Source organism: Anomaloglossus baeobatrachus, chromosome 4, assembly GCF_048569485.1.
Source record: "Anomaloglossus baeobatrachus isolate aAnoBae1 chromosome 4, aAnoBae1.hap1, whole genome shotgun sequence".
Lineage (NCBI taxonomy): Eukaryota > Metazoa > Chordata > Amphibia > Anura > Aromobatidae > Anomaloglossus > Anomaloglossus baeobatrachus.
The window spans coordinates 679,048,040-679,120,128 of NC_134356.1; the positions used below are offsets into that span (position 1 = coordinate 679,048,040).

Below are 72,089 nucleotides of genomic sequence, written 5' to 3' on the forward strand. Positions count from 1 at the left end.
TGCCTAAGGGCTATACTACAATAGACCCACTTCCTTCCAATAGGCACTTCAGGTTTACAGGCCCTCATGCACGTCTCTATCCAGGGACAACGTGGAGCCTCCCAATTTTTGGCTGCCCTGCCTAAGGGCTATACTACAATAGACCCACTTCCTTCCAATAGGCACTTCAGGTTTACAGGCCCTCATGCACGTCTCTATCCAGGGACAACGTGGAGCCTCCCAATTTTTGGCTGCCCTGCCTAAGGGCTATACTACAATAGACCCACTTCCTTCCAATAGGCACTTCAGGTTTACAGGCCCTCATGCACGTCTCTATCCAGGGACAACGTGGAGCCTCCCAATTTTTGGCTGCCCTGCCTAAGGGCTATACTACAATAGACCCACTTCCTTCCAATAGGCACTTCAGGTTTACAGGCCCTCATGCACGTCTCTATCCAGGGACAACGTGGAGCCTCCCAATTTTTGGCTGCTCTGCCTAAGGGCTATACTACAATAGACCCACTTCCTTACAATGGGCACTTCAGGTTTACAGGCCCTCATGCACGTCTGTATGCAGGGTCATTGGTGAACCTCACAATTTTGGACTGCCCTGGCAAAGGAAAATACTACAAAGACTCAGTTCCTCAAAATCGGCACATTAGACTCAGAGGCCTTTATGTACTTCTCTTCTCAGGGACATTGGAGTGCCACACAATGTGTTACGTAAAATCTTTCATGTATTAATCTCAAGAAGTAACATACATTAGCTCTATCTCACTATTGGGTATGTGCCCTTAACATTTCCGCCATGAAAATTAATTTTGGTGTCATTTTGGAAGGTTTTCTGGTGAGTCCGTCAAAATGGCGTAAAACGCGGACAAAATTGTTCACAGCTGTGATTTTTGAGTGATAAATGCTTCAAGGGATCTTCCCCATGCTGTTGCCATGTCATTTGAGCACTCTTCTGAGACTTTTGTGCCATTTTTAGGGTTTCTACATGCTGCCAGGGGTCATTTCACAAAAATACTCGGGTCTCCCATAGGATAACATTGGGCTCGGTGCTCGAGCCGAGTACACGAGTATCTTGGGATGCTCGGCCCGAGCCTCGAGCACCCGAGCTTTTTAGTACTCGCTCATCACTATTTTCCACATCAAATGGAGTATCCCTGCAATCAGGAGAAATTGCTCAACAAAATGTATGGTCTATTTTTGAACCAGAAAAGGGGAGCCAGCACAATTTCTAATCTCTACTCATTAATAAATGGAGATTTTTGGCAAAACATTGCAATCTTTTGAGCTACACTGCCACGTCACGGCAAATCTCAAGGGGCAGTCCTACCTAATATTTTATTTTACGTGAAGGGTGCCATGGAACCTCAAACATTTAATAGCAGAACTATTTGAAACAGCACTTACCTGATGCTTTACATTCCCGTACCTGTGACTAAGTCACAGCTGTGGGCGGGAGAGGCCAAGGCAAGTGCTGCTTGGATTAAATAGCCTGTGGACAGGACTGATGGCTGAGTGTGAACAGTCGCCACTTGCCAAAATCAGACAGAACGACCAAAATGGGGTGCACGGCTTAGTGGAGGCTAACCACCTGCCAATAGCAAAATCAGGAAAAAGTTCTGCTTTTAAATGTGACACCCTTCAGATAAAATAAAATATTAGTGTAGGACTGTCCCTTGAGATTTGCCGTGACGTGGCGGGGTAGCTCAAAAGATTGCAATGTTTTGCCAAAAATCTCCATTTATTAATGAGTAGAGTTTAGAAATTGTGCTGGCTCCCTTTTTCTGATTATTCTATTTTTTAATGCTCCCCTGGTGAAAATGTAAAAATTTATGGTGAAAGCATCATTTTTGTAGTTAAAAGGTATTTTTTTTTATTTTTATGGCTCAACGTTATAAAATTCTGTGATACACCTGTGGGTTCAATGAGCTCACCACACATTTAGTTAAATTTCTTGAAGGGTGTAGTTTCCAAAATATCTTCACTTGTTAGCACTTTCCAGTATTTAGTCACATCGCTGGCTCTGAAAACGCAACATTGTGTCCGCTATCTACAGTGACAAGCAAAAGGGTAACAATGTTTTGAAACTTGGACTTTCAGGCTCCATAGCCCATCGTTCACTGCATCTATTCACTACATTTATTTTGAGAGTGAGACTACCTTATTTTTATACAATCCACAAAATAGTAGGCTCACCTTATGTGGTGTGCATGCAATAAATAATCCAAAATCAGAAATCCCATATCACTCACTAGATTTTATATTTGCTCAGTCCTTTTTTCATATTCCTGATATTCTTGCACATTTCATTTCATCCTGAGCTTTAATTAACAGTGAAATATACAACATCAAGGTTCAATATATAATCAATCCTAAAGGAAGTGACATCAATGTATCTATCTTAGTTATACATCATCTGATTTAAATAATAATAATAATTATATACATCAATTCATCACAGACCATATTTTCACAAGTATATATGAATAGTTGAAAACCTATTCATAGCTATTTGGACAAAACCACAACATTAAATTAATCTTAATCCATATGAAATATAAATCAATTCATATTTCCTAATATAAATTCAGATCCTGTAAATAATTATAAATTTATGTTACAATCATCCACTGTACAAAAGATTTTATATGTCTAATAACACACAATATTTCATTTAGTCATCTTTATAAAAAAATAAACATTTTAAAAAAAATTGTTGATATATTTTTTTTATATAACTTTTTTTTATTTTTACATTAACATTTAATATGCAAATATGATATATTCAACTTACTTTCTAATATTATTTATTCATTTTTTTATTTATTACTTTTCCACAAAATCAACTTTTTGACATATATACATGTTAAAAATATACCCTTAAATATATTTTTTTCTTCAAATACGTGATAAGCGCATGAAAGAAAGAACTTCAAAAAATGTAAAAATAAATGTATTTTATATCTGATAAAATTGTTGCCAAATTATAAAGTTACAATTCAGTTACAGAAAAGGAAAAAAATAATATTCTTCGTTAGCTTACGTAAAGAGTTGAATAATAGTCCATACTAAATCAATAAAAATCTTCACCCATCTTTCCTTAGTTCTGAGTAGACGCAAGGATGACATGCTGTAGTCCTGACAGCATGTTACTTTATCTTGGATCGGGTGGAAGGATGGATCCAACTTCCAGCAGGCTTGACTTGTGCCAGTGTGAGAGAGAATCACGCCCCTCCCTGTGTGTGTGTGTGTGTTTTCAATACAGATACCTTGATATTTATTCCTTATAAGAGCTGTTATCAATAAGCTATGCCCTCCAACATAAACAGAATTGTGGACATATATAATATGTCCTATTATGAAGTGTTTTATAACTAGATATTAATTTTAATGTTCTTACAATACAGTTATTCAATGGGTCAATAAATTAATAATACCATGTATATCCATGTACAACGGCTTCTCATAGGAATTGTATGATTGAATATTTAAAATCTTCCCTGCATGTGGTTATGGACGGGGCGCAGGACAACCAAAACAGAGGGATTATCTATCCTCTGATTCAAATAGTAATCAATCTGGATCTTTGAGGGAACATTGATCTTTTTCCAGGAGAGTGAGCATTGGTGCAATGAGTGAGCATACCCGCTTCTCCCACCACAGTGATCTGCTGCCCCATGGGTGACAGTCTAAAAAAGACCAACATACAAAAAGGGCAGTGCAATAAAGAATAATAAAAATGGATAGATCTCACACCACTGGATACACGGGCAAAAGAGGGCTAACTTGGAAGAAAGGGGTAACAAAGTCAGTGCATGCTAACCCCTGTCATGCCCATGCATAAACTTCCGCCCTAACAAGGGCAGCCCCCAAGTCAAGCAAGTAGTCCCAGGCCATTAGCACACATGTTGAAATCGAGCTGTGTGAACACATAGACTGGAAGTGTGCTGTGGGTAGTTATGTACCTACCATTGCAGGCTATACATCCCAATTCTCCCCTTATGAACTCTTTTAGTTTGAAGAGGGAATCTCGTTGGAAGGGGCTAATTTTCACTGGGGCAGCTTGCTTGATTTGGGTGCTGCCCTTGTTAGGGCATGAGTTTATGCATGGGCACGACAGGGGTTAGCATACACTGACTGATTCAGAGACTGAATAAGAACTAGATGTTCGAAACACGTCCTCTGTCCATTTATTTACTCCATGTGACCTTTGGACTTTTTATCTTTTATACTTCAATAAAAATATTTTAAGAAAAATTCTTGGATCAAGCTGCTGGATAATTGTTCTATGAACCTCCTGATTTAGTCTTGCCGACTTTTTCTTCCCTGCACGGTTCCAAGGTTGGTGTCTCGTGAACATGTGAGCTGGAACAAACTCTTGTTTTTTGTTTCACTGACTGTTACCCCTTTCTTCCAAGTCGACCCTCTTTTGCCCGCGTATCCAGTGGTGTGAGATCTACTCGGAAAGAAGTTTGGTGAGATCTATCCATTTTATTATTCTTTATTGCACTGCACTTTTTGTATGTTGGTTTTTTTTTAGACAGTATAAATTAAAAGTTATATTATAATCCTTGCTCTATATTCATATTGATTAGGATTTGGGCTGCTTATCTGGCCTGCGTAGCAGGTATTGCTTTCTTTATCCCATAGTTGGCAGCCATTGTTCTTCCATCTCCTTCTCTTCCCTTTCCACATCTACTATAGAAGTAAATGTCATCTGGAATATCCAGCTGCTCCTCTCTTGGTACTTTGGTGATGAAGTTTTATAAATGGCTGTGTCCACAATACCTGGTGCTAGGGAAGGCTGTGCACAAATGGGGTGCAAACCTAGTGGTGGCACTATGGCTGGGTAACGCTATGTCTGGGTGATATCACATATGCACTGCAAGGATCAACCTGGTTGTACTGCAAGTTCTATGTCAGTATTATGTCCTGGACGCGCTGCTGCAGAAGGTATGGTCGCTGTGCTCACTTTTTCAAATTAAAATGGCGGCCCACTGGCCTGTGTGTTACATGGTCCATACCTCCCTGCTATTTTAAAGCCCTATGGGGAGGGGGTAATTGATGCTATTGCACCGCTGTGTCAGTGGAGGATTTTTAATGTACAGGCTACAAAATGGGTGTGAAACCTATGTCTTGTTGGTAGTGCCAGGATTCTATGACCAAGAGGCCTACACCGGTCACTGCAGCATGTCTTCATTTTTCTATTTCTCTATTGTCCCTAGAAGAATTTGAATGTCAAGACTACTACATAGGTCTCCAAGTTGTGTCTTGTCTGTACTGGCAGGGGTATGGGAGCACCAGCCCTACAACTGTCTCTCATCCACCTCTATATTTGTTATGTCAATTGTCTAGGAAGCTATTGACTAAAGGGTGCTTTACACAAGACGAACTATCGTGAGATGCATCATCGGGGTCATGGATTTCATGACGCACATCCGGCATCGTACACAACGTTATCTCGTGTAACACCTCTGAGCGACGCAGTATCGCTCACAAATTGTGAGTCGTGTACGCGTCGCTCAGTTCCATAATATCATTTAATTTCAATTGGCGCTGATTGTTCATCGTACCCGGCGTAGCACACATCGCACGTGTCACGCGGCACCCGCCGGCAATGCAGAAGGAAGGAGGTGGGTGGGATGTTTACGTCATGCTCATCTCCGCCCCTCCGCTTCTATTGGCCAGCGGCTGTGTGATGTCGCTGTGACGCCGAACGTCCCTCCCCCTTCAGAAAGAGGATGTTCGCCGCCCACAGCGACGTCGCCCGGGAGGTAAGTACCTTTGAAGGGGGTTACTGACTCTGTCCGCCACGGGCAACGATTTGCCCGCGACGCACAAATGACTGGGGCAGGTGCGATCGATCGTAAAATCGCACGATCGGTTGAACCGTGTAAAGCAGGCATAAGGCAAAACAGTAGTGATGCACTGTAAATGTATTTTTGCTGTTTTGGAAGCTTTTCCACCCACCTAAAGGTCTTTTTTCTGTCTTACATTTGAACTCTCATTGAAACCAATGTGGTGAGGAAAGGTTCCATAATGGTTCAAAGTTCGGTTCAATAAAGATTTGCGTAAGAATCCCTTGTTCGATTGGTCTCGGCGAACCGAATCTTCAGAAGTTTGCTCATCTCTAGAAAAGAGTTCATGTGTTGTACGTGTAGAAATGTGCTAGTTGCAATTAGTGATTAAATCAGTCTGAGGGATAGAAATGTGTCAATAGAGGAATATGATGATTTTCTCTATGAACTGATGGAAAATTATTTTTTTTTGTTCTTAAAGTTACAATGGGTAATATTCCTATAGAGAAGTGTGATACAGACATAGATCTATATCTATATCTCAAAAATTTCTGGGTAACAGATGGAATACAATGTAGTAATTTTAGGCCACTCCAAAATAGCATGAATGAAAAGAGAAGGAGTACTAAGAGGCCAAACATACTATCAGTAAATATGGAGACCATTGCCTTGTGATATCAAAATGAACACATTTATTGCACATAAATTCAGACAAATAGTAAAATTACATATAGTAGAAAAAGGACATAATAGCAGGAAAAATGGTCCCAGAAAAACATTCCCAAAAGGGAGGAAACCTGCCAAGATAGCAATATAACAAAATGGGTAACCAGCACCCTAACATTGAAGTAAGAGGAACAATTTCCTCATAGGATATATACACATAAGACAGAGCTGCTTACCCATTAGAGTAAAGTGCAAAGTGCTAGGTCCATATCGGGGCAGAGGTCCAATCAGCAGTGGGAGAAGGCCCAACGCGTTTCGCTGCATTGCTTCTTCGGGGGGCGATGTGTTCGTTTTGATATCACAAGGCAATGGTCTCGATATTTACTGATAGTATGTTTGTATATATATATATATATATATAAACATACTATTATTCCTGGTTGTGGTTGTTATTTAGTGACAAAGACTTCAAGGCTTGTCTCTGATGTGGAAACTAAACAAATGTGTAAATGGAATGATTCTTACTGGAGATGAGCGAATCTGACATGATCTGAAGTCACCAAATTGTGCAGACGTTGCTGATCAATTCACTTATCAACACATTTATTGAATGTTACCTCTTATGTCAGTCTCAGAGAATAAAAAGTATAAGATGAAGGAAAAACCCTTGTCCTCTTCATTCACCTGTCTACTGTCCTTTTCTCTACACCTTCATCACACAGCCTTTCTGGCTCCGGGATCACTCCAGGCTGGGAATTCGGCCCTGTAGGCTAGGCTAGTTTCACACATTCTTCTTTTCGCCAGTTTGGCAGATGCGGCGCACTCCAGTACAGTGTATACAGTACAATGGCCGTACTGCAACTTCCGGGTCACATGCTCCGGTCACATGACAGCATGTGACCGGCGCTTATCGCACTGACATTGTACTGTATATGTCGCGGGCGGGGAGGGGGCGCTGCACTCACCAATCTCGGGTTCAGCACTGCTGCTGCTTGCTGCTGCTCGAGAGGTGGGCTGGATCCGGGGACTCAAGCGGCGCTCCTCGCCCGTGAGTGAAAGGGGTGGTTTGGGTTTGGGGAGTTGGTCCTTGACACCACCCACGGTTTTTGGTGAGGTTGGGACACCACCGCTGCTCTGGACGGGGATCCCGGGAGCAATGACAGGGAGCAGCCGAGATGTTTCTCTCCCCTCCGTGGGTAGGGGGGTTGGTGGTCCCAGGGCCCGGGTGAGGTGTGACGGGGAGGCAGGGTTGGCGAGATGCAGGGTCGCGGGGGCAGTGCGGTGCCGGATGGCACAGTGGTACTCAGCCAAGAATGGACACAGTCTCCTGTATAACAAACGGCTGGATGGACGGGTCCCGCAGCCGGCTGCTGTGGTTTATCCCGGACGGTTGGTGGTGGCTGTCTTTCCCTGCACCTGTTGTGTATCTTCGGTCCCGATGGATTCCCACCGGTGCCCCGTTCCCCAGCTTGGATATATGCCGGAGGAGCCCTTTTGCCTGGGAATTCTAGCTGTGGCGGAAGCTGTATTTCCCCTTTGTTGTTTGGACGGTTGCCTTCAATCGGGTCTTAGCTGTTTGGAAACCCCTGGGGTTCCGGTCACTAACGGATTTGACCTGTTTAACGGCGACGCCTGGGCGGGGTCCACAGGCCCTGCCGGTTTGTGCTGGCTTCTCTTCGCTCCCTGGTTCGGTACAGGCGGGCCACCGCCCGTCCCCAGTCCTACGGTTCCGCGTTGATCTGCCTCTCCTGCAGACGGCCACCACTGTCTGCCAACCTTGCTCTTGGTGCCCTGGCCACGTACCCGGACACGGTCAGTTTGCTCCTCTACTACCACTTCACTCCTTCTTCACTCTCCCTAACTGCACTGCTCTCTGATTTCCTTTTCCTGCCTCCAGGACTGTGAACTCCTCAGTGGGTGGGGCCAACTGCCTGGCTCCACCCCACCTGGTGTGGAAATCAGCCCCTGGAGGGAGGCAACAAGGATTTGTGTCTGGCTGATGTGCCTATCTCGGGGTGTGGGGTGTGTTGTTGTAGTCCCTGTGACGGCCTGGCTAGGCCAGGGCGCCACATTCCCTCTTGATTAAATGCAGACCATCCGCGGGCTGCCCGTCCATCACCGTTTTTTTTTGTAAAACTGTATAAAGATAGAAAAAGCATATAAAACATTCAACAAGCATTTTTATGAATCTTCCCCCAACGGGAGGCACGGTACTTAAACGTTACAGCACACTTTTATTAACAACGGTCGGCTTCCGCTCTCCCGCCCAAACAACCTGGCCCTGATGCTGCCCCTAAGTGGGCAGCACCCCTTGACCCCAGTCCAGATCCAGGCTGCCCGAGCGGGAACGGGTACGGTGTTTCGCACCCTACGGTTACTTCAGGGGACCCACGTCCATGAGGAACCCCTGACCCCCGGAGGATCGCCACCGGTTACGGTAGTGGTGGGCCTGGGCCATCACTTTCCTCCAGGCCCATCCTCCAAATCAGCCTCTCCGGAGGCGGTAACGGAAACATGCCAACATATTTACAATACCACTAGTTTGTGGTTGCCCTGCGAGTTCTCAGGCATGTCCGTAAGCAGTTTCTTTCGCACGGTGCAAAGGGTCCCTTCGGGGACAAACTTGCCGGCAACGGCCGGTTCAATCACGGTTGACAATCAGGTAACATCTCGGTTGATTCATTCATTTGACAACTGTACTGGTCGTCCCAACGGGGACAACGGTGCAACGGAGGGACCGCTGACTTTACTTTAAATACACAGCGCAGGCCGGAGAAGGGGGCTGGGCCGGTTCTTGGGCCTCCTGGCATCCTCTTAACTTGACATCCAGGGCAAACCAACCCCTCTCTCCACAGTGCCGTGTGTACGTAACTAAGTCACCTGGGAGCAGGTTGCGGCCCGGGTGGCCCTCTGGCAGGTGGGCATTAACGTCCCGACGGGCCACAAACACCTCGGCCTCCAGGCCCGGCTCAAAGATGAACCCACACCCCCGGCGGACGTCAAACGTTCTTACTTGCCCCTCGTGGGCCGGGCCCCGTACCCGGAAGGTGGCTCTGCGGAGGCTTTCTCCTGTATGGTGCGGGCGATCAGCTCAGCCTTCCGCTTTTACCTCTCCGCAATCTCTCAGCGCAGCAGGGTCGGTTCCCTGTCCCAATAAGGAGCTACTGCTTGCCCCTGCGCGCGGGTCGGGCCCCGCGGGATTTCCACCACACTGCCCACTACTGGCGCCCTCTGTGGAAGATCCCGCGGTGTCATGGCCTGGGGTGCTGCCTCACAGCAACGACCTAGCGCAGCCTCAGCCGAGGCGTGGGGGATGGGTACAGGGGTCCTCTCCCGCTTGACCTCCGCCTCCTCCTGCACAGGTCGGATCACCGGAGCCGGGACGGGACTAGGCACGGTCACTTCTGGTGCCAACGGTACATCCTTGCCGACGGGCCCTGTCTTCGGGAGCTTCCAGGGAAGCGGTTCAGGGCAGCTAAGGGCTTCAGCTGCAGGTTGGTCCGCTTGGGTGGACAGGCAGGGTGCCGCTACCGGTTGCGGTGGTAGCGGGCATAGTGGCGGGGCAGCGGCAGCCAACACGGGTAGCGGGGGAGGCAGCAGGGCGAGCGGGCGCAGACCGGGCCCCTCAGTCGCAATGACCGATCCAGTAAGAACACAGGGGCGTGGGTCGCTTACCGCTGTTCCAATTCTTCCTCCACCTCGCGTCTCCGCATGGCCACCACCACGTCCGCCATGTCGGCCTCCCACTCATCCAGGAGGAGCTGCATTCGGACCTGCAGGCGGCTACTCAGCTGAACGGTCCAGACCTCCACCCACGCCGCAGTGCCGGGTGCGGGGATTGCGGTGTTGCCGGACGGACGGTGCATACTGGCAGCGGTATTTCCCAGGAACCAAATATGGCCGCATAGTCCTGGCATCCCTGCTTTTATAGCCACGATCTACATGCGGCCGGACGCCATCCGTCCCCCCTTGGTCTTTTCTCAGCTCCTCCTCTTCAGGGGCGGAGCTTCAGCTTTCACGCCTCCACTGCTCGAGAAGACGCTTGAGCGGGACAATCTTCGCGCCCAAGATGTCGGCTTCTGAAATTTTTCGGCTGGACACCGCCGGCGGGACACAAGGCGCACTTCTACCAGCCGGCAGAACGGTAAGATAATGTTCGTAATGGGGAGGGGGCGCTGCTCTCACCACGCTCGGGTCCGGCGCTGCTGCTTGCTGCTGCTCGGTGGCTCGAGCAGTGGGCCAGATCTGGGGACTCGAGCGGCGCTCCTCGCCCATGAGAAAAAGACGTGGTTTGGGTTTGGGGAGTTGGTCCGTGATGCCACCCACGGTTTTTGGTGAGGTTGGGACACCACCGCTGCTCTGGATGGGGATCCCGGGAGCAATGACAGGGAGCAGCCGAGATGTTTCTCTCCCAATCGTGGGTAGGGGGGGTTGGTGGTCCCAGGGCCCGGGTGAGGAGTGACTGGGAGGCATGGTTGGCGAGATGCAGGGTCGAGGGGGCAGCGCGGTGCCGGATGGCACAGTGGTACTCACTCAGCCAAGAATGGACACAGAGTCTCCGGTAAAACAAACTGCTGGACGGACGGGTCCCGCAGCCAGCTGCTGTGGTTTCTCCTGGACGTTTGGTGGTGGCTGCTTTTCCCTGCACCTGTTGTGTATCTTCGGTCCCAATGGCTTCCCACCGGTACCCCGCTCCCCAGCTTGGATATATGCCAGAGGAGCCCTTTTGCCCTGGGATTTCTAGCTGTGGCGGTAGCTGTATTTCCCCTTTGTTGTTTGGACAGTTGCCTTCAATCGGGTCTTAGCTGTTTGGAAACCCCTGGGGTTCCGGTCACTAATGGATTTGACCTGTTTAATGGTGACTCCAAGCCTGGTCGGGGTCCGCAGGCCCTGCCGGTTTGTGCTGGCTTCTCTTCGCTCCCCGGTTCGGTACTGGCGGGCCACCGCCCGTCCCCGGTCCTACGGTTTTGCGTCGATCTGCCTCTCCTGCAGACGGCCACCACCGTCTGCCAACCTTGCTCTTGGTGCCGGGCCACATACCCGGACACGGTCAGTTTGCTCCTCTACTACCACTTCACTCCTTCTCCTTCACTCTCCCTAACTGCACTGCTCTGACTTCCTTTTCCCGCCTCCAGGACTGTGAACTCATCAGTGGGTGGGGCCAACCACCTGGCTCCATCCCCACCTGGTGTGGACATCAGCCCCTGGAGGGAGGCAACAAGGATTTGTGTCTGGCTGATGTGCCTATCTCGGGGTGTGGGGTGTGTTGTTGTAGTCCTTGTGACGGCTTGGCTAGGTCAGGGCGCCACATATACACTGTACTGGAATGCGACAGATCCGCCAAACTGGCGAAAAGAAGAATGTGTGAAACTAGCCTAACTAAGCAAGATGGAGCCTGAAAGTCCTAAGGAGCAAGAACTAGCCAGATCCATATATAGAATTGCATTAGATGCTGAAAATCTGTAGGTAAAAAAATGCACGTAAGTGTTCACTGAAAATCACTAAAAAGATGTGATCCACACAGGAATGTATCAATAACGTTTGCCAAAAATTAGGAAGTATCCAAAACAAAGCAGATTTATTTAGTATTTATGTATTACATACCAAAAAGACAAAAAATGCTGCCTCAAGAAAAGCGATAAAAATTCAAGTAAGAAAACGTACAGCTTAAAAGGTAGCATAAGAAAGGAAGAACTCAGTATAAAAAAAAAAAATGTAGGCACTGCTGAGATTCGAACTCAGGATCTCCTGTTTACTAGACAGGCGCTTTAACCAACTAAGCCACAGCGCCACATGGAATTCTATATGGAGATTGGGAGCATTAATTTTACAATAAATCAATTCTGGTGGTTGTGGTGACAATTTGTGCTGTGACAGATATTCTTTAGTCTCCTTTTTTTTTTTTTTTTTTTCTTCTTTAACCCCTTAACGACGCATGACGTACTGTGTATGCCATGGATTGTGTGAGGTTAATCCCCGCCCCCTACCGTGGGCAAGCCGCCACGATCCGCGCACATATCAGCTGATTTCAACAGCTCACACGTGTGCCTGCTAGTCGCGGGTGGAATCGCTTCAACCCGCGACTATTAACCCCTTACATCTCGCTGCCAAAAACTGCCAGAGCTCTTACATGGGGGAGGCAGCTGCACTTTCTATATGGGGCATGATGTTGATATTTTGATGTGATGCCAGTAACTTCTTGGAGACATCTTGTAATAGTTCATCCATTTCTCTCCTAAAAAGTTTCTTCCAAAAAAAAAAAAATCTATTCCCCACTTGTGATATTCTATTACAAATGAAGTAATGTGTAATTTTCCTTAAAGGGGTTGAGCAGCTTTAAATAAAATGTTTGCAAATTGTCCTTTTATTTGACATATACATATGCGCTCCGGTCTCATCATCCAAAGCCACCTGGTCACCATGACATCTTCATATAGAAGGGATGGAACCAATCTTCTCTGTGTCCAAAACACAAAAGACAACAGAGCTTCAAGGACACAAAAGGAAAAAGCAAATAAGTGACTGAAAGTTTGAAAATGTGAGTAAAGGTCTATTACAGAAATGTTTATTTCCATCACTTCTAATTTACTATATATTTTGCATGATTTCCAGCCCTTACACCAGTGGAAGTTCAGAGCATACAGCAGGTAGCGTGGCCGAGCGGTCTAAGGCGCTGGATTAAGGCTCCAGTCTCTTCGGGGGCGTGGGTTCGAATCCCACCGCTGCCAGCAATCTTTTTTGTGCTGCTTTTTTTTTATTAGTTTTGTTTTTTGTTTAATTCTGTGATAACTGTTGAATTTATTAAAGAAACTCTATGATATGGCTGCCCATTATGTTTATCCATTAACACAATGTGTACTTGCACTGTTACCTGTGATCCAATCATGTTGTCTTCTATGTCTCTTGCTCTGTAGCCTTCTTTTTATATCTATCTATCGATCTTCAAAAACTGTTTTTTTTTCTCCTCAGTTAAATATTTGGTGTTGCTAATAATTACTATAAAACTAAATCTCCCCAAGATTTGAACTTGAATCACTGGATTTAATAGTTAGCTAATTAACAATATAATAATAGTAAGAAAAGTGAGGTGAGGTGATAGGCCAGTCTAAAGAACACAACTTGTTACATTGTCCAGGGTAGTACATTTCAGAGATATGGCGAAGCTTTGGAGAAGTCTTGGAGTCGAGAGTGGGAATTTTATAATATAATAGAGGATAATAATAAGGATAAAAGGTAAAAATTAAATGTTAAGAAAGACTCAGATAATTAAAAACATAATAATTTAAGTCTGTTTTTAATTTAAGGAAAAAGAAAAAAAAAATTGGCCCGTACAGGGATCGAACCCGCAGCCTTGGCGTTATTAGCACCACGCTCTAACCAACTGAGCTAACCGGCCAACTTATGCCAGGTATCTCACTTTGTTTGGGTGAGGTTGTTTGTTTTTTTTTTTTTTTTTTTTTTTAAGTGATGTCTGATGAATATATTAATGAAATTGTAATATATGGCTGCCCATTATGTTTATCTTATAACATGATTCATACTTGTATCATTAATTATGATCTAAGGGTTTCGTGTCATTTTTGAATCTGTAGCCTTATTTTATATAAGTACTATTAAATGTGTACATTTTTAAATCAAAAACTGTTTTTTGTTTTTACTTCAAGTATTCACTAGAGATGAGCAGTGTTCGAAGTGAACCGTTTGCCAATTTCAAATTTGAGTTGTTTGGGCGATGTTCTAGTCATTCAACGGTTCGATCACAAAAAGCGTAGCTACTTACTAGCTGACTTTTCAATGTAATAATGATATTATCAAATTTCAGCATATTGTGTGTGGAGGTGGACGAGGTTTAGATCTGTGGTGCTGAGAGAATGGCGATTGCCATTATTTTTTTTTTTTTTCCCCTAACCGCGCGTACAGTGGGGCGGGCCAAGCTGTCAGCCAATCACAGACACACAGCAAAGTGGATTTTTGCCAGACAAGCAAGGGCATGTGTCATAGGCTGTGCATGTCACATTTCCTTGTCCTATAAGACCCGGCCATATTCCCCATCGCTGCCATTATCTCTCTGCTGTGGGTGACAGTCACCGCACCCGCTGCTGCTGCTGTGTGATCTATAGACTTATACAGTGCAATACACACAGCGCTTTGGGGATTAGGGACTACTTTTTATTTCAGCCCTTTTCAGGGCTACATTAGAGCAGTTCATAACCATTTTTGCTAGGCATGTCTGTGCCAGCGCTGTGCAAGGGTTTTTCACAGCATCTGTCTAAATCAGCTCAGACAATTCCTTGGGGCATAGTATCAGTGTGTGTGATAGTCAGTGACGTACCACTGCTTTCCACAAACATAGCCCACCTCTCCATTTCTGCTAGACAATTTTTAACTGCAACAAACAGTGTCCAATTTGTTCACAAACAAAATCAGTGGCAAAAGGCCAGATGCTGGTGGAAAGGGGAACAGGCGTATTGCCCTCTGTGTGCTGTGTTTATGGCACACGTGTGTTCTCCGTGTGCTATCCGTGATAACACATTGAGAATAGAAACTTTCTGCTCACCTTTCCCTGGCGGTGTTGTCCGTGGTTCTGATCTACGGTCACCAGTCCTGCCAAACTCCCCACTGCTGCTGCTTCCGGCCCACAGTGGAGTGAATATGCGATGAGCATAATGAGCGGAGGTCAGGAGCAAATACCAGCAGAGACAGCTGCGCTGGAGAACGTGAGTATAGAAACTCCTTTTAATTCAGACACGTATTTTGTCTGGTGCGTGTCATATGGATCACATCCGTGCGATCCGTGTGTGGTCAATGTGACACTCGTGATGTCAGAGAAAAAAATGACATGTCTACATGTGGAGCACACGGGCACACGTATGCTCCACATGGACACACGGTCCATGGCAAAACACGCATGTGAGCGCAGACCCATTAATTTTAATGGGTCTACGTGTGGCTGTGTCTCCGACACATGAGGAAACATTACAAACACGTGCCGGAGATACGGACGTGTGAAGGAGGCCTCAGAGATTGGCCAGGTGTCTCCTGTGCCAAATGTGACACCTCATAGAAATATAAAAAAAAGTCTGTGAGCGAGTTCAAGTGCTGTTCATACGTTAACCATGATGCTTGTTAGAGAGGTTATCAGCTACGCTTGGTGCTTGGCCCAGTGAGAATTGCTTGCAGTCTTTGAATGGCTGTCACTGGGGATAAAAGCCATGGGTTTTTTAATTCTCTGTGTGAAAAAAAAAACTGCTCTCCTTCTCCCGGAAATGCTCTGTTTATGGCTGGCTGTGTGTGGGTGGAGAGTCAACGTAGTCAACCATTGATTTCCTTTTCTACTTGATGTTTGAGCTCATTAGTTTTTTACATACATGAAGCTTGAGCTTGAGGATCCAGCAATGGTCAAGTCTGGGTCCCAAACTCAACTTTTAACTAACGTCCGGCTGAACCCAACAATCCTGAAGTTCCACGGGTCCGCTCAACTCTAGTGATGACTGATGAGTTTATGAATAAAATTCTATTATACGGATGTTCAATATCTTTGTACCATAGCATCATGTGTACTTGTTCAGTTACTTAGGATTTCGGTGTGTGGTCCTATACATTTTTGGATCTGTAGCCTTCTTATATGTGTATTATAAAATGTTTACATTTTTGCTTCAAATCTCATTCAGTTTTTTTTTCAATTAATTTGGTTTTGCTTTTCCTTATTATAACAATTATTACACAGGACATTTTTACTATATTTTAGGTTTGCCTAGCTCTAAACTTTATTATGCACCTGGTGGTTTGGTGCGTCTAAATCTTAGAAGTTGCAGACAGATACAATCTTCTATTCTGATTGGCAGAAAAATATATCAGGTCTCACCGAAATTTGAACTCGGATCAATGAATACAATGTCCAGAATACTAACCATTTCATCATGGAACCACATATATTTCTTACTCAATTACAATTAGTTGGAAAAATGTTCCGGATCCTCCAAGACAAATACATTATCTTGTATTTCAGTACAGTAAGTGTACACAACGATAGTAATAACCCCAAATCATCTAAAGCCTCAAGATTCTGCAATTTTTTTATGCCACAAGATAATTCAAATTTCCGGTGATATTTCCACAAGTTCTCCAAATCTGTCATTTTTGGACTTGACTGTAAATTTCTTTCTGAAGTGTGGAGGAACTTGGCATGACAGCTCCCACCCCCACCCCTGTCTTCTGGTGATCACATTATATGATTCTGCAGTAAACCATCTATAATATTTACATTTATCTTAGAAATTAAATGGAACAGTAAAGTTGTTCTTTCATAACCCGATAAGAATAGATGAGAAGACAATGAATGGTCTACAGAGGCCTCCTGTCCAGATGATGATGTGATGGAGGACACAAGCTGGGGACATTGTGGATGGAGGCTGTGGATTGCATGTGTGATGGTCTGAGGTTACACTACCGTGTTTTTCCAAAAATAAGACCTCCCCCCAAAAATAAGCCCTAGCAGGGATTTTCAGCATTTTCGGAGAAGGGCTTAACCTCATAACGACGGCCGTACGACTTAAAGCGGCGGCAAAACAGGGTTCTTATTCTGTTCCGCCGCTTTAAAGCGGCGGCCCGAAAAAACCCTGTAGCGCCCCCCCCCAGCGACTGAAAATCTCGGGGGTTTCAGCTACCAGGGGTAGCTGAGACGCCCCAGATTATGAATCGGGGTGGTTTTTTTTTGGACCCCGATAATGTGATTGCCGGTATACACCGTATACCGACGAACACATGAAAAAAATAAATGGCCGGTAAAACTGATTTCTTTTTCATCTGACATGATCAAACATGTCAGATGAGAAAGAAATATAATCCTCTAGTGCCCCCAAAGCCCCCGGTACCGGAGAGTCCACCCCCACCCCTACCCCCCCTCCGAAGCAGTCAAAATGGCGCCGAAGCGCGCCGAAAACTGCCGCCTCCGCCGGCTCTGCATTAATTTCCCTCCGATCTGACATGATCAAACATTTCAGATCGGAGGGAAATGTCCTCCCCCTGACCCCTCCTCCGGTCCACCGAAGCCCTCTAGTCCACCAGAGCCCCTCCGGTTCTCTAGAGCGCTCCCACTTCCCCCCCGCCGGAGCATGCAAGATTGCAGCGCACAGCGCGCGGCCGCATTCATTCTGCTCTTTCTGCCGCATGTGACACGTCACATGCGACAGAAAAGTCGTCCCCAGGTCCCCCGGTCAGCCCCGTTACCTGGCTGCTGCTCCGTCCCCGCGATCACTCCGCCTCCTAGAAAGCTGGCGGCGCATGCGCAGACAGCAGCTGTCAGCTGGATCCTTGCAAGCAGGGACGCTGACCTCGCTGCTGCGCTGTGGACTGGGAGAGAGTGAGTGCAGTGATCTGCAGCCCCACTCCTCACATGGAGAGCCTGCTGTTCCAGAAAATGGGGGGTACATTCTGTGAGCATGCCCCTCATATTCTGGAATGAGGTTACTGCAGGTCACTCTGCCCTTGTTTGGACCGGGGCAGTGTGAGTGCAGTATTCTCAGATTACTGCACCCACACTGCTCATGGAGAACTTGCTCTTCCAGAAAATGGGGGATACGTTCCCTGAACGTGCCCCCAATATTCTAGAAAGTCCAGAGTCGCCGAGGGACCTCCAAAATGGATTACAGCGACCAAAATTTATTTATTTTCAATAAATTGGTGAAAGAGGAATGTTTCGGGGAGTTTTTTTTTCAAATACATTTTTTTTGTCTTTATTTTTTTCTATTACTGACTGGGTTAGTGATGTTGGGCATCTGTTTAGAGGCCGTGACATCACTAACCCCAGGGCTTGATGCCAGGTGACATTACAGCTGGTATCAACCCCGTATATTACCCCGTTTGCCACCGCACCAGGGCGCGGGATGAGCTGGAGCGAAGCGCCAGGATTGGCGCATCTAATGGATGCGCCACTTCTGGGGCAGCTGCGGCCTGCTATTTTTAGGCTGGGAAGAGTCCAATAAACATGGCTCTTCCCACCCTGAGAATACCAGACCCCAGCTGTCCGCTTCACCCTGGTTGGTGATCTAATTTGGGGGGGACCCCACGGTTTTTTTTTTTTTTAAAAACGCCTGGGGAGCCCTCCAAATTGATCACCAGCCAAGGTGAAGCTGTCAGCTGTGGTTTGCAGGCTACAGCTGTCTGCTTTACCGTAGCTGGCTATCAAAAATAGGGGGGACCCCACGTCGTTTATTTTAATTATTAATTTTTTGGGGGGCTAAATACAAGGCTAGGCACCCTTTAGTGCCACATGAAAGGCACTAAAGGGCGCCAGCTTAGAATATGCAGGGGGGTGGGACGTTATATATATTTGACATCTATCCATTCATCCATTGTTGCATTTTAGGCTGTGTACCCACAATCAGGTTTTGCAGTGGTTTGGGCGCAGAGTATTTTCCCTGCATCCATAGCGCTGCATTGTGCAGTAGAAGCACAGTGGAAGGATTTTTAGAAATCTCATGCCCACTGTGCTTCTTTTCTCTGCAGCATAAACCGACCTGTGGTGCAGATTCCTGAGCCTCAGCATGTCAATTTATGCTGTGGAGACAAGAGTGTTCTCTGCAGGTAGCATAGAGCTCCACAGCAGCCTGAACCCAAATCGTGGGCATGGGCAGCTGCGTTCTCCCGTGGACAACACTCACATCTCTGCAGGAGGGCTGACACTGTGTACTAGACGCCGTGTCGCTGGATCATGGCCACATAGCCTAAAAGTGAGAAATTTGTTGCTACAGCAACATTTTTGTGAAGTACCTGTGGATTCAAAAGGCTTACTATACTCCGGAATAAAATCCAGTTTCCAAAATGGGGTCACTTGTGGGGGGTTTCTGCTGTATAGGTACCCAAGGGGCCCTGCAAATGTGGCATGGTGCCCGCAATTTATTTCAACTTTTCCAGAATTCAAATGGTGCTCCTTCCATTCCAAGCCCTCCCATTTATCCAAACAGAGGTTTTTGGCCACATGTGGGGTATCCCTGTGCTCATAAGACATTGGATAACAACCTGTGGGGTCCACAGTTTGTTGTTGCCTCTTGAAAAAGTAAAAAATATGATGCTAAAGCAACATTTTTGTGAAAAAAATGAAAATTTTCAATATGGCAACCTAAGCTTATCAAATTCTGTGAAGTACTCTTGGATTCAAACTGCTCAATATATACCTAGATAAAAGCCTTGAGGTGTCTTGTTTCCAGAATGGGGTCACTTGTGGGAAACCTCCACTGTTTAGGCACCTTAGGGGCTTTCCAAATGCAACATAGCGTCCGCTAATGATTCCAGCCAATTGTGCAGTCAAATGGCGCTCCTTCCCTTCCGAGCCCTGCTGTGCACCCAAACAGTTGATTTTCATCACACATAAGGTATCAGAATACTCAGGAGAAATTGCACAATAAATTTTATGCTGAACTTTTTCCTTTTACACTTGTAAAAAAAAAAAAAGCTACCTGGTTGAAGTATCATCATAGTATCATAGTTTTAAGGTTGAAGGGAGACTCTAAGTCCATCTAGTTAAACCCGTAGCCTAACATGTTGATCCAGAGGAAGGCAAAAAAAAAAGCCCCAATGTGGCAAACAAGTTCCAATGGGGAAAAAATGTCCTTCCTGACTCCACATCCGGCAATCAGACTAGTTCCCTGGATCAATACCCTGTCATAAAATCTAATATACATAACTATAAGTAATAAGTAACAATTTTGTGGTAAAAATTTTTATTTTTTTATTTTAATGACTCAACGTTATAAAATTCTGTGAAGCACCTGGGGGTTCAGGGTACTCCCAAACATCTAGATAAATTCCTTGAGGGGCCTATTTTCCAAAATGGGGCCACTTGTGGGGGACCTCCACTGCTAAGGCACCTCAGGGGCTCTCCTAATGCCACATAGTGTCCGCTATTGATTCCAGCCAATTTTGCAGTCAAATGGCACGCCTTCCCTTCCGAGCCCTGTCATGCGCCCAAACAGTTGATTTCCACCACATATAAGGTATTGCCAAACTCAGGAGAAATTGCACAATAAATTTCATGGTGATTTCTTTCCTGTTACCCTTGTGAAAAAAAAGCTACCTGAAATAACAATTTTGTGGTAAATTTTTTATTTTTTTATTTTCATGGCTCAACGTTATAAAATTCTGTAAAGCACCTGGGGGTTCAGGGTACTCACCAAACATCTAGATAAATTCCTTGAGGGGCCTAGTTTCCAAAATGGGGTCACTTGTGCGGGGTTTCTGCTGTTTAGGTACCTTAGGGGACCTCCAAATGTGACATGGTGCCCGCAATCTTTTTCAGCCAAATTTCCTTTCCAAAATTCAAATATTGCTCCTTTCGTTCCAAGCCCTCCCATTTGTCCAAACAAAGGTTTCAGACCACATGTGAGGTATCACCGCGCTCATAAAAAAGTGGGTAACAAACAACGAGGTCAAATTTTTGGAATTACCTCTTGAAAAAGTGAGAAAATTGATGCTAAAGCAACATTTTTGAGAAAATTATATAAATTTTCAATATGACAACGTAACATTAACAAAATCTGTGAAGTACCTGTGGATCTAAAATGCTCACTATACCCCTAGATAGAAGCCTTGAGGGGTCTAGTTTCCAAAATGGTGTCACTTGTGAGGGGTTTCTTCTGTTTAGGTACCTTTAGCGGACCTGTAAATGCAACATGGTGCCCGCAATCTATTTCAGCCAAATTTGCTTTCCAAAATTCAAATATTGCTCCTTCTGTTCCGAGCTCTCCCATTTTTCCAAACAGAGGTTTCTGACCACATGTGGGGTATCGGCGCGCTCATAAGAAAGTGGGGAACAAGTTTTGGGGTCCATTTTGTTGTGTTATTTCTTCTAAAAGTGAATAAATTTGGGTTAGAGCAACATTTTTAGGTCAAATTTAATTTTTGCTTTTTTTTATTCCACATTGCTTTTGTTCATGGGAAGCACCTGAAGGGTTAATAAACTTCTTGAATGTGGTTTTGAGTACTTTGGGGGGTGCAGTTTTTAGAATGGTGTCACTTTTGGGTATATTCTGTCATCTAGGCCTATCAAAGTCACTTCAAATGTGATGTGGTCCCTAAAAAAATGGTTTTGTAAATTTTGATGTAAAAATGAGAAATCGCTGATAAACTTTGAACCCCTCTAACTTCCTAACAAAAAAAAAAAATTTGTTTCCAAAATTGTGCTGATGTAAAGTAGACAAGTGGGAAATGTTATTTATTAACTATTTTGTGTCACAGACATCTCTGGTTTAATGGTATAAAAATTCAAAAGTTGAAAATTGCTAAATTTTCAAAATTTTTGCCAAAATTCAATTTTTTTCATAAATAAACGCAAAAAAATATTGTCCTAAATTTGGTACTAACATGAAGTCCAATATGTGACGAAAAAACAATTTCAGAATCACCGGGATCCGTTGAAGCGTTCCAGAGTTATAACCTCATGAAGTGACACTGGTCAGAATTGCAAAATTTGGTCTGGTCATTAAGGTGAAAATTAGCTCCGTCACTAAGGGGATTTAACCCTTATTTAAATAAGCCCTCACCCGAAAATAAGCCCTAGTCCCGGATCAATAATGAAGTGTCCGTGCAGCTAAAAAAGTTACAGATACTGCAGGACACTTCATTATACACAGTGGCACCCGGCAATTACACTCACCAGACGCCGAGCAGCAGGACCTGCAGTGATCGCGCGCGCACACACACACACACACACACACACACACACACACACACACACACACACACACACACACACAAATATCGGATCACACACACACACACACATCGGATCGCACACACATTGGATCACATACACACTCACCTCATCCAGTGACACCGATCTCTTCTCGCCGGGAGAATCCTGAGAGGCAGTGCGGTGCAGCGCGACGAACAGGACCTGCGGCCGGACACGTGACTTGCTCTCATTCCCTGCGGCTGGATGTGATGTAATGTGATGTGTGTGTGTGTGTGTGTGTGTGATCTGCTGTGTGTGTCTGCAATCGGCTGTGTTTTTCTGCCATCGGCTGTGTGTCTGTGATCGGATGTGTGTATCTGTGATCGGCTGTGTGTGCCTGCGATCGGATGTGTGTGATCTGCTCTGTATATCTGCGATCTGGTGTGTGTGTGTGTGATCTGCTGTGTGTGTCTGGGATCTTCTGTGTCAGCTAGCAGCAGGGAAGGATGGCGTGCAGCACCGATCGGAGATCACAGGAGGACCTGGGAACCACGCAGACGTCCTGGTCTGGTGAGTATGAGTCTCCTGGGAAGTAGGGGGCTCTGCTTTTTTGGGGGGTAAACTTCCCCCCCAACTGTGTTTCTCCAAGAATAAGACCTCCTCCAAAAATAAGCCCTAGTGCTTTTTTGGGGGGCAAAAAATATATAAGACAGTGTCTTATTTTTGGAAAAACACGGTACATGTGGCCACATTATGTTCTTTTTGTGATAAGATCTCTTACATGGGGGAGGCAGCTGCCCCTTTATAGGATGTCATGATGTTTACGTTTTGATGTGATGCCAGTAACTTCTCTCAGACATCTTCTCAAAGTTCATCCATTTCTCCCCCTTTAAAAAGTTTCTTCCGAACAAAAAAAATCTATTCCCCTCTTGTAATATTTTATTCCAAAGGAAACAACAAGTAATTTTCCTTAAGGGGTTGAGCAGTTTTAAAAAAAAATGTTTTCAAATTGCCCATTTATCCGATATGTACAGTACATGTGCGCTCCGGTCTCATCATCCAAACCCACCTGGTCACCGTGACATCGTGATATAGAAGGGATGGAAACAATCTTCTCTGTTTCGAAAACCCAAAAGACTAAAGAGCTTCAAGGACACAAAGGAAAAGGTAAAGAAGTGATGGAAAGTTTTAAAAATGTAAGTAAAGGTCTATTACAGAAATGTTTATTTCAATTACTTCAATCATATTATTTTTTTGTATGATTTACAGTCTTTTATACCAGAAAATCTTTGCAGCAAAAGTCAGGTAGCGTGGCCGAGCGGTCTAAGGCGCTGGATTTAGGCTCCAGTCTCTTCGGGGGCGTGGGTTCGAATCCCACCGCTGCCATCAGAATTTTAAGCACCGCTTTTATTTTTTTATTAGTTTTTGTTTTTTTTAAAATTTTATGATAACTGTTGAATTTATTAACCCCTTCACGACCGGCCGATTTTTCGCTTTCCGTTTTTTTTTTTGCCATTCTTTTTCTGAGAGACGTAACTTTTTTATTTTTCAGTCAATATGGTCATGTGAGGGCTCATTTTTTGTGGAACGAGCTGTACTTTTAAATGAAACCATCAGTTTTCCCATATAGTGTACTAGAAAATGGCAAAAAAATTCCAAATGCTGAAAAATTGCAAAAAAAGTGCGATAGCACTATGGTTTTTGAGATATGTTATTCACTGTGTTCACTATATGGTAAAACTGATGTGTGGGTGTGATGCCTCAGGTCAGTGCGAGTTCGTAGACACCAAACATGTATAGGTTTACTTTTATATAAGGGGTTAAAAAAAAATCGGAAGTTTGTCCGAAAAAAGTGGCGCACGTTTTACGCCATATTCCGTGACCCGTAGCGTTCTCATTTTTCGGGATCTTAGGCTCAATGATGGCTTATTTTTTGCGTCTCGAGCTGACGTTTTTAACGGTACCATTTTTGCGCAGATGCTACGTTTTGATCGCCTCTTATTGCATTTTGCGCAAAAGTTGTGGCGACAAAAAAACGTCGTTTTGGCGTTTGGAATTTTTTTGCCGCTACGCCGTTTACTGATCAGATTAACTGATTTTATATTTTGATAGATCGGGCGTTTCTGAACGCGGCGATACCAAATGTGTGTATATTTTTTATTTTTTTAACCCTTTAATTTTCAATGGGGCGAATGGGGGGTGATTTGAACTTTTAGGTTTTTTTGTTTTTTTTTAATTTTTTAAAACTTATTTTTTAACTTTTTTTTTTAATTTTACTAGTCCCCCTAGGGGGCTATTGCGATCAGCATTCCGATCGCTCTGCAGTATCTGCTGATCACAGCTGCAAGGCTGTAAACAGCAGATACGCTGTCTTTCTCTTTTGCTGTGCCCCGGGCACAGCGAAAGTGAAACTAAGTCAGGTGTAGTACAGGAGTCATCACATGACCCTGTGCTACCATGACAACTATCGGGAGTCACTTGACCGCGTCACGTGACTTCCGGTTTCGGCGGTAAGTAAAACTTTACCGCGATCGCGCTTATAATGGCGCTGTCATGTATTGACAGCGCCATATAAGGGGTTAATCGGCACGAGCAGATAACGATTCTGCTCGTGCCTAGCAGGCACACATCTCAGCTGTGAAAATCAGCTGAGATGTGTGCCGATCGCGGCATGCTGCCGCCGGAGGACCGCGGGCAGTAGCATTATGTCATTTAGGACGTAATTTTACGGCCCGCGGTCGATAAGGGGTTAAAGAAACTCTATTATACGCCTGCCCTTTATGTTTATCCATTAACACCATGTGTACTTGTACTGCTACCTGTGATCTAATTGTGTGTTGTCTTCTATATTTCTTGCTCTGTAGCCTTCCTTTTATAGATATATATATATATATATATATATATATTTATCTTTAAAAACTTTTTTTTTTCTCCTCAGTTAAGATTGCTCAGATTGCTGGATTTAATAGATAAGTGACAATATAGTAATAGTAAGAAAGGTGAGGTGAGGTGATAGGCCAGTCTAAAGAACACAATTCATCGAATTATCCAGGGTAGTGCATTCCAGAGAATTGGTGCAGCTTTGGAGAAGTCTTGGAGACGGGAGTGGGCGGTTTATATTACAGAGGATATTAATATAGGGATAAAATGTAAAAATTAAATGTTAAGATAAACTCAGATAGTTAAAAATATAATAATATTTATATAAATATAATAATATTTATGGGTTTAATATTTGTCTGTTTAATTTAAGAAGTAAGAAAAAAATAATTGGCCCGTACGGGGATCGAACCCGCGACCTTGGCCTTATTAGCACCACGCTCTAACCAACTGAGCTAACCGGCCTACTTGTTGTAAAAGTCTAAATTTGTTTGTAAAATTTGGGTGGTTGTTGTGTTTTGTTTTTTTTTTCTTTAAGTGATGTCTGATGAATTTATTAATGAAATTCTATTATATGGATGCCCATTATGTTTATCTTATAACATGATTCATACTTGTATCATTACTTATGATCTGAGCGTTTCCTGCCTTTTTGGATCTGTAGCCTTATTTTATATACCGTATTTTTCGCTTTATAAGACGCACCTGATTATAAGACGCACCCCCAAATTTGGTGAAGGAAAAGAGAATTATTTTTTTTTAATGTTAAATGGGGTCCATCTTATAATGCCAGTGTCCCTCAACAAATCATGGCAGGGACCTCTTGTTTCTTAACTCCGGGAAAGCTTGAGAAACTTATTATAAGAGGAGATTAACTAGTTAATATCAACACAGAGCCACTGATAAGACGGAGCTGCAGGTAAACCGGCCCTGTGTGACAGCAACTCAGCAGCAGAGAGATAATCACTAAAGTAAACAGTTGATCACCGCGCTGCCAGTGCACGTCTGGTGAAAGCCTGCAAAGAGCAAGACACTAAAATCCAGCTGAATGTCACACAGCCACACTAGTACCTATTTGTAATAACACAATAAACCATCCCAATACACCATAATGCTCAATTCCCAAACACTGATCTAGACTGCAGCACTTGCTCAGCACAGGGATAAAGAACCTAACCCAAACAATTACCTTTTATAACTCTGCCTAGTGGATAAGCTCTGTGAGGCAGCTGCAGCATCTCAGGCCTCACATGCTGACTGGGTTCTGACACCTCTGTGTGCTCCTGGCTGCCAAGGGACCAAGTTACTGATAAGGCATTGCTGGGCATTTTAGAGCTCCCTCCCAGCCTGACCAGTGTCTCAGCCATAGAAATCTCTTGTTTTCCTGGACTTTTTGAGCCCTCCTCTTTATAGTGTGCCCTGTTATACTCGCATAGAAGCAATATGGCTCCTAAAAAAGCCCCAGCCTGAGGGCACCCAAATCTAATGCCAAGGACGGGAACATACAGAAATTCTTGGCTGAACCCCCGAACGCATCCCCGGCGGCCACACTGGTCCCTGAGGAATCCCTGGACCCACACTCCACTAAACCCCTGGCTTCCAATGCTCACTTCTCTGAAGCCTCTGATTCTGTACTGGGAGAGATTAAACACCTGCACTCCAGAATGTCCGAAATCCCTACTAAAATGGACATGGAGGGCTACATATCCCATCTTGAAAGTCTCTGCAGAGCTGAAATACAGGGACTCACCACCTCTATCTCACAGATTTCTGACAGAGTTACAGCTACAGAGTCGGCCGTTGCAGAAACAGTTGCTGCTCAGTCTGAATATGCTAAGACTCTAGATCTTCATGCGGACCAAATCTCTTCTCTCTTCAACCTAATGGAGGACTCCGAAAATAGGGACCACAGCAACAACATACGCATCAGGGGTCTCCCAGAAGTGACAGGACTGTCGGATCTTGCTTCTACATTACAAGGTCTACTGAATAATCTGCTGGACAGACCCCCTGAAGCAGTCATTATCTTCGATGGGGCCCATCGAGCCTTGAGGCCTAGATCTCTTGACCCCCAACAACCCAAGAGACGTTATATGTCGCCTTCACTACTATAATGAGAAGGAGGAGATCATGAAACAGGCCTGGCTCAAAGGCCCTCTTGACTTTGATGGGGCTGTGGTCCATATTATGGCGGATCTATCCAGGGCTACACTGGTCAAGCGTAGAGCACTACGACCCATCACAGAAGCTCTCAGGGAGAGGGAAATCCCCTATTCGTGGGGGTTCCCTTTCCAGTTGCAGGTCCGGCATCATAGAGGTCTTTTTACTCTCCGTGGCCCATCTGACCTGAGCTCCTTCCTGGAAGGACTGGAATTACCCACGATCTCAATTCCAGATTGGCCCTCTAATCCATATTTACCCTTCCACCGTGGTGAAATGAGACGTCGACCTTCATCTTCTCAAAGACCCCGGAACCGTGGTGTTGTGGGACCTCGCATGGCCGAGCAGTGACTTTGTACAGATGGTTCTCTTGGTCTGCTCCTCCGTGAGATATGTTCATGTTGTGGCTAGGACTGAGTACCTACGACCTGTGGGCTAACCCTTGCCCATCCGTTCATAATTGAACATTTGACTCTTCCTGGTATTTGTATACATAATGAGCATTATTTCGTTTTGGTAGGCTCTCCTTGTGCTCTCACACCCTCCCTCCTCCAGACTTTCCTTCTCTTGTCCCCCCTCCCCCTCTTCCCCCCCCCCCTTTCCTCTCTTTCCTCCCCTCCCCCATTCTCCCCCCCCCTTTCCTCTCTTCCCTCCCCTCCCCCCCTTCCTCTCTTCCCTCCCCTCCCCCCCTTCCTCCGCCCCCCCTTTTTTTTTTTTTTTTTCTTCCCTCTACTTCCCTTTGTCTGGGAGAGGGCCCTATTTTGATCTTGATCTGATTGTTTTGTTGTTGCAGTTACCAAATGTTTTAGCTAACGTATTCATATATTTTGTTGCTGTCTCCCTGGTGGAGTGTTTGTCTGGGGGTTACGGCGTTTCCGTTGCTAGACTCACCCCACTAGGGACACTTGTTTTTCAAGTGTGATTGTATTGACCCATCTTGGGCCTTTTACAGTCTTTTTTGCCTCGGCCTAGGAGCGAGGCCATAGCCTATACTCTTAGTAGGCTTTCCTCTAAGTTTTTCGGTCTCTACTTTTTCTTGCTTGTACTCCCTATTTTCTCTCTTACCTCGCCTTCTTCCTTTTTCTGCCTACCTCTCTCATCCCTCCCCCGACCCCCGCCTGTCTTACCCCTTTACCGCTTGGGACTCCCTACATTTTAGAAATCCAAGTTTTACTTAAACGGTACACACTATGGTCTCCTTGAAGTTTGCATCGCTGAATGTACAAGGGTTCAATACCCCGCAAAAGCGCAATCAGATCCTGCACGATATGCACAAAATGGGAGTCCAGGTACTCCTGCTACAGGAGACTCACTTTAAGTGTGGTCATGTGCCGGATATCCCCAACAAATACTACCCGCTTTGGCATCATGCCCCCAACCACTTGGCGAGATGAAAAGGGGTCAGTATTGCGCTACATAAAAATTTTCCATGCACGGTGACAGAGGTTAGCACTGATCCACACGGCAGATTCCTATTTGTCAAGTTAGTACTCTATAACCAAAAATACACAGTCGCTAATTTTTATCTTCCTAATAAAGGTCACACTGTTGCCGGGGCTAGGTTCCTGAGGAGACTGGAGACTTTTGCAACTGGACATCTGATCATTGGTGGAGATTTTAATTTACCTCTGAATCCGAAGCTCGACACGTCGGCTGGTAAGTCGGTGATTTCACACAGTCAGCTAGCATCTCTTAGGTCCGCTATGCATTTGAGTAGGGTTGTTGACATCTGGCGTCTGCTCTATCCATCGGTCAAGGACTTTTCTCATTTTTCGGCGGTACACAATTCGTATAGCCGTATTGATTTTTTCCTGATTAGCCATAACCTACTCTCCTGGTAACCCACTGCTTCCATCGGCCCAGTGACTTGGTCTGACCATGCCCCTGTCTACGTGACTCTGAATCCCCCAGACTCTCCTTCTAAGTCCTGGAACTGGAGACTCAACCCTAATCTTCTTTTAGATCCAGACGTTAAAGAAAGGATATCTATGACTATTTCAGACTTCCTTCAGTATCATGCAGATGACAATACCCCTCTTCCCACTAAGTGGGAAGCACTGAAGTGCGTAACCAGAGGGGTACTTATACGAGAAGGAGCTAGACTGAAGAGAGACAAAGCTAAACAGATTGAGGATCTTCTTTCCAAAATCCATTCCTTGAAACAAACCCATAAAGTGACTCTTGACCAGGATACCTTACTCAAACTGACTAAGACGAGGGAAGACCTTAAAGCAGTACTCGACTTGGCTCACGCTAAATTTAGAGAACGCTCCCAACAGTTTTTTTTATGAGTTTGCAGATAAGTGTGGGGGTCCCTTGGCGAGACATATCCACCCGAAAACAGCGTCAACGTATGTCCCCTTGATTAAGACGGCTGAGAAACAAACGGTGCATCACCCCACTGACATCGCTTTAGCCTTTGAGAAGTATTACGAGATGTTATATAATATCAACGACAAATCTGTAGACCCCACTAACTCCCGGCTTCTGCAGAAAATCGATAACTACCTGCTAGACACGCCGCTTCCCCCCCCTATTAGTGGAAATGGCTGATGAGTTGGATTCCCCATTCTCACTAGAGGAGGTCACCCAAGTGGTGTCCTCTTCTCCCCCCAACAAAAGCCCAGGGCCAGATTGCTTTACTACCAAATTTTACCAAACATTTCTAACGGAGCTGGCACCTTTTCTTACTAAGGTCTTCAACTCCATCTCCAAAGACCATCCTTTCCAGAAACAATCACTGTCTGCTAATATCACAGTAATGCCCAAGCTGGGCAAGGACCCCTTGCTCTGCTCAAGCTATCGCCCTATATCGCTAATTAATGTGGACGTGAAGCTATTTGCTAAACTTCTGGCTAACAGACTGAGTCCTTCTCTGCCGCTATTGATACACAATGACCAGGTAGGCTTCGTACCTGGCAGAGAGGCTGGAGACAATACTATTAAATCGATCCTTGTTATCTCCAAAATGTTGAAGCTAAAAACACCAGCCTGTGTGTTGCCAGTAGATGCAGAGAAGGCCTTTGATAGGGTCAGTTGGCCATTCCTTGGGCGTGTGCTTAAGCAGGCAGGTTTCGGTCCAAGCTTTAGAGAAAAGGTTCTAGCATTGTATACTCTCCCTACAGCCAAGATTCGGTGTAATGGAATTTTTTCCAACTCATTCAATATCAGAAATGGGACTCGACAAGGATGTCCTCTGTCCCCCCTTCTGTACGCATTGGTGAAGGAACATCTAGCCATAGCCATCAGGAAGAACCCTGATATTCATGGGATCTGCATAGGTAAAAAAACTCATAAACTGGCCCTATATGCTGACGACCTCCTCCTCTACATCGTGAACCCTGAAACATCTCTCCCATCTATCCTGAAGGAGTTTGAGCGGTATGCTGTGTTTAGTAATTTCAAGGTTAATACCTCTAAATCGGAAATCCTAAATATCACCCTTCCCGCTAAACGTAAATCCTCTCTGCAAGAAGCCTTTCCCTTTAAATGGTGTGCCACTGCTCTGAAATATCTAGGGACTTATCTAACTATCGGACCCTTCACATCTATTTAATTTGAACTATAAACCTCTACTGCAGCGCATTGACGCCGATCTTCAGGCTTACAATTTGCGGGCTCTGTCCTGGTTTGGACGTATCAACGTTTTAAAAATGGATGTCCTCCCCAAACTCCTTTTCCTTTTTCAAGCAGTTCCTATAGCCGTACCCAGATTCTTCTTTGCCCATCTTCGACGGATCACGACAGCTTTTGTATGGAAAAAAAGTAAACCCCGATTAGCCTTTAAATACTTGACGAGACGTAAGACAAAAGGGGGCACAGGACTTCCAGATTTTCGCTTATATTATACATCAGCTATCCTCACCAGAGTAGTAGATTGGTTTCATGGGGCCGAGACAAAGCAGTGGGTGGATATTGAAGCTAATCTTTTAGATTGCACCTTGACCTCCTTGCCCTGGATCGCGAAACACAGAAGACCTAAGAGCATTTTGAACTCCCCTCTGACAAGGGACCTACTCATCATTTGGGACAGAACTAATGCTCATTTTAATCTGTCTGAAGCATGGGGCCCCCTGACACCCCTTTTTGATAATCCACGTGAGATTGTGTGTACTTGATCTCTTATTGCGATTGTCTCTCTTTATTTCCTCGATATATGGAAGTACTCATGCACAAACTGAAAATATGCCACTATGTTACAGAATTACTTATACTTGATTTTGTATGATATTTTCTCTTTTTCAATAAACATTTTTGAAAAAAAAATAAACAGGATATGTATAATTGTCCTTTTGTTTCCTCCATTTTACTTCTTTCTGCAGCCGCTTATCCCTTATGACCAGATTACAGCCACTTTTCAGCACAGACGTTCGGGTCTTTATTGTCTCGTATGGTGTCAAGTTTGGGTCAACCTCAGTTCCCAAATGTATCCTTTTTTTTTAAAAGTTAAGGTGAACCTGCCAAACCCGAACATCCATGTGTCTGCTCATCTCTATCAATTATGTGACCTTGTATTACAGTACAGTAAATGTACACAGTGATATTAAGAACCTAAACTCACAAAGTCATTTACTATTGAAATTCCTGTGATAATTGTTTTCCTTATTTACACCTCTTACACAAGTGAAACAACAGTGTAGATGGCAGTTAGCATGGTTAAGTGGTCTAAAGTGCGGGAATAAACTTCCTATCCTTTTCGTTGCATGGGCTTGATTCCTACCACTTCCAACAGATTTTTGTTTCCTGGACTGCTGTTTAGGATTTTTTTTACTTTTTGCAATTCTATTGTATGGATACCTTATATATCTATCTTTTCGCAAGATGTGTACTTATACCGTTACCTATGAACTCGTTATGCGATCGTATACATTTTTTTGCTTTTTGCCTTCTTTTTACAATACTTTATACTTTGTGCAATAAAATATAAAGATTTTTAGCTTAAAAAATTATTTTTGCATTTTTTTTCAGATACAAAAAAATGTATGTCCCACTTTTATCTGTTCTGCTCTTTCCCTTCCATGCCATGCCATGCACCAAAACAATAGTTTTCCACCTCATATGGAGTATCCCTGCACTCAGGAGAATTTGCACAACAAAATGTACAAATAAAAATAGTGTTTATGTATCAGCTCACCACTTCAGAAGTCCAAAAAGTCCAGAAAGGCTCAGCAGGTTCCAATAAGCTGTGCACGGAAACCTGTGGTCGGTGTCCACATAAAGTAATGAAGAAAAAGAAGGTGAAGATCCAGCACCATATAAAAATTCTGAGTTTCTTTATTGTTTTATCATTTAAAATCAGGGGAAAAAAGGGGGATACGCCATCTCCAATACAAACATTACTCACGAGACGCGTTAAGAACACTTTGGTGTTCTTGACCACATGTAATGCATTGTCCTGAGCTTTAATCAATAGTTACATATATAAAACATCAAGGTTCAATATATAATTAATACCAAAGAATTGACATAATTGTAGCTGTCTTAACTCCTTTACACCAGAGCTGGGTTTTCACCTTCGCCGTGTTTTGCAGTTCTGATGACTGTCACTTTGACAGCTGATAAGTCGAGACTGCTTCAATTGATCCATGTGATTCTCACACTGTTTTTTCATAACAAGTTGTACTTCCTCATAGTTGCAAATTAAGGCCAATATTTTTTAAGTTTATTTGTGAAAAAAAATTCTGAAATTTAGTGCACTCGTAGCTCTTACACTTTGCCGCACGCAATATGCGTACAGCATGTTCTTTGAGGCAATCTGTAGCTCAGTAATCATCAAACAAATAGAACGGAGGGCACTCACCAATTGAAAAGCAGAAGTCTTGTGTTTATTATTTACATGGAGCAGGCATAGAAGGACGGAGGGGAGAGGGACCGACCACCCACGGACAACAGCTGTTTCGCAACAGCAGCTGGCGCTTTAACAAGTCCCTAGCCAGTTGGCAAAAAAACGCATACCGCATATGACTGGATCCTGTTGATTGAATGTGAAACACATGCAACCGTAATTGTTATTTTACCGGATCCTTCTACAGCAGGAAAAAGAATTTATTGGCCGGCACTGAAGTCAGCTGAGTTCTGATCAGCCCGGACATGCGGCGATGGATCCAGGTTAACAGCAGTCACTGCCTGAACTCAGCTGAACACGATGTGTAACCATGTGCGGGCTGTGTGGTCAGGAGTTCAGCTGAGTTCAGATCAGCTGACTCAAGTGTCGGACGATTACTTGTTCTGTGTTCCGCTGCATCCATCGCAGCATGTGTGAGCTGTGAGGTCAGCTGAGTTCGGCTGGTTTTGGATTCAGCTGATCAGCAGTAAAATGCTCAGGTGCTCGATGGATAAAGCCCAAGCCCATGTCGATTTTTTTTTTTTTTAAATTCATTAAAAAATAAAAAACAAGCACAAACAAAACAAAAACCCAAACCACATAACCCTAACCCTAGGGTTAGGGTTAAAAAAACAAACAGTGCGCTCCCGTTGCATTTTCTATTGCTAAGGGTAACTCAAGCAACTACTGGCTGCTAACCCCCATTGCTTGGTGTTTCCTTCACTGACAATAGAAAATCCAGGGAAGCAGTTTTTTTTCAGTTTTTTGCCCAAAAACTAAAAAAAAATAAAAATAAATGACATGGGCTTCACTATATTTTTGTATGCTAGCCAGGTACAGCAGGCAGGTACAGACTGCCCCCAACCCCCAGCTGCCTATTTGTACCCTGCTGGAAACCAAATATATAGGGAAGCCCTTTTTTTTTTTAATTATTTCATGAAATAATGTTTTAAAAAATGACGTAGTATTAGCCCAATTCTTGTGTCCAGCCAAGTACAACTAATTAGCTGGAGATGGGAATCTTCAGCATAGGGTGGTCTAAGCTTTCTGGGCCCCTCCGCTGCGAATTGCAGTCCACAGCCACCCCAGAAAATGGCGCTTTCATAAAAACACCATCTTCTGGTGCTGTATCCAACTATTCCAGCGGCCCTGGTGCTGGGTGGCACGCTGGTTAATAAGGGGTTAATACCAGCTTTGTTTTATCAGCAATATAAAGCCCAAGATTCTTAATGTCAGGCCAAGTTTGACCCGGTCATTAAGAATCTTCAATAAAGGGTTAAAAAAAAAAAATACATCACAAAGAGAAAAAATACTTTATTAGAAATAAATACACAGACTCACTTAGGGTCTCCATGTTTATTACTCCCTCTAACCTCTCCACGATCCTGGTCTTCTATCTTCTGTCACCAATCTAGCTTTGCTGTATCAAAAAACATGGGGAAGGAACCAATTTCTGGGCATGCACAGTAAAGAAAACTGGATCCTGCCTATCAGAAACGGTGACTTACAGTACAGCAGGATCCGGCTCTCAAGGTCGAGGTAAAAAATGCAACAAGTAGCATTTTTGAAACAGGGTAAAATACCGCAAAACACGGGATCCAGTGTGTGCCGCACGCAACTGCATGTGACCGCATATTGCCACGATTCCATTGCAAATGCATTGAAATGACAACACAATTATAAAGGATCCATCTTTGCGGCAAAATAAGAATTATTCTTACCGTTAATTCGGTTTCTAGGACCTTCCACGACAGCATAGGAGGTTGTCTCTCCATGCTCTAATTGGGACAGGAAGCACAAGAGAGGTTAAAAGGACCCTCCCACCTCCCATAGCTAGTGTCTTACAAAGAACCCATAGCATATGAGAAGTACAAACACATCCAGGAATATCGAGGATAAGGGAGGGAATTACGTGCTGTCGTGGAAGGTCCTAGAAACCGAATTAACGGTAAAAATAATTCTTATTTCTCTAGTCCCTTCCACGATAGCATAGGAGGAATGCCAATGAATTGATACCTAGGGGGGGGGACCACAGCCTGCAGGACCTTCCTGCCAAAAGCCAAATCCCTTTTGGAATCCAGATCCAAAAGATAATGCTCCGTGAAAGTATGGAGGGAAGACCACGTAGCCGCCTCTGCTCATGAGAAGCCCCTGCCCGTTCAGCCCAGGAGACAGAGGTAGCCCTGGTGGACTGCCCCGTAAATCTGGTAGGCGGAGACAGATACTGAGCGAGGTAGGCGTCTCTAATGGCCCGCACAATCCAGTTGGTGACGGTACTCTTAGCCACCTTCCTGCCCTTATTTCGACCAAAGGGCTGGATAAATAGGTTATGATCAATACGCCAAGGTGCAGTAATATCTAGGTAGTGCAACACTGTCCGACGAACGTCCAAAGAATGGAACACTTCCTCCTCCGGAGTCCTAGGATGCTGACAGAAGGAAGGCAGGACGATGGACTGAGAACGGTGAAAATCCGAAACCATTTTGGGAAGGAAGGAAGGGTCCAGCTGAAAGACAATGCTGTCATCTCTGATGGTCAGGTAAGGCTCCCGAATAGACAATGCTTGAAGTTCCCCGACTCTCCGAGCGGACGTAATAGCCACGAGAAAGGCAGTCTTATGAGAGAGAGAACGGATGCTACAGGAGGACAGAGGCTCAAAGGGCGACTGAGATAGTCCGGTAAGGACCACATTGAGATCCCAGCAAGGTGTCAGGACCCTCTGCCGCGGACAGAGCCTACTAGCGGACACCAAGAAACGGCGGATCCAGCGATGATCTGCCAGAGCCGTGTCAAAGACTGCACTGAGTGCCGAGACCTGCACCTTCAGGGTGCTGGGCCGAAGGCCTAAGTCCAATCCACTCTGGAGGAAGTCGAGAATCTGCGCAATGTTAGGCCGGAGCGGGTCAGGAGGCCGAGAACCACACCAGGAGGAAAATATCATCCAGATTTTATTGTAAATACTATTAGTCACCGGTTTATGGTTGTTCTGTAGAGTAGCCATGACCTTGTCAGAAAGTCCTTGGGCTTTCAGTGCCCGGGCCTCAGAAGCCAGGCAGCCAACTTGAGTTTCTGGGGGTCCGGATGGAATATCGGACCCTGAGACAGTAAACTGGGGTCTGAACCCAGGAGGACCGGTCCGTCGATCTCAAGAGTCAGGATCAGGCTGTACCAACTTCGCCGCGGCCACAGAGGTGCTACCAGGATAGTTGCGGCTCCGTCGTCTCTGATATTCCTCAGGGTTCGTGCAAGAAGAGGAATTGGGGGGAAGGCGTAGGCGAGGCAAAAGGACCAATTGTGGCAGAAGGCGTCCACCCCCAACGCATTGTCCCGAGGGTTCAGGGAGAAAAATGTTGCGACCTTGCGATTTCCTGCTGAAGCAAAGAGGTCTACCTCTGGAGTACCCCACCTTGCCACCAGAGAGCAGAACACCGCTTGGTCCAGACTCCACTCCCCTGGGTGAACATCCTGACGACTCAGGAAATCTGCTTGAAGGTTTAGGGATCCCTTTAGATGGACTGCAGAAATGGATAGCAGGGACCGTTCTGCCCAGTGGAAGATCTGGGAGGACACAGACTTCAGGGCGCCAGATCTTGTACTGTCCTGATGGCGGAGATGTGCCACTGTGGTGACATTGTCTGAGTAGACCAGGACGTGAGTGTCCCGGACGAGATCCTGAGCAGCAAGGAGGGCTTCCCTGACCGCCCTGAGCTCCCGGTAGTTGGAGGATTGGGAGCTGACATAAGGACTCCAGACCCCCTGAAATGGGGAGTTTGCCACCATAGCACCCCATCCCCGCAGACTGGCATCGGCTGTTAGTGTAACCAGGGGCGTCCGAGTCCAGGCAACCCCCACCTTCAGGTTGTTGGGACGCAGCCACCAGAGAAGGGATGAGGAGACGGTCCCTGAGAGGCGAAACCGTTTGTTCAGGGAGGAAGGGAGTCTGTCCCAATGCGCCAGGATATGATCCTGTAGACAACGAGAGTGGGCTTGAGCCCACATGACTGAGGGAATGCAGGACGTCATAGAACCTAGAGCCGACATAGCCGCTCGAAGGGTCGGGCGAGCCTATCGGCGAAGCGTTGAGATTTTGGTTAGCAGGGTCAACCTGTGGTCTCCCAGGAGAAAGGATGCCTGTCTGTCGGAGTCCAGCAGCACCCCGAGAAACTGCAGAGTGGAGGAGGGTTGCAGCTGGGACTTCTTGAGATTGGGGATCCAGCTCAAGGAACGAAGAATGCTTAATGACTTCTCCACATGGCTCCGGAGGGTCTGAGCGGAGGGAGCCACGAGAAGAAAGTCGTCCAAATACGGAACCAGACAGACACCTTGCAATCGTATGAAGGCGACCACCTCTGCCATGATCTTTGAAAAGATCCTTGGAGCCGAGGAGATCCCTAAGGGAAGTACGTTGAATTGGAAATGAAGCACCTCCTCCCCGTGCAGAACCGCAAACTTGAGGTATTGCCTGTGACACGGATGGATGGGCACATGGAAGTAGGCGTCCTTCAGGTCTATTGAGGCCATCTGTTGGTGCAGACCTATCAGTGAGATAGCCGATTTCACAGACTCCATTTTGAAACGCCGGTACCTGACCTGCCGGTTGAGACGCTTCAGATTGATGATAATCCGGACGTCGCCAGACGGCTTTTGACAAGGAAGAGACAGGAGTAGTGGTCTACCCCTCCTTCCCGACTCGGGACTGGGGAAACGACCCCCAAGTGCATTAGCTCCTGAATCTTCGAGTACAGGAGGGCCTGCGAACCCTACGATGCCAGAGCCGTGACTCGGAGGCCCGGTAGAGGGGGGGAGAGGAATTCTATTAATAGACCCTCTGAGATGATCTTCAGGACCCATTGGCAGGTGGTGATGGACCGCCACTGGGGAAGAAAGGCCGAGAGTCGTCCCCACTACCCGAGCCGAGTCACGGTTTGTCCTGCTGAGGACGTTGTTGATGGGAAGGGATGAGAATGTTTCTCCCTCTTCCCTTAGGATAGCTCCACCAGCCCGATTTCCCTTTCCCCTTGGGCTGTTAGGCCTGAGGCATCGAGGGACGAAAGGACCGCTTCCTGGAGGGTTTAGGATCCGGCAAGGCGTTACGAACATTCGCCTTGTCCAGAATGTCATCCAGGGCAGGCCCAAACACCAAATCCCCTTTAAACGGAAGGGAGCAAAGTCTCATTTTGGAAGTGGAGTCTCCACTCCAGACCTTAAGCCAGAGGGCACGTCTGGCAGAGTTAGACAAGACCGAGGTATCCGCCAAAAAACTGGTAGTTTTCCTAAGTAAGGGAAGGGATTCCAGAAACTCATCCCGAGGGGTACCCTGGGAAATATGAGCCTCCAACTGGTCGAGCCACCTAAGTAGGGACCGGGAGACACAAGTGGAGGCAATATTGGCCTGAATGGTAGAAGACGATGCCTCCCAGGATCGCTTCATGAGGCCCTCGACCTTCCTATCCATCTGATCTCTAAGCTGGGAAGTATCTTCAAAGGGGAGCGTCGTTCGTTTAGTGAGCCTGGCCACCTGTACATCTAGTTTTGGGACCTCCCAATGCAACCCAGAAGCCTCCAGGGGAAATCGCGCCTGGGGTCACCCCGGAAACGCTTCTCAGGAAATTCCCATTCCTGAGAGACAATATCCAGAATATTGGCATGAACCGGAAACCCTAATTGTTTTCAGGCCAGCGAACATTTCATCCTGGACCGAGGGAAGAACCTGCACCTCCTCTAACCCCATAGTGCTCCTAACCGCCCCAATAAGATCCCCCAAATCTTCTGAGGGGAAAAGGAAGGACTGGTCAGACCTCCCGGAGGAAGAACCTTCGTCGGGACCCTCCGAGGCGGAATCAGCATCCTCATGATAAGACGGGGCTGACTGGAGTTTCCTTTTCTTTGGGGGAGAAGGGCCAGGAGCAGGGAGGGAGGCTAGTGAGGCCTGAATCTCCTGTTTCATCATGGACTGCAGCTCATCTACCAGGGACGGTTGTTCAGCCCTAACAATCTGGTCCGTACACTGTTGGCAAAGCTTCTTATCCCAGACTGCAGGGAGCTTTTTTATACAGACTGGACACTTTTTAATCTTTTCAGTCCTTTCATAGCGGTCAGGCTTATCAGACTTCTCAGACCTCTCTGACTTGTCACATTTGTCAGATTTCTTAGCAGCCTTGTCCTCCTGGAAAACACAGACCAGAGGGAGCCATAAATACCAGCCTGAGACCATGCATGAGGGACCACCCCCCTCCTTACTTACTGTGGCAGGGGGAACACTGGGCTCTGCAGATGCAGGGGAAGACATGTCAGGGAGCACAGTAGAAGTCCTTACCATGATTCTGAAGTCTTCAGGGTGGCCTTTATGCAGAAGGGCCTGCCCCCCCAGTGACAGGGAACGTTCCCCGCCTCCCGCATCAGGTCCCTGACAGGCCGTGGAAGCGACGGCGTGTCCGTCACGCTGCCTCCGCGTCCGGAAGTGCCCATACCGGAAGGTCGCGAGACTGGAAGTCCCGCCCGCGGCAGCACTTCCGGGTCACACTGCAGCGTGCATACAGGAGGCGGCCGGCGGCTCAGGGAGGACGCCGGCCGGGGAGCTACACAGCCCACATCAGCCCAGAGGAGCTCCGGAAGGCTGAAGCAGCGGTCCCACACAGGGTGAGGGAACAGTATGGGAGGAGCGGTGAAGGCCCGACTGATACTTCCCGGCTAAGGTAGGGGAAGGAAAAAAAAAAAAAATACATATACTGCAGTTCGCCGGCCACCACAGCATAGGAGAAAAAAAGAAAATCTCTCCATGCCCCATGGGGACAGGAAAGACACTGGCTATGGGAGGTGGGAGGGTCCTTTTAACCTCTCTTGTGCTTCCTGTCCCAATAAGGGCGTGGAGAGACAACCTCCTATGCTGTCATGGAAGGGACTAGAGAAAAATCCATTCATTCCGCATTTGAAAAAACACTGATGTGAAAGCACCCTTAGGGACAAGGAAGGGTCTGAATGTTGGTAGAAAATCGAACTGGGAAATCATTGACTTCTTTCATACTTGTTACTTGAGTTGAACCTGTTTATGCATCTGACTGCTCAGATTGAGTAACAAGCATTTGACTATTGCAGTGTTCACTCATTACAAGTACTGCACACAGAGCATGGTAGTGCTCACTCATCACTAGTTGTTACATCATGTGAGTCCTGCCCCTAATGAGTGCTGTCTTCACTGTCACCACCTTCAGATGAATCGAACATCAAGAGGAATTTAGAGCTATGGCTGGCCACTCAGCTCCACTTGATGTCTGATATGTCTGAAGGAATCTGGATAAGCAAAGTTGTAATGGAATGTAAAATATAGACTTAAAAAGGAAAAGACAACTTAGAATGTGGTACAAAAGATGCTACAGAGTAAGTTATCACAGAAAACAGAAGGAACAGCACTTTTGAATCAAGGCCTCAATGTTCAAATTATTTGATGTTCTAAAACTGTCAGCCTGGATGACCACCTCTATAATTATTCTTTAAAGTTACTCTATTTCCCCAGAGAAATTCTATAGCGCATGGCTGGAACCTGCAAAGATCTGGTGTTTAAGACCATGAACTAACGTAATTCTTGGTGTCTACGATGGAAACCTGACCATGTTGTGGAGTGAACTACTTCTACCAAATACTTTCGATTTGTGGATTTGATGTCTTTTTTAGCTATAAAATCTGGATTGAACCAAAAGCAGAGGATGTAAGTAGACATATTAAGCTATATGGAAATTTTTTAAAAAAATGTTCACATTGTCAGGGAAAAAAAAGTAGCCTCCCCGTCAGGGAATCAAACCCCGGTCTCCCGCGTGACAGGCAGGGATACTCTCCACTATACTAATGAGGACTTGATGTGCCAAAGTGTGACATAGACACTGCTACCAGAATTATTTTGTGATATATGATATTAAATTTAGCCATTTTAATATGTGGAGATTGATGGGGGGTCATGTGAGGATCGCACTTTGACAAATGAAATCCGACATGAGTATGATCAACTGGCTCAAACGAGCAATAATATTGGCATCAATAGCACCATGATAATCAACTTGGCACCCAGCCATGGAATTATCCATGAATAATCTTGAAATTTGATAAAACAGCGGATCTGTGAGCGACAGCCATCTTGATGCAATGTATGGGCCAACGCATGGATTGCTGAATGTTCTGATGGTCTAATGAAGTGGATTATCATCCCCTGCATATGGAGAGAGGACAATCACCTGTAGTCCAGCCAAAGAGTTCATGTGTTGTACATGTAGAAATGTGTTGGATGCAGCTAGTGATTAGTCTGATGGATTAGGGATGATCAAATACTTTGATTATTCGGCTTCGCAAATATTTTCTGAATACCTTGCCACTATTTGACTATTCGTGAATATTCGATGCGCAATGTAAGTCTATGGGAAACCTGAATAGCAACTATTTGGATCTCTTCGGGCTACCCATAGACTTAAATTGGGCATTGAATAGTTGAGTAGCGGCGAGGTATTCGGAAATATTTGCGAAGCCGAATAATCGAAGTATTCGATCATCCTTAATTGAAATGTGTTACTTGAGAAATACAATGATTTTCTCTATGAATTGATGGAAAAAGGAAATGCTGTCATTTTTCTGTAAATTCTTTTTTTTGCTTTTTTAGGTACAATGGGTAATATTCTTATTAGAAGTATGATATATTTACGATATATGCTCTTGCTTGTAGTTATTAATGAGTGACAAAGATTTTAAGGCTTGTCTGTGTGATGTGCAAACTAAAGAAATGTGTAAATGGAAAGGCTCTTACCAGAGATGAGCGGATCTGACATCACCAAATTATGGAGATGTTATTAAGCAATTGCCATATGAGTGAAACTTCTGTGTCGAGAACACAAAGACTACAGAGCTTCAAGGACACAAAAGAGAGTAAATAAGTGACTGAAAGCTTTGAACATGTGAGTAAAGGTCTATAACTGAAATGTTTATTTCCAACAGTTCATTAATACACTTTATTTTACATGATTTACAGCCCTTACACCAGTGGAGATTTAGCACATACAGCAGGTAGCGTGGCCGAGCGGTCTAAGGCGCTGGATTAAGGCTCCAGTCTCTTCGGGGGCGTGGGTTCGAATCCCACCGCTGCCAGCATTGTTTTCTTTTTTTAGCTTTTTTTGTTTATTTTTTATTCTATGATGACTTGTGAATTCATTAACGAAATTCTATAATATAAATGTCTACTCTGTTTATCTGTTAACACGATGCATACTTGTACTGTTACCTATGATCTTACTGTGTTGTCTTAAACAATTTTTTCTCTTCAGAGTTTTTTTTATATGACTAGTTTAAAATGTATGCATTTTTAGCTTTAAAAAGCTTATTTTTTTCCTAAATTAACTATTTGGTGTTGCTAATCATTACTTTTACAATTAATATAGGGGCGGTCTTTCCTCTGTGTTGGGGTTGCCTAGTTCTTAACTTCATTGTGCAGTACGTGAATATCATATTTCTAAATCTTAAGTCTTCAATCTTTCTAATGTGTGTATAGAAATTAGCAAAATCAAGAAATTATTAAAAATAAAACAGTCTTATCAGGAATGGAACATGGATCACTGGATTCAAAGATTAAAGTGCTAACAATTACACCACGGAACCTCAGCCTACCAAAAACATGAAGGGTTACAGAGCTCCGAGGACACAAAAGAAAAAGGGAAAATGTGATAAGAAGTTTTGATTAAATGTCTACAAGAGAAATGTTTTTTCCCATCATGCTTTCTTTTGCATGATTTACAGCCTCTTACACAAATGGCATATATAGATCTCAGGTGTCATGGCTGAGCTGTCTATGTTGATCTCCCTAAGGTCAACTATCCTTGCTTATGTAGTCTTCTACTAGGCATTCACCCACTAGCCAGTTTCCTACTCCACACTGATGAGGGGCAAATACCCCGAAACAGCTGTCTGTGGATGGATACCATGTTTGGCATAGGTGGTCTCCTCGACTGGAGACTGCCCTTCCCGTGGTTGTTCCTTCCCGGTGAAAGACCTGGCTAGTTTCCTGCAAGCGTTGAGGAACATGGAATGGTGTCTCCGCAGGCTTTTGTGATTTGCTGACAGCCTGGCCCGCCCCACTGTACGCGCAGTTAGAAAAAAAAAAATGTCGATCGGCATTCTTTCAGCACTCAGCAGCAGCACTGATCTAAACCCCATCCCCCCCGCACACTATAAGCTGAATTTTGATAATATCATGATTCACACTGACTCACACTAATAAAGCGAGAAGCCAGCTAGTAACTAGCTACGCTTTTTGTTGATCGAACCATTCTAGAACGTAACTCGAACTACCGAACCTTTACCAAATCGTTCAAGTTCGTCGAACGACTCGAACACCCCCCAAAATCACTTGAACATTAAATTGGCAAACCTCGAACATCGCTCATCTCTAGTTCTGGGTTCTGCCTCGCCGTATGCCCGGCTACAGCGAGGGCTTCCCTTTTACTGCCATCGCAGTTTCTTCTATTCTGCCCCTCCGGAAATCTCGTTGCAGATGTCCAAGCCCTCCGCATCTCCAACACTGAATAGGCCCTCTCATCCCACTTCTTGCTGCCTCTGATCTGGGGCAGGCCGCTGTTCCTTGTTGTGTATAATGCCGTGACTGCATCTCCAACATAGGAGGCGGCATTTGTCCAGGCATGGGAGTAAAGGAGTCCATTGATGCTGGGTAGGTCAGAGGCATACCCTGAGCCCGCATTTGTTGCATCTGTTCTCTCAGACCCTCCTCAGTTTTCTGCAAGGCTGTTAGCTGTACCTTGACAGGGTCATCTTCTCAATTACCTTGTGTCAACCACCTGCATGTTACTCCATTTCGGGACAGGCTTCACCTCCAGGGTCCATGCCACTGCCTCTTCTTGTATTTCATCATAAATAATAACAGGGGTACTCCTTGCCTTCCGTAGTAGTTCACTCCTTAACATCTCATTTTGGAGCCCCTCAATGAACTGATCCCGTAAAATACGATCAACCTCGGCCTCAGCACCCACCGTTACATTCGACTTCTTCTCAATTTCCTTATGCAATTCTCCCAATGCGATGCCATACTGGATCAGACTTTCTCTGCTCCTCTGGGTATGAGCGGAAAACTGTACTCGCAGTTGTCCGGCTGCTGCCACATAGTCAAAAGCCTTTTCCAAGACCTGAATTATTTCATCCACTGTCTTCCACTGGCCTTCTGGTTTCAGCAGAACAACCTTGTGGGCATCCCCTTCCAGAGCATTCAGAGCGACCTCGGGTTGCAGTTTGGGGTGTATGCTGTGCATGGCAATGGCGTTCTTCAACCGGCCCACCCAGTCACTGAACAGTAAGTTATACCCATCGAATTTAGCCAGGTGATTAAACAGCGCACCCGTTGCAGAGCACCCTATTAGCCGCTCACTGCTTGTCACCAAGGGGCAAGGGGGGTGAAGTACTACATGGGGTGTTACAACGTCTCCCACCTGATCGGGGTTATCTATAGCGAGCACCGTATCTTGCCGACTACGCCAAATATGTAACGACTGAATGCCGGTTGTTATGACTATTACGATACGATGGCACTATGGAAAACCCAGGGACACAAAGATGGGGAATAACAATTTTCTTTATAAAAAAAAAACCCAGTTCTCTTACAACGTTTGGGCCACAACAGCCCGGAATAAACAATAACCGTTTATGCAACTTCAAGGACTTCAAGTGTCGATCTGTAGGGATGAACTGGACTATATTTCCCTCCACTATACCGCTCCCTCCCTTATCTATTAATGGGGCTTACCCGGGGCACTACTACAGATAATGGCACATGATGCCTCCAAGGATATAACCTTACAACCACCTCCCCTTATGTTTACAATTCAATCAGGGTAGCCGGCCACCTTCCCATATACAGTCAGAAACAAGCAAATGTATGTACGTGTACCGCTATTCAATATTCTGTACCTCACTGCCCCCAGAAAGTGTGATGAAGCAAAGGCAGAATAGTCTGTTATTATCAGCACAACACAGCTTAAAGGGAACCAAACATCAGGATTTTCGTGTATAAGGTGCAGCCAGTGCAGTACTGGCACTATCCGGGCAGGTTATGCATGTGGATTCCCGCCCCCCCCCGCCGCCTGTTCCTTCCTCCCTCTGGCTGTATGTAAATTTCTACTCTTCTGTACACGGCGTCGGAGTTAGCGCCTGCGCATAGCCCTTATCTCCGGTGCCATGTTTCTGAAGCCCACAGTATTATTGTGCATGAGAGGGCGGCACATGCGCACTCGCTTCTTCAGATCTGTTGTGACTGCGGGAGTGCGCACGGTGTCACAACAGGACTGGAGAACCGCTGATCTTACCCCGATTAGCTGCAGCAGACGTCTGCTACGAAATTGTCTGCTGCAGTTAATCGGGGTAAGATCAGCTGTTCTCCAGTCCTGTTGGGACACCGCGCGTGCTCCCGCGGTCACAACATATCTGAGGAAGCGAGGGCGCATGCACCGCCCTCTCATGCACAATAATACTGTGGGCTTCAGAAACATGGCGCCGGAGATGAGCGCTATGCGCAGGCGCTAACGCCGACGCCGTGTACAGAAGAGTAGAAATTTACATACGGGGGGGCGGGAATCCACATGCATAACCTGCCCGGACATTAGCAGCAGAGGTGCACACGTCAATCAAAAAGATGATGAATTTTCAAACTTTATAAACTTGGATTTCACAGCCTACACATCCGAGCTGCCCACTAATGGTATGTACTGGCTGTGCCTGATAGTGCCAGTACTGCACTGGCTGCACCTTATACACGAAAATCCTGATGTTTGGTTCCCTTTAACCTCTAATAACGTCAGAGCAAACGCCTCAGGATAAACAAGAATCACAGCTCATTCTCAGTCAATAATCTGTCGAAGAATAATCTTCCTTCTTCTTTATCCTCTCTATATGTTTGTCCCTGACTGAGTATTATATACCGATCGGTCTCAGGTCAATTGTTACTCACTGAAGCCTTCATCCAAGATGGCGTCCGTCCCTTCAGACTGCTTCTGAGTCACTCTTAGATGATTTTATCCAAACAGTTTCTGGAGAAACATTCACTCAGATGAATTCCCCTCGTCAGGGGCAGTAAGAGCTCCAAAGAAAAAAACGAGTAAGCAGTCCACAAAAGGAAAAAAAACAGGCAATCCTATGAATCCAAACACGGGAAAACGACAGCTGTCTTTCTCTTGCGCAGTCCCTCAGATCCGGACTGAACTTTACAATGTCTCTCTGTGTCTACGTTACCAGGGAAACCCTTATGTAACCCCTTAGGCCGGTTTCACACATCCGGCTTTTTGCCGTTTTGCCGGATGCGGCACTCTCCCGTACAGTTAATACAGTACAATGACAGCGCTGTAACTTCCGGGTCACATGCGCCGGTCACATGACAGCATGTGACCGGCGCTTGTTGCGCTGTCACTGTACTGTATTAACTGTACGGGAGAGCGCCGGATCCGGCAAAACGGCAAAAAGCCGGATGTGTGAAACCGGCCTTACTGTCTAGCAGTGTGCCTGTCCTCTAGTGACATCTAGTGGCCATTTAAATTCTAGCATAAATTTATACAATATATTAACAAACATGCAAGTTTATCTTATGTACATTTACACCCTGTTACACTCTATGTGAAAATCACTGGTACTACCAATATACCCTTAAAATAGTGTTCTCACTGTATGGAATAATATTAAAAATGTATTTTATTGAACATTGATAAGACCCTATAGCTGAGCGTGCTATGACGATTCCCGGGAAATCAGGAAGTAGTTTATTACAATTTCCTGGAAGTCAAGAACTAATTCAAACAAAACACACATGTAACCATACGCCTAAATATATTATGACAAAAATATGTCCCGGAACCAAGTCACAACGCTTTTCATTGTGTGCAGTACAACGCATCAGGAGACATTCAATACCGATACTTTCAGACAATTTAAAAAAAAAAAAAGAAAAACCAAAACATAAACAATCCTCAGGGCTATAGAATGGCATGTATCCAGGCAAAAGCCCCCCTCACTCTACAATCCAATAGCACCCTCTCAAATTAGCATATCAATGGGATAGCAACAAAGGTGATTAATTGTTTATTCAGACCCTTCATTGTCCCAACACCTTAGCCACTTATCCCTTATAAAGGGTGAGGAGGAATGCAGGACACAGGCTCTACCTATGCACAGGGCACTTTACCTCCACTATTAATGATCAGTAGATTAGCTTCTGAGCAACAATCCATGTGTCCTGCCTGTAATAATGAGATGCAAAAAGGGACAATGAGGGCCATCAAAGAATCTAAAGCTGGGTTTACACACTGAAACTTTCTAGGGATCCCACCAGTGATCCCAACCTGGCCGGGATCGCTACAAAGTCTCTGGTGAGCTGTCAAACAGGCAAACCTGGCCAACGACGCAACAGCGATCTGGACCTGCAGAGCGACCTAGCTGGTTGTTGGGGACGTTGTAAAGCAGCTTTTTGAAAGGGCAGTTGCTGTAAAGTCCCCTTTACACACTGAAACTTTCTAGCGATGCATGCTGCACAGCGGGAAACAAAGGACCTAAGAATGGTCCTGAACGATTTGTAGCGATCACAACTTCACAGCAGGGGCCAGGTCGCTGATGTGTTTCACACACTGCAATGTCGCTGGGGAGGTCGCTGTAACGTCACAAAACCGGTGACGTTAGAGCAATGTCGTTTGCGATGTTGCAGTGTGTAAAGCCACCTTAAAACCATGGAGACCTGGCCATGTTCTGCAGTGAACTACTTCTACAAAAACTTCCGATTTGATGCCTTTTTTAACTATAAAATGTGGATTGAACCAAAAGTAGAGGATGTAAGTAGAAAAAGTTTCATGTACATTTCTTAAACTATATACTATACTACATACAGAAAAAAGTAGCAGCCTCCCCGTCGGGGAATTGAACCCCGGTCTCCCGCGTGACAGGCGGGGATACTCACCACTATACTAACGAGGACTTGCTATGCTATGTTTCTGCTTTATAAGACTTTTTCTATAGAGCAAAACTGTAGCATAGCTACCGCTACAGAAGAATTTTGTAAGAACCAAGGCAGGAAACACATATTCGCCATCATATTTACTTAATAAGTGTGGGTCACTCCCAAAATATAGAGTATAAAAAAGGAGGATAGGGGAGATTAACAACCCATATAATATGAATAAAATAGTCCAAAAAATATCCTCTTGGTGAAATAAGGTACAAAATCTTTATTAAGAATTTATCATAAAAAAGGTTACAAGAGGGAATAAGAAAACAGTAAAATTGACTAAATACAGGAATAGGTGCACATGAAAGCTCCAGAGAGCACCGAATGTCAGCGAGTCAAGCAATGGGCAGCTATATAGATTCAATAACATTGATCAAAGATGTCAAACAATAGAGCCATACTACAAGTGTAAGGTGTATCCACTTCCATTAAATTCAGGGAATATAGCACATAAAGAGTCAAGTGACAATACAATAAATATCTGAGTGCCATAAACCCATTAGGTAGCGCTACACAGGCATCACATATTAAGGGGTTAACAAAGCTTACCGATATCCTGAGACACTGAACAGATGGACAAATGCACCCAACGCATTTCATAGTCTTCCTTGCGGGGCCGTTGCATGGTGTCAGGACAGGAGGGTCTTTTTATAGTAGCAATAAATGGCCACCAAGTGTCCTGATGTGCCGTATGGGAGGCAGGATCAAAGCCGCACCGGCGTCCTCGGGCAATCCCCGGAAATGACGCAGGTATACAGTGTCGTCACACTGGGAACGCCCCATCCCGTTCTGGAAGCCGTCAGTCAAGGGTCCTAAGAATGGGAAACCACCGCACATATGCGTCTAGGATATGGCCATTTTGGACACGGGCAAAAATATGGGCATATGATAAACAATTCAGCATCCCACATCAGTTTTAAAAGGATATACAAAAATATTTAATATATGTTATAACTACAGTATATCAGAGTAAGAATATTAATGGATGGAAGACTTCAAAGAAATCTCTCATAGTGGATGGAATCCATATGTCACATAAATACATAACATATACTAACTCATTCCCGGAATTCCATATTAACACATAAATATATAACATACACTAACTCATTCCCAGAATTTCATGTTACATAGAACAAAATGTGTCAACAACAATACGTGGATCCCCGATTTTAACAAACAGCATCAATCAACTAAATAATCAGCACAATTCCGGATAGATGGAAAACAGGGAGCATATGCCATATATATACACATATATATATATAGATATATATATATATCTATATATATATATATATACATATATATAAGCGTACAGACACACATGGGCAACAAGGGGGATCCCCTTTATAAAATCTAGTCTCAGGAAACACACCACCCCAGTCCCAAATATAATTGTATCTGCACATACCAACATACACCTACCCCCATATATACACAAAATTGGAGCTTTACTCAAGCCACCCCATCCAGAATCTAAATGATCCATACAATACATTGATACATGCAGATATATATGGCTGAGGACATGTAAAAACATTAAAATGAATACATCTAGTTATCAAATATTTTATAGAAGGACATATAAGTTCACAGTTCTGTTTATGTTGAAGGGCATAGTATATTAATAAAGTTTTTATAAGGAATAAGTATTAAAATATCTATATTGAGTATGTTTGAGTACTGACATGGAGGGATATATATAAATCCTTCCCGAAGCTTCCAGAAGCTTCTGGTAGCTTCTAGAAGCTTATGTCATATGGAGCTATATTCAACTAAACACCCTATATGGACTGAACAGCTGGTATATAATACACGATGGAGGGGGCTACTGGTCGCTCCTCCACATTGCCTGCGGTCAGAAGACTCCAGTGCTGCAAGATGAAGACACGTTGTCCGGCCTAAAAGATGACACCCCCTGATTTGCCATTCAGGACCCAAAGAAAGATGGGTAAAGACTTCCCATTGATCATTATGGACTAAATGAACTCTTTGCGTAAGCTATCAAAGTATATTATTTTTTCTTTCTGTAACTGAACCCTGGCAACCATTTTTAAATAGATAAAATACATTTATTTTTACATTTTTGAGGTCTTTTCATTCATGCGCCTTTACGTATTTGAAGAAAAATATATTTAAGAGTATATTTTTTAACATTTGGTGAGCCACCCATTCGTAATTTTTTTTGCATTTTTTGTTGTTCCTTCACTTTGCATAAGGGGGGTCAAGTATCTCCTGCAAAGGATCAGGAATCGACAATTTATAAAAAATCACGCAGAACCTAGGAAATACGTATAAGTCAAGTTGCATGAATGTTTTTTTTTTTTTGAATGAACTTTAAAGTTTTTACAAAGCCACAGAAGTTAACTTTTGACGTATTTTTGAGCAAGAAAGATAAAGTCAGTCCATAAGAAGTATTGGACGTGTTGAACAAGGTGAATCAAGTCGTACAGGATCATCCATCAGATCATCTGATCATTACAGGTAAGAAAATGGATTTTATCTCTTCATATGTTAAGCAAAGTAAACTTCAGTTCACTTATCCAGATATTTCTAATGTGGAAGAGATTTGGTTACGCTTTTATGAGGAGTGTGAACTTGAGAATTCACGTATAGAATGTGTAAGGTCTTTTAATAGAGAGAAACAGAAAATCAGAAATGTCTGTCATTTAGTCTATGATTTTCACAAGTTAATCGTAGAAAAATGTAAAAATGGTGGAAATAGACAACCTGAATTGTCAGGAGAGTCAGTGACAGAGAAATCCAAAGACTGCTTAGAACCTGGAATGTCAGTCAGTGATATTGTGAATTCTGACTGTAATGTTGTAAATGATAAGTCAGATGATTTAGACTGTAATTCAAATCAGAATCTTGATAATGGCGACAGACACGTGTTACCTAATCAAGGTGCCTTTCAAGATACTGAGAAAGAAGCAGGAAATGACGTAGAGGAGCCAGAAGGGGGAGGAGCCAGAGTGGGACATGTGCAGAAAGCTGTCAGAGAAGGACACGTGCAGAGAGAAAATGGCGACGATCAGATTCTAAAAATAGAACAGGCTAAGTTAGGGATTAAACTTAGAAAAAATTTATTGGACATATGCAAATTAATTCCCGCATATAATCCTAAAATACATGTTTGCAGAAATTCAGAGATATTTGAAAGTTCCATCGAGAAGTTAAATTTAACCAATAGTGAGACGAATCAGTTATTCCATATATGGATACCTCAGCATTTCTTTAGACAATTGGCTTTAAAAAAGTCTTCTGACAATGAGACATTTGATTGTTCAAATGATAACGATATCATAAGGCTGAAAAATCTCATCTTCTGTACAAGGAATGAATCTGATCCAAACTATGAGATGTTGAAGGAATTACAAATTGAACAGAATGAGAGTACGTTCTCATTTATGTCCGTTTTTGAACGTTTGTATAGGGCGGTTATTCCAAATGTCAGATTGGATGGAATGATACGTTTATTCATCAAGAAATTTAATTTCCTTGACAATGCCGCCTGTGGGGTGGCATTAAATAAAAAGTCCCTATTCGAATGTACGACATTTATCGATTTTGTTAGAAGTCGCCAAAGTCAATCAAAACAGAAATTAATTAATTCTGAAAAACCAACAGTGTCTCCCAGATCCAGATATTTTTGTGACAGGGTGTATGAAATTTGAAGGAAGATGCATACGTGTTATAAACCATACAATCCATCCCAATTTTTATTATCTAAAAATCTTTTTTTCACAGGAAAAACCCTTGTCTCCAGTGGAGGGATTGGTCACTGGGATTGAGGATTCCAGACAAATGATGAGTAATAGCTTTGAAAGACAGAAACAGGTGTCTTGTGGAGATCCTCTCCCTGGGTTAGGATTTGATAGCCCGCGACAGCTGGGAGACATTCTCTCTCATATAAGAGAAAACCTTGAATTACATAAGTTCAGAGATTCCTATAAGTTCAAAGGGAATCTAATAAATCGAATCTTTGAAGAAAAAATTAGGTATGGTCTTCAGTTAAATAAAGTGGATTTCTGGGTAAATTAATTTTATTGTTTGATAAATATGTTTATTCATATGCAGTGAATCCATGCATATATATATATATATATATATATATATATTAAAGGTAGTGATAGTAAATCAAGGTCATATTTTCATTTAGTAAAATGATAGTTTAATGTTTATAAATTAATAGTTTGATCTCTGTATATGAATAATAATATTTAAAATAAAATAATAAGAGAAAGTAACGGATTTTAAGTGTTTCATTTTTATCATAAATATGATAATAATTTTATTCTTTTATTTCCCTCAGAATTTATCAGTAAAACAGATTGATGAAGTATTAACTTTTTATTTATACATAAGTTCTTGTCCTCAATCAGGTAACATATATTTTATTGGGTAAGGTTAATCGCAAAAGTACGATTAATAATAATTATTTTCTCAGGTACCAATTGCCAGAGTATTATTGCTTTAACGTTTCTTTAATGAATATATATCTTCTTTAGAGTTATTAGAAATGTAATCTGAGCTTTAGAGTGTAGTAAAACTGCTTGCTGTTTTGGAATGGTGTTCTTTGCACGTGACCAAAGCATGTGACTTGAATTACTAAAGCTAATAATAAATGTTTGTTCCATGGTCATATGTACAGTGTGTAATACATTGGAATTTGTTTTTTCGAGAAGTACTTCAAATTACGGTAGTAACATAATTTTTGAAATGCGCATAGAATAATTGGAAAAAAGGGATATGTGTCTGTCAGGTTCTATGTAGAAGTATGTTAAAGAACCATGACAGTCTTGTGTGCATAGATGTGTCTATGAATGATTGATTGTTTGAGCAGCTGCTATGTCAATGTTGAGTACTTGGATCCAGAAAAAAAAAAAAAGGGAATTTTTGTTTTAACTTCGAGGTTATAATATATGTATGTATACTATTAGAATAAATAAGTTATAATACATAAGTTAATAATGAAGGAATTTATACAGAATATATATATTATTCTTAGACATATTTCTTTAATATAGAGATGTTAGGATCTTTTGTGTTAGTCACTTCTTTTACTGATACATAGATTGGTAATCATTTTTCTTTTCAAATATGGAAGTGATATTTATAATATGGTCTTGAAGATATACCACAAATTTTAATTTAATTTAATCTAAATATATTAATTTTTATAATATCATATTTCATGATATTGAAAGGGGGAGGTTTGGTCTCAATCGCACATTTATATTTGATAAATATATGTGTTTACAGGATACTTTAATAATTAATATTTCAAGTACAAAGGAAGAATTGGGAATAAAAAAATATATTTGAAGTATATCATAATGCATTTATATACTAAGAGAAGTGTATTATTTGCAAGGTTACATGATTTAATTATAGGTTGCTGATATGATAGGTATGGTAATCCTATAAGATACTGGTAACATTAAGGTTATGTATTATTAAAGACATAGGTGTTATATACTTAGAAGGCCTTATTTTTATTTCAATTTTTATTTTTATTCCGATTTTCATTTTTCCTTTTATTCCTATTTTTTATATTAATTATTATTTAATATTCACATTTTTAATCAAAATCTTAATTCTACAATTTTTATTTTTTCTTCAGATTTTAAATATCTCAATTGAGAAAACACTTCAATATTTAGTTCAGTAATATCTAATATAAGAATATTACTTTATTAAATATGAATCATATTAAAAGGGAAAAGTTCAATTTTTTGGAAGAAAAGATACTTCCTTCATCAATATATACAATTGTCTACTTCCTAGTAATACATTATTTTTATATTAGTATGTTAACACAATAAGGATGAAATATTACTTATAGTTACACATTTCCTTATAGTAGGTTATTTAATAAATAATAGACAAATCAAATAAATTAAATTAGAGTAATAAAGATGGAAGATCAAGGTACATCTAGGTTTACCTTCCTATATTTACAAATAATATATATTATATTTTTAATCAATAATAATTTATAATGGGTATTATTGTGTTTTGATGAAATCATCCAGTCTTTTCCAAAAGGTTATTTGCTTTGGTTTATAATTTTACAAATGATCTAACTAAAAAGCCACATTGTTGCCTTTCATATTTATAATATGATACATGTTATAGGTACACATTATATTGTTTCATATTTTATATTATATTTCGGCTACATTCAACACATTGCCACCTATGGGTTTGGAAGGGTAATGCACCAACGACAAAAAGGTCATTACAAGAAAATACTATTGTCTATACCATTATGCAGTATTTTATCATTCTGAGTATCAATTATATTAATACTTCTACGATAATAATAATGACATGGTATTATAGTATTAGATATTAGAGTTATGATACGCTGTGACATTTATTAGTGATAGTTATTGCCATATTTGGTATTTAGATTAGAGAATGAATCAGTCTTCAATCAAGATTATAGAAGATAAAAAGACTTTATAATTTTCCTAAAGTTAAAAGGGATTCTGCAAAAAGGTCCAAAAGGTAACGTCTCAAATAAGACTGTGTAACATACAAAATACACTTACCGTGCTTGCATCTCAGAAACATAGTGCTCCTATGGTTCAAGGATGGACAATGACACATGGTCTGTGCATTAAGACCTCCCTAAAGTTACTAAGAAGAGCAATGACCTGTTAAAGTTAAGCCCTGTCGTGCTGACCAAGAACGTCTTAACATCTGTTCCAGGATTTGACAACAGGCAGCATGAAAGGTGACTAGTGTAAATCACACTGCACAGACATCAAAGACTTTTGCTATTCTTCTACACTCATGAACTGTGGTTTATCAACATTGGCTATGGACTTTGCAATAAAAAATAAAGTTTATGGACTTTGATCTAACAATGATAAACGCAATATGGGACTGTATGAATTGGTAACCATTCATTTTTATCAAAGGATTTATTTCTAAGAGACTGTGTTTATGCCGGATTACATCGGAGATAAGAAGACATCAACTCAGAGGATATCATATGGTGACCGGATTTGGTTTTTGCATTTCTTTTTAGGTCTAGCGAAGTATAGTTATATACATTTTTATATGATTGATCAGTCACAGCCTGTCATAACAGGAATCAACATTATTATATTATTGAACTTACAACATGAATAATGCAAATTAATTATTATTCATCATTATTATTGATATTAATCCGTTATTGCCAAATAAGGAAAGAAGATTTGTTATTTTAATGATGTATTAATTAATTTTCGGGGTTATTCTACCCGCTTCAAGGGGGAATTGTAAAAACATTGAAATTAATACATCTAGTTATCAAATATTTTATAGAAGGACATATAAGTTCACAGTTCTGTTTATGTTGAAGGGCATAGTATATTAATAAAGTTTTTATAAGGAATAAGGATTAAAATATCTATATTGAGTATGTTTGAGTACTGACATGGAGGGATATATATAAATCCTTCCCGAAGCTTCCAGAAGCTTCTGGTAGCTTCTAGAAGCTTATGTCATATGGAGCTATATTCAACTAAACACCCTATATGGACTGAACAGCTGGTATATAATACACGATGGAGGGGGCTACTGGTCGCTCCTCCACATTGCCTGCGGTCAGAAGACTCCAGTGCTGCAAGATGAAGACACGTTGTCCGGCCTAAAAGATGACACCCCCTGATTTGCCATTCAGGACCCAAAGAAAGATGGGTAAAGACTTCCCATTGATCATTATGGACTAAATGAACTCTTTGCGTAAGCTATCAAAGTATATTATTTTTTCTTTCTGTAACTGAACCCTGGCAACCATTTTTAAATAGATAAAATACATTTATTTTTACATTTTTGAGGTCTTTTCATTCATGCGCCTTTACGTATTTGAAGAAAAATATATTTAAGAGTATATTTTTTAACAGGACATCAGCTCCATGGTCCAAGGACATTGTGTATCTCATTTCACCCACCTTCCAGTAGTTTTATTAATAATATATGAAGTGGCATCCATGTACAAATAGCCCAATCCCAGAATCCAGATGATATCATTCAAATATCAAGATTCATCCCTCCGGTCCATAGAGCAAAAAGATTTATTCGTGCTAACACAATTAAAAACAAATAGACAAAAAGACACCATTAAAATCTGATATAGGGAAACCGAATACAATCTCATATTTAGATTACTACATGACTAAACTAGAAGAGAGATGAAAAAGAAAGTTTCTCATTTAGACCATGTGGTGACATCGTACCCAATGTCAAAATCCACCGGCATTACAGTCTCGCAAGGGCATGTTTGTGATTACCTCCTCTTGCCCCCAAATGAAGTTTATCAATACTTCTCACTTTCAGAGAAGACGGGTCCCAATTATGATGAAGTTTGAAATGTTGGGGGATGGTTTCAGGGACTCTAGCTCAATCATCTCTCTCGCTGATAAGATGTCTTTTATATGCTCGCGCTCACGGGAGGGGACTAGTCATCTATTTATGCTATATGTGGGAGAGGGGGACTTGGCAAGATATGCTTTATGTGAGAATCACTGGTACTACCAATATACCCTTAAAATAGTGTTCTCACTGTATGGAATAATATTAAAAATGAATTTTATTGAACATTGATAAGACCCTATAGCTGAACATCCTATGTTGATTTCCAGGAAATCAGGAACTAGTTTATTACAATTTCCTGGAAGTCAGGGAATAATTAAAAAAAAAACACATGAAAACCATACGTCTAAATGTATCATGACAAACACATGTCTCGGAACCAAGCCCAACGCGTTTCATTGTGTTCAGTAAAACGCATCAGGAGAAATTTAAAACCGATACTTTGAGACAATTTAAATAAAAACAAAACCAAAACTTAAACAAACCTCAGGGCTATAGAATGGCAAGTATCCAGGCAAAAGCCCCCCTTACTATACAATCCAATAGCAAGCTCTCACATTAGCATATCAATGAGATAGCAACAAAGGTGATTCATTGTTTATTCAGACCCTTCATTGTCCCTAATAACACCTTAGCTACTTATCCCTTATCTCTTAAAGAGTGAGGAGGAATGCAGGACACAGGCTCTATCTATGTACAGGGAACTTTACCTCCACTATTAATGATTAGTAGATTAGCTTCAGAGCAACAATCCATGTGTACTGCCTGTAATAATGAGATGCGAAAAGATTAGTGACCTGAAAGGCTAATATGTTAGGGACAATGAGGGCCATCAAAGAATCTAATTCCTGCCACCTCCATAATAAACCATGGACACCTGGCCATGTTCTGCAGGGAACAACTTTACAAAAACTGTCGATTTGATGTCTTTTTCAAATATAAAATCTGGATTGAACCAAAAGTAGAGGCTGTAAGTAGAAAACATTTCATGCACATTTCTTAAAACATATACGAATTTTCAGAAAAAAAGATTAGCCTCCCCATCGGGAAATCAAACCCCAGTCTCCCGCGTGACAGGCGGGGATACTCACCGCTATACTAACGAGGACTTGCTATGCTATTTTTATCCTTTATAAGACTTTTTCTATGGAGCAAAAGTGTAGCATAGCCACCGCTACCAGAATTGTTTTGTGCTATATCATATTAAATTTAGCCATTTTAATATGTAGAGATTGTTATGGGGGGGGGGGTGATGTGAGGATCGCACTCTGGCAATTTAAATCCGTCAAAAGTATGATAAACTGGCTCAAACGAGCAATAATATTGGCATCAATAGCACCATGATAATCAACTTGACATCAAGCCATAGAATTATCTATGAATAATCTTGGAATTTGATCCGGTGATTCATCTACAGTAAAGCAGCGGAGCTGTGAGTAACAACCATCTTGCTGCACTGTATGGGCCGACATATGGATTGTTGAATGTTCTGATGGTCTCATGAAGTGGATTATCATCCCTTGCATATGGAGAGAGGACAATCACCTGTAGTCCAGCCAAAGAGTTCATGTGTTGTATATGTAGAAACACGCTGGTGTGCGCCCCTGCGGTTTCAGACACCACAGGGTACTGTACCTCACTTAAGCTGCAGTATTCATCTTGGATACGGAGTAGGTCATTGCTGGTAACAACCACAACCACACTCAACCAACACATAACACAGGGGTTTTGTCACTGGGACTGGGCTAGGGTAGGTGTTGGGTGGCCATCACGAGGTATGGGACCTCATGCCCACTAGTTCAGGAACCCGGGAGGTAAGGCACCCACAGGTGAAGTTCGGAGCCATCTCACACACAATAGTCAGTCAGCACCAGACAGTGTCCGTGTGAGGTCGCAATTAGGAGGAGTAGGCAGAAAACAAACAGTTCGGGGCCCGTCGCCTTGAGCTGGAGGCTCGACCCGAGTTCTAAGGAAAACTAGTGGAATCCCAGGGTTTGTGGGGAGTGCAGCAGGCACCCGTGACCCATTCCATGGCTCAGGAGCTGGGGTGGAGGGAGACCATCGAAAGGAGACTACCGGAAGGGACCGCTGAAGTATCTGGGATCGGCTGGAGCCCATCACAGCGGGACTCGGCACTAGAGATGAGCGAACCGGCCGTGGTTCGGCTCGAGTTCGGTTCGCCGGACGGAGGTCTCGTTCGAGTTCGGTTCGTCTAACGTTCGACGAACCAAACTCGAACCAATAGGATATAATGGGAGGCAATAACAAACACATAAAAATGCATTATAAATGTACACATACAGTTAATAAACATTGCCATAACACTTACCGGTCCCCGCGATCCCTCCTGCACTCTGTCTCCTGCGCTATTCCATCCGATGATCGCTGAATCCTCCCGGTGACCAGCACTGCCAGCAGTGATGCAGGACCTATCGTGATGTCAAAATAGCCATGTGACCAGTCACGTGGCTATTATCTCATTGGCTACAGACTGGTCACATGACTATGATGCGTCATGTAGGACCTGCGAGTGCATCTCTCCGGTACACGGTGCACAATTGTGTATCGCCGTGTACCGGCGACATGCTCTAGCACACGGTCGACTCCCCGTTCCGTTAGGGACCGGCTGACACAGCCAGTCATTAACGGAGATCACCGTTGCCATAGCAACGCAGTTAGCGGTGACGTCACCGCTAACCGCGGCTCCGGGAGCACCGTTGCTATGGTAACGCGTCTGTCAGCGTTACCGCTGTTACCGCTAGCAGCACTGATCTCTCACGGAGTGAAGGCTGCACGCTGCTTCCCGTGCAGCCTTCACGGAGTGAAGGCTCCACGGTAAGCAGCGTCTTCCCTATGCAGCAGTGATGTAGCAGAGCTGCATTTGTTGAACGAGAAAGACACAAGACCATGGATCGTGGAGGGCTGACAGGGGGTAATAAAGATGGAGTCTCTAATGTGTCTGTGTATTTATTTCTATTAAAGTATTTTTTCTCTGTGTGGTGTCTTTTCTTTAACCCTTTATTGGAGATTCTTAATGGCCGGGTCAAACGTGCCTGACATTAAGAATCTCTGGCTTAATACTGGCTAGTAAAACAAAGCCAGTATTAACTCATGATTACCCAACAAGCCACCCGGCTCCAGGGCTGTTGAAAGAGTTGGATACAGCGCCAGATGATGGCGCTTCTATGAGAGCTGCGGACTGAAATTCGCAGCAGAGGCGCCCAGAAACCTCGGGCTAACCTGTGCTGCGGATTCCAATCCCCAGCTGCCTAGTTGTACCTGGCTGGACACAAAAATGGGGCGAAGCCCACGTCATTAGTTTTTTAATTATTTCATGAAATAAGTGAAATAATTAAAAAAAATGGGCTTTCCTATATTTTTGGTTCCCAGCCGGGTACAAATAGGCAACTGGGGGTTGGAGGCAGCCCGTGGCTGCCTGCTGTACCTGGCTAGCATACAAAAATATGGCGAAGCCCACGTCATTTTTTTGGGTGGCAAAAAACTTCTGCATACAGTCCTGGATGGAGTATGCTGAGCCTTGTAGTTCTGCAGCTGCTGTCTGCTCTTCTCCATACAGACAGACAGCAGCTGCAGAACTACGGCTGGGAACCAAAAATAAAGGGAAGCCCTTTTTTTATTATTTCATGAATTTCATGAAATAATTAGAAAACAAATGACGTAGGCTTCGCCTCATTTTTGTGTCCAGCCAGGTACAACTAGGCAGCTGGGGATTGGAATCCGCAGCACAGGTTGGCCTGAGCTTTCTGGGCCCCACTGCTGCGAATTGCAGTCTGCAGCCGCCTCAGAAAATGGCATTTTCATAGAAGCGCCATCTTCTGGCGCTGTATCCAACTCTTCCAGCACTTGCCTGCTATACTTGGCTAGCATACAAAAATATGGCGAAGCTCACGTCATTTTTTTGTAGTTTTTTGGCAGAAAAAATAAAAAATGCTTCCCTGGATTTTCCATTGCCAGTGAAGGTAACACCAAGCAGTGGGGGTTAGCAGCCAGTAGCTGCTTGGATTACCCTTAGCTAGCAATACAAAAAATGCAGCGGGAACCCATATATATTTTTTTTAATTATTTATTTAAATAACTAAAAACAAAATGGGCTTCCCTGTATTTTGATTGCTGGACATCACAGTGCTGTAAAAATAAATCTTTAAAAAAAATGACGTAGCGCTCCGCGGTATTTTTGATTCTCAGCGCAGATAAAGCAGACAGCTATGGGTTGCCACCCACATCTGCCTGCCGTTACCTTGGTTGGCAATCAAAATACAGGGAAGCCCATTAATTTTTTCTATTTAAAAAATAGTTAAAAAAAAAATGACGTTGGGTCCCCCCATTTTTGATAGCCAGCTAGGGTAAAGCAGACGCCTGTAGCCTGAAAACCACAGCTGGCAGCTTTACCGTGGTTGGGGATCCAAAGTGGAGGTCCCCTGAGGCTCTTTTTTTATAATTATTTAATAAATATTAATAATTACACAATAAAAGTAGGGTCCCCCCGAAATTGGATCACCAGCCAAGGTAAAGCGGACAGCTGTGGTCTGGTATTCTCAGGGTGGGAAGGTTCATAGTTATTGGGCCTTCACAGCCTAAAAATAGCAGGCCGCAGGCACCCCAGACGTGGCGCATCCACTAGATGCGCCAATCCTGGCGCTTCACCCCAGCTCATCCCGTGCCCTGGTGCAGTGGCAAACGGGGTAATAAATCGGGTTGATACTAGCTGTAAAGTCACCTGAGATCAAGTTCAGCAGTTTGTGATGTCATGGCGTCTATTAGATACCCAACATCATAAACTGTCAGTACTAACAAAAAAAAAATCGACAAAAGAAATTTATTTGAAAAAACAATCCCCAAAACATTTCCTCTTTCACCAATTTATTGAAAGAAAAAAATAAAGGGGTCCCACGATGACTCTGGACCGTCTAGAATATGGGGGGGAGACACTCAGGGAACGTATCTCCCATTTTCTAGGAGTGCGGACCCTTCATGTGAGGAGTGTGGGTGCAATGAATCTGCACTCACTCTCCCCAGGTCCACAGCAGCAGAGTCCATGTCGTAATGGTTGCTACCAAAGCTGCAATGCCCTGCTCATGAGGTAAGGGCATGCCTAATCAGGAGAACTATTCTACATTTCCAAATATTGGTATTTGCTGATATTATTGCTATTCCAACTACTATATATTGGGGATAGGATCTTGGAGATGGAATACCCCATTAAGTCCAGTTATCCAGCTGAATGAATACTTAACAACAGAGCTCGCTATTTAGATGTTTTTTTGTGGCGTATAACGGACTCTCATGTTTGGTAGTCGTTCAGCAGGGAAACTATAAAAGCAAATCCCTTCATTTGGAAATGTAGTATATAGCTCTCCTGATCAATTATGTTCCTTACCTCATGAGCAGGGCATTGCAGTAATAATAATAATTTATTCATTTATATAGCGTTATTAATTTCATAGCGCTGTATGTCTTTTGAGTGTGGGAGGAAACCCACGCAAACACAGGGAGAACATACAAACTCCTTGCAGATGGTGTCCTTGGTGAGAATTGAACCCAGGACCTCAGCGCTGCAAAACTGCAGTGCTAACCACTGAGCCACCGTGCCGCCCATTTAGGTTACAGATGCATAACCACCACTCACTGTGTCTGAACACAGGAAGCTGAGCTGACAGCCGCTCTGTGCATGCGGCAGCGTCTATTTTGAAGGAGAGGGCCGTGGGGGGGATCAACGCTGCACAGGTACCGTGGGACACCGGGGAACACCGGTCAGGTTATAGGGGGTGACCTGGCAGGGCCTGGGGAGGAGTTTTCTGTCGCATGTGTCATGGCACATGCGACAGAAATCAGAGGAGTATGGTGAATGCGGCCGGCGCGCTGCTGTGCGCGCGGCCATCTTGGATTTCTGGGAGAGCATCAGGGGGGGCAGTTTGGCGACACCAGGGGACCAGAGGGGACCGGGGAGGAGATTTATCATGTTTGTTCATGCCAGATGGGAGATAAAATTTTTTTTACCGGCGCTGTCATTTACTGTAACATGATCATTGGTGTACGGTGTATACCTGTGATCACGTGAGCGGGGGCCGGAAAAACCGTCCTGAATCATGATCTCCAGGGTCTCAGCTCTGAAACCCCGGAGATTTTCTGACGCCGGGGGGCGTTATTCACTTATTTCTGCCTGCTGTTTATAAAAGGAAGATCAGAATAAGGCTACATTAACACGACCGATCCATTTTTGCGGTCTGCAAAAAACAGTCCGTTTCTTTTCACGGGTGCATCCGTGTGGCATCCGTTTCCGTTCCGTAGACGGTCCGTATGTAATCTGTTTGTCATCCATGTGCCTTCCTTTTTTTTTGTGTACTGCAAAAAAACTGAAGGAGGGTAAATGCATAAATTTACCCAGGATCCATAGCTTCATCCTACATGAGGCGGTCACATGTTCACTCCAGTGCCATTTTCTACTGCTTTTTACAGCGTAGAGCGCTCTGGTGATTTTCTTGTGCTTGTGCACTTCATATCAGTCTTTTCTGTCATTATAATGGCAGAAAGACACATAATGTCCCACTCTCCTGCATTTTGTAATTTTGCACCCTTTGGTGCCTTTCATGTGGCACTAAGGGGTGCTTAGCTTTGTATTTAGCCAAAAAAATGAAAAAAAAATGAAGTAGGGTTCCCCCTATTTTTGTAGCCAGCTAGAGTAAAGCAGATGGCTGCAGCCTGCAGACCACAGCTGGCAACCTCACCTTGGCTGGTAATCCAAAACTGAGGGAACCCCACGCTGTTATTTTAAATTTAAATAAATAATTAAAAAAAAAACACGTAGGGGTCCCCCCAAAATTGGATCACCAGCCAAGGTAAAGCAGACAGCTGTGGTCTGATATTCTCAGACTAGGGAGGTCCATGGTTATTGGACTCTCCCCAGCCTAAAAATAGCAGGCCGCAGCCGCCACAGAAGTGGCGCATCCATTAGATGTGCCAATCCTGGTGATTCGCCCCAGCTCATCCCGCGCCCTGGCACGGTGGCAAACGGGGTAATATATGGGGTTAATACCAGATGTGTAATGTCACCTGGCATCAAGCCCTGGGGTTGGTGAGGTCAGGCGTCTATCAGATACCCGACATCACCAACCCAGTCAGTAATAAAAAAAAATAGACGACAAACACATTTTTATTTGAAAAAATACTCCCCAATACAATCCCTCTTTAACCAATTTATTAGAAAGAAAAACAAATCCAGGTCTGGTGTAATCCAAGGGGTTGCCATGACGATCCACACTGTCCCAGTCAATGAAGAGCAGGATGTTCCCCATTGGCTGAGAGAGCAGTGCAGTGACCTGAGCTAACATCAATGGGTCAGCCCAGGTCACTGCAGGGCATGACAAGTGCTGCTGTCAGCGAGGTACATTACCTGCGCTGATCTCCTGCACTGCCGACAGCACCTGTCACTGAGTTCAATGACCGCCGCCTTCACAGCCAAGTATCGCGAGAGGCCCGTGACGTCACCGCTAGTCAGTCTCGGGTCGGAAGCGAGAGAAGGTGATGTGACAAGCGGCGGCCATGGAGGACAGTGACAGCGCTGAGGTCGGGACTTCATCACCACAGGAAAGCCGAGCAGGACCATGTGTGCAGAGTGACAGGAGGACGTCAGTGTCGTGGACTGCATGGCTGGGGACGTGTGTGTGTGTGTATGTGTACATGCCGCATGCAGGAGGGGGCGGAGTGAGCTGAGCGGGGAAGTGTGGGCTTCCTGCACGTAACTAGGATAAACATCGGGTTACTAACCAAAGCGCTTTGCTTGGATACCCGATGTTTATCTTGGTTACCAGCTTCTGGCAGGCTGCCAGCGATGGCTCCTGCACACTGTAGCTGTAAAAAGCCCTGCTTTTTGCTGCTAGAACCGTTCTCGAACGTATCTAGAACTATCGAGCTTTAGCAAAAAGCTCGAGTTCTAGTTCTATCTAGAACACCCCCAAAAATCACTCGAACCGCGAACGGTAGAACCTCGAACCGCGAACCGCGCTCAACTCTACTCGGCACGTCCAATGGCAGTGTGTGAATGATGAGTAAAGAGACCATGAACTGCACCGCTCGTGTCTTCCTTTTACTGCCGGCACCCTTACCATCGTGCCCCCAGTGCTAATAGCGCCTGAGAGACTACTACCAATCTCATGCTTCCTGGGGCCTAGCTCTACCTGTGGAGAGCTGCAACACCCCATCTGCGTCAACATGCGCCCCAGCAGAGAAAGCTCCCACAGGTGCCATCACTAACAACTACTTCCATTATCCCCATTCCCCAAAAGCCTTTAAGTGACACCGGACGGGGTCACAGAACAGGGCGAGGCCAACGCGGCGACCCAGGAGAAGAACTGCGGCTCGGTGACGGGTAGTCTCTGACCCCGTGGGTGCGTCACTGGATGCAGCTAGAGATAAGTCTTATGGATAGAAATGTATTAATTGAGGAGTACAATGATTTTCTCTATGAATTGATAGAAACAGGAAATGCTGGAATTTTTCTGTAAATTCTATTGCTTGCTTTTTTAGGTACAATGGGTAATATCCTTATTAGAAGTATGATATATATTTATGATATATGCTCTTGCTTGTGGTTGTTAATGAGTGACAAAGATTTCAAGGTTTATCTCTGTGATGTGCAAACTAAAGAAATGTGTGATTGGAAAGGTTCTTACCAGAGATGAGCGGATCTTACATGATCTGAAGTCAACAATTTGTGCAGATGTTACTGAGCAATTGCCGTATGAGTGAATTTATTCTTTGCAAATTGAATGTTCCGTATTATGCCAGTCACTAGTATAAAAAGTATATGATGAAGGAAGAAACCTTTGTCCTCACGATTCATCTCTCCCTCTCACCTCTGTCCGGTTCTTTACACCTTCATCACACAGAATTTCTGGCTCAGGGTTCTCTTTAGACCAGAAATTCGGCCCTGTAGGTCACTGAGCAAGATGGAAGCTGGAAGTCCTGAGGAGTGAGAGCTAGCTAAATCCATATTTAGAATTGCATTAGGCCAGGTATGTCATGCCTTCATAGAAACACTCAGTCTAAAAGGAACGAGTGGCCTCTAGGATTGGTAACTAAGGTCTTCCCAAGTCAAGATGGACAGGTCAGGAAAGTGGAAATCAAGATTCCCAAGCAAAGTGGAAAGCTGTTTCTTAGACCTGTTTCTGAACTTATTCTATTGCTCTAGTTTAAGTTTATGTGGCAATCCCCCGGATGCCAGACGGGGTGTGTCAAGCCTTCATAGAAATGCATATAATTATTTTATTATGCCATGTAATAAGATAACATTTAGTAATTGACATTGATACTGTCCAGTGATATTCAACAGCGCCATCTGTTGACAATGTTTTCTTACTGCAGCTTGTTTATCTAATGTTTCAGTGGTAACTGTGCAATGAAAATTGTCCAACCAAGGCTTATGTAGTTACCCATCAGACCTTGCATGGGCTCTGCCCCTTCTTCTTGTTCTTCTGCAGCCATTTTAGTTACATGGACACAGACATTGTGCATGCTGATCATCTCTCCAGATCTCTGCTCCTTTTGTTTGCCTCTACATAGCACAGTCGGTGAGTTATGATCCCCTGATTAGGGCTCATCAAATTATAATGTAGTTGCTCTGTTCTGCAAGTATTAGCCTGTCATTATAGCTAATATGTATTCGCCATGTAGTGCATTTACCCTGCATGTCCTGTATCAAATGGAATGCTATGTAACTCAGATATGTTTTATGTTGTACTTAGTATTTTCATTTATTTCTTGTAGTTTTACACTGATTTCATTAATAAAAGTTGTAAAGGACCCCCTGCGTCCGAGTCAATGCATTGATGGGAAAGAGTTTATCTGTCTGTCAACTCGTCTTCCAAAGCACAGATTGAGGGTGCCAGAACAGTTAAACGACTACTATAAACGGGGTTGAAGCATAGACGCCGACTTCTATCAGAGAGCAGTCAAGCCGCATACAGACACTATGTCAGATAGAGGATCTGAAGTTTATGTAACACACTACCATGTAAGCTCGTCAGCTTCAAGGAAGTCTGTGAGCAGTGCTGCAATTGCCACCGCCAGGGCGAAGGCGGAAGCCGCCAAAGTGAGAGCTGCCTTCGCTGAACAAGAGTTGAAAATAAAGACAGAAAAAGCACGTCTAGAAGCCGACCTTGCAAAACTTGCTGTAGACACAGAAGCAGCAGCAGCAGAAGCTGAAGTACAGGCTTTAGTAGAAGCCGCACGCAGCGACAGTAAAAGTTTCAGGTTAAGGCTCGGACCTGAACTTAGGGGCACTTTGCACACTGCGACATCGCAGGTGCGATGTCGGTGGGGTCAAATTGAAAATGACGCACTTCCGGCATCGCATGCGACATCGCAGTGTGTAAAGGCTGGATGATACGATTAACGAGCGCAAAAGCGTCGTAATCGTATCATCGGTGCAGCGTCGGCGTAATCCATGATTACGCTGACGCGACGGTCCGATGTTGTTCCTCGCTCCTGCGGCTGCACACATCGCTGTGTGTGAAGTCGCAGGAGCGAGGAACGTCTCCTACCGGCCTCACTGCGGCTTCCGTAGGATATGCGGAAGGAAGGAGGTGGGCAGGATGTTGACATCCTGCTCATCTCCGCCCCTCCGCTCCGATTGGCCGCCTGCCGTGTGACGTCGCAGTGACGCCGCACGACCCGCCCCCTTAACAAGGAGGCGGGTCGCCGGCCACAGGGACGTCGCACGGCAGGTGAGTGTGTGTGTGAAGCTGGCGTAGCGATAACTTTCGCTACGCCAGCTATCACCACATATCGCTGCTGCGACGGGGGCGGGGACTATCACACTCGGCATCGCAGCATCGGGCTGAGATGTCGCAGTGTGCAAAGTGCCCCTTAGTCATCGGGATATCTCGCAACGCACTTCGGACTACGTGCTACAGCATACCGCATCAGATGACCATCTACATTCAGCTCCAAGAGAGAGACTTAATCCTGCCATTCAGCCATCAACCTTCAGTCAACAAATATCCCACGTTAAGCATGAAGGTAATTCCGTCCACCTAACACCATCAGTGTCACCTGCACCCAAGTTTGTAGATTTCTACTACACAGCGAACCGTCACAAAATGGAGGACCCCGACGGTGACTATCATGGTGACAACGTATTTGACGGCAACAATAACTCACTGGGACCTCATCATAGTGACATGTATCCGGACCACCGTCTCCGAAATCAAGAGCTACCAGATTTCCTCAAGTTCTTCACATGCCGTGAGTTACTCACCAAAGGTCTTTTAAAGTTCAATGACCATCCTGAACGTTACAGAGCGTGGAGAGCTTCCTTCAGAAACGCCACAGCCGGCCTGGACATCTCTGCCAATGAAGAGATTGGTCTCTTGGTCAAGTGGCTAGGAAACGAATCAGTAGAACATGCAAAACGCATCAGGGATATCAGCATCAACCACCCGAGCAAAGGTTTGTGCCTGTTATGGGAGAGACTTGATGAGTGCTATGGCTCTTCAGAGAGGATAGAAGAATCCCTCTTCAAAAGGTTGGAGGACTTTCCCAAGATCTCTAATAAGAGCTTTCACATGCTAAGAGAATTGAGCGACCTCTTGGTAGAACTCCAAGTCGCCAAGTTTTAAGGAGACCTGCCAGGCCTCGCGTCCCTAGATGCAGCCAGAGATATTAAACCCATAGTGAATAAGCTGCCTTACAGTCTGCAAGAGAAATGGTTGAACCGGAGTTCAGATTACAAACAACGTCACAACGTGCCGTTTCCTCCATTCCATGTCTTCGTAGATTTTGTGCGCCAGCAAGCCAAGATCAGGAATGATCCCAGCTTTGGCCTTTCCACCGCAGATCCCGTCAACTCACGAACAGGTAAGCCTGCTCCAGTCTGCAACCCTCGAGGCTCACCTATCACTGTACAAAAAACTAATGTGTCTGCTACAGATTAATCACTCAAGACCCACAGTACAACAGAACCTGAAGGGTCACTAACAATTGACCGAGACAAAGAGTGCCCCCTACACAAAAGGCCTCACCCACTTTAACAGTGCAGGAGTTTTAGAGGAAAATCTCTTAAAGACCGTAGAATCTTCCTCAGAGAAAACAACATATGTTACAGATGTTGTGCATCCACATCTCATTTAGCTAGAGACTGCAAAGCCAGCATCACTTGTTCAGAGTGTAACAGTCAAGAGCACAGCACCGCTCTACACCCGGAGCCAGCCCCACAGAACCCCACGCACCTAGATCGACTTACAGAGCACGGCGGGGAGGAGACAAACAGTACACCTCCTGAAGTGTCACCCCAGTGCACTCAAGTTTGTGGAGAGGGTTTTACTAACAAATCCTGCTCAAAGATCTGTCTGGTTACAGTTTACCTATAGGCTACAGAGAAAAAGCGGTTAAACGCTATGCTATACTCGACGACCAGAGTAAGAAATCACTCGCCAGCTCAGCTTTCTTTGACATCTTTGGAATAAAGGGACTTAGCTGCTCCTACTCACTGAAAACATGTACAGGAGTGAGTGAAGAATCTGGCAGGAGGGCAACAGGTTATCAAATCGAATCCCTAGATGGGAAGACATCCATTCCTTACCCCTTCCTACATTAATCGAGTGCAATTCCATCCCGAAAAATAGAGAAGAAATACCCACTCCAGAAGCGGCACTACACCATCCCCATTTGAGAAACATAGCGCATCTCATTCCTGCACTTAATTCTCAAGCCAAGTTGGTCCTTTTGCTAGGGAGAGACATCATCAGAGTTCACAAGGTGAGGAAACAGATAAAAGGTCCTCATAACTCGCCCTACGCTCAGAAGCTAGATCTAGGATGGGTAGTTATAGGGGATGTCTGCCTCGGAAATGCTCACAAGCCGAACAACGTCCACTCTCTCTACACGAACACATTGGAGAGTGGCCGTCCATCCTTTTTTCCTACCCTGCCCCAACAAATTCCTAGTAAAGGAGAATCTCACCAATTCAGCACACTTAAATGGTAGGGAAGACAGATACGCCATGGATAAAGTGTGCGACGGAGACAAAGATCCTCTAGGGTGCGCTGTCTTTCAAAAGACCAAAGAAGATTATAAACTAGCCCATTCCATTGAAGATGAGACCATCCTGGAGATAATGGATCAATGATTTCACAAGGATGAAAACGACAGCTGGGTGGCTCCACTACCATTCAAGCCACAAAGACCCCGTCTTCCTAACAACAAAGAGATGGCACTAAAGCGCCTTACCTACTTAAAGTGCAGATTCTCAAAGAAGCCAGAAATGGAGGTACATTTCTTTGCTTTCATGGACAAAATATTCAAAATACCAACCGACCAAAATCCTGCAGACCATGCGACCAGAGCGGTACTGGCATCACGTCTCAAAGACACTAACTGGCTAGTCAGGCCTGCACTTTTGTATCAACCAGTGCCCACTGCTCACGAGACACATACACATGAACTCTTCGAACCCGAATAAGATGTAGAGATACGGCCTCAAGTTTCCACACTTAGCACAACGATCACCAACAGGCACCTTGATTCCAGCCGCTTCCTCAGATTCTCTACTTGGAGATCGGCCTACAGAGCCTTGACTTGCCTGATCCATGTCATTAGATCCTTTAAAAACAGACAATCGAGACCAGCTCCATGCAAAGGTCATTAGATCCTTTAAAAACAGACAATTGAGACCAGCTCCATGCAAAGGTTGGCATCGTTGTCATAAAGCTTACTCAGTGGAAGAGCTCATGCAAGCCAAACACACAATCATCTGTTGTGTAGAGCACGAAGCTTATACCCAGACTCTAGAGTCCCTCCGGAACCACAGAGGTGTCTCAAAATATAGTCCCCTTAAAAAAATGGACCCGTTTGTAGATACTCAAGGATTGCTGAGAGTCGGGGGACGAATTTCAAATGCAAAGCTTGAAAATAACAAGTGTACTCCCATCATTGTTCCTCACGGCCATGTTGCTTCCCTGCTGGTTGAGCATTATCACGCACAGGTTAGACATCAAGGACGCTTGATAACTGAAGGAGCCCTACGGAAAGCGGAATTCTGGATAACAGGAGTTAAGCGACTTGTGAGTAGAGTCATCTTCAAATGTATCGTCTACAGGAAACTCCGTGCTTCATGTCAATCCCAATAAATGGCAGACCTACCAGCAGACCTAGCAGCAGACCGTTTGAGTACCGAACCTCCTTTTACCAACGTGGGCCTCGACGTGTTTGGTCCCTGGTCAGTTGTCACACGTCAGACTAAGGGAGGACATGCAAAAAGCAAGAGCTGGGCTGTCTTGTTTACATGTTTGAGTATTAGAGCCGTTCACATAGAAGTCATTGAGACAATGGACACATCCAGCTTCATAATTGCCTTCAGACGATTCATTTCTCTCAGAGGACATGTAAAGTATATACGCTCTGACAGAGGATCTAACTTTGTAGGAGCATGTAGTGAACTAAAGATTCCCTCAAATCTGGACATTAACCAAGTAAAAAGACTTCTTTTAGAACTAGGTTGCACGTGGACCTTTAACCCACTGCACTCATCTCATATGGGAGGCGTGTGGGAGCGCATGATCGGCATCGCTTGCAGAATCCTCGATTCTATATTTCTGTAACTTGGTCCTTTGAAGCTCACTCATGAGACTTTAACAACCTTCATGGCTGATGTAGTAGCCATAATGAACGCCAGACCACTGGTTCCCATATCCAATGACCCTGATGACCTATCTCTGCTCACCCCTTCAACTCTCCTCACCCGGAAGTTTAATATGAGTATGCCAACTTCCGGAGAGTTTACTACAAAAGACTTGTACAAATCTCAATGGAAAAGAGTTCATATGTTAGCAGACCTTTTCTGGACCAAGTGGAGAAAACAATATCTCTCTACATTACAGACAAGAGACAAATGGCAAGCTAGTAGACCCAACATGAAACTTGGAAATGTTGTCCTAGTGAAGAACACTCAGTCTAAAAGGAACGAGTGGCCTCTAGGATTGGTAACTAAGGTCTTCCCAAGTCAAGATCGACAGGTCAGGAAAGTGGAAATCAAGATTCCCAAGCAAAGTGGAAAGCTGTTTTTTAGACCTGTTTCTGAACTTATTCTATTGCTCTAGTTTAAGTTTATGTGGCAATCCCCCGGATGCCAGACGGGGAGTGTCATGCCTTCATAGAAATGCATATAATTATTTTATTATGCCATGTAATAAGATAACATTTAGTAATTGACATTGATACTGTCCAGTGATATTCAACAGCGCCATCTGTTGACAATGTTTTCTTACTGCAGCTTGTTTATCTAATGTTTCAGTGGTAACTGTGCAATGAAAATTGTCCCACCAAGGCTTATGTAGTTACCCATCAGACCTTGCATGGGCTCTGCCCCTTCTTCTTGTTCTTCTGCAGCCATTTTAGTTACATGGACACAGACATTGTGTATGCTGATCATCTCTCCAGATCTCTGCTCCTTTTGTTTGCCTCTACATAGCACAGTCGGTGAGTTATGATCCCCTGGCTAGGGCTCATCAAATTATAATGTAGTTGCTCTGTTCTGCAAGTATTATCCTGTCATTATAGCTAATATGTATTGGCCATGTAGTGCATTTACCCTGCATGCCCTATATCAAATGGAATGCTATGTAACTCAGATATGTTTTATGTTGTACTTAGTATTTTCATTTATTTCTTGTAGTTTTACACTGATTTCAT

At 44.0% G+C, this 72,089-nt stretch overlaps 4 non-coding genes across 4 annotated transcripts; all 4 read right to left on the reverse strand.

Moving 5' to 3' along the window:
• Window positions 1-12,169: 12,169 nt before the first annotated feature.
• Window positions 12,170-12,243, reverse strand: TRNAT-AGU (transfer RNA threonine (anticodon AGU)). The gene has a single exon. It is a non-coding gene; the product is annotated as a tRNA-Thr (tRNA).
• Window positions 12,244-13,774: 1,531 nt separating this feature from the next.
• Window positions 13,775-13,848, reverse strand: TRNAI-AAU (transfer RNA isoleucine (anticodon AAU)). Its single transcript has one exon. It is a non-coding gene; the product is annotated as a tRNA-Ile (tRNA).
• An 11,545-nt stretch (window positions 13,849-25,393) lies between these two features.
• Window positions 25,394-25,467, reverse strand: TRNAI-AAU (transfer RNA isoleucine (anticodon AAU)). Its single transcript has one exon. It is a non-coding gene; the product is annotated as a tRNA-Ile (tRNA).
• A 22,438-nt stretch (window positions 25,468-47,905) lies between these two features.
• On the reverse strand, window positions 47,906-47,977 carry TRNAD-GUC (transfer RNA aspartic acid (anticodon GUC)). Its single transcript has one exon. It is a non-coding gene; the product is annotated as a tRNA-Asp (tRNA).
• Window positions 47,978-72,089: the final 24,112 nt, after the last annotated feature.